Source organism: Anarrhichthys ocellatus, unplaced genomic scaffold, assembly GCF_004355925.1.
Source record: "Anarrhichthys ocellatus isolate YVR2014 unplaced genomic scaffold, GSC_Weel_1.0 scaffold40, whole genome shotgun sequence".
NCBI lineage: Eukaryota > Metazoa > Chordata > Actinopteri > Perciformes > Anarhichadidae > Anarrhichthys > Anarrhichthys ocellatus.
In genome coordinates, this window is record NW_022280070.1 from 384,127 (window position 1) to 455,493 (window position 71,367).

The 71,367-nt window shown below is 43.9% G+C and overlaps 4 protein-coding genes across 7 annotated transcripts in view; 2 read left to right on the forward strand and 2 right to left on the reverse strand.

Annotated features, from left to right (window-relative positions):
• Positions 1-8,523: 8,523 nt before the first annotated feature.
• Positions 8,524-15,063, reverse strand: retreg3 (reticulophagy regulator family member 3). 2 transcript variants are annotated; one of them, XM_031867580.1, is made up of 10 exons: positions 14,986-15,063; positions 14,528-14,803; positions 13,227-13,333; positions 12,889-12,919; positions 12,669-12,795; positions 12,218-12,302; positions 11,566-11,703; positions 11,137-11,219; positions 10,813-10,945; positions 8,524-10,720 (listed from the first exon to the last, which is right to left on the reverse strand). In XM_031867580.1, the coding sequence occupies exons 2-10, from the start codon at positions 14,773-14,775 to the stop codon at positions 10,185-10,187; spliced, it is 1,488 nt and encodes a 495-aa protein (XP_031723440.1). In that variant the 5' UTR covers positions 14,776-14,803; positions 14,986-15,063; the 3' UTR covers positions 8,524-10,184. The 2 variants fall into 2 exon arrangements, with proteins under 2 accessions (XP_031723440.1, XP_031723439.1); XM_031867579.1 differs by having other exon boundaries at positions 14,528-15,039.
• A 1,491-nt stretch (positions 15,064-16,554) lies between these two features.
• tubg1 (tubulin, gamma 1) lies at positions 16,555-22,648 on the forward strand. Its single transcript, XM_031867710.1, has 11 exons — positions 16,555-16,709; positions 17,094-17,206; positions 17,414-17,581; positions 17,703-17,771; positions 18,724-18,803; positions 18,910-19,036; positions 19,989-20,075; positions 20,425-20,574; positions 20,675-20,827; positions 20,922-21,083; positions 21,534-22,648. The coding sequence occupies exons 1-11, from the start codon at positions 16,661-16,663 to the stop codon at positions 21,729-21,731; spliced, it is 1,356 nt and encodes a 451-aa protein (XP_031723570.1). The 5' UTR covers positions 16,555-16,660; the 3' UTR covers positions 21,732-22,648.
• A 955-nt stretch (positions 22,649-23,603) lies between these two features.
• Positions 23,604-55,267, reverse strand: plekhh3 (pleckstrin homology, MyTH4 and FERM domain containing H3). Of its 3 annotated transcripts, none has more exons than XM_031867707.1 (13): positions 54,646-55,267; positions 49,617-49,672; positions 40,602-40,696; positions 36,287-36,469; positions 33,685-33,842; positions 31,752-31,875; positions 30,815-31,112; positions 28,683-28,890; positions 28,431-28,558; positions 27,765-27,885; positions 26,864-27,352; positions 26,517-26,636; positions 23,604-25,253 (listed from the first exon to the last, which is right to left on the reverse strand). In XM_031867707.1, exons 1-13 carry the CDS (start codon positions 54,778-54,780, stop codon positions 25,083-25,085), a joined length of 2,286 nt encoding a protein of 761 aa, XP_031723567.1. In that variant the 5' UTR covers positions 54,781-55,267; the 3' UTR covers positions 23,604-25,082. The 3 variants fall into 3 exon arrangements, with proteins under 3 accessions (XP_031723567.1, XP_031723566.1, XP_031723568.1); XM_031867706.1 differs by having other exon boundaries at positions 26,517-26,708; XM_031867708.1 differs by lacking the exons at positions 49,617-49,672; positions 54,646-55,267 and adding an exon at positions 49,497-49,608 and having other exon boundaries at positions 26,517-26,708.
• Positions 55,268-66,795: 11,528 nt separating this feature from the next.
• cntnap1 (contactin associated protein 1) overlaps positions 66,796-71,367 on the forward strand; it is a 19,449-nt gene continuing 14,877 nt past the window's right edge. The window contains exon 1 of the mRNA XM_031867682.1: positions 66,796-67,653. Within this exon, the coding sequence (XP_031723542.1) occupies positions 67,593-67,653 (61 nt within the window). The 5' untranslated portion in view covers positions 66,796-67,592. The remainder of the gene's footprint in view (positions 67,654-71,367) is intronic.

The following is a 71,367-nucleotide window of genomic DNA, read 5'->3' on the forward strand; positions in this document are numbered from 1 at the left end:
TCTGTATATTTTCCTGACCTTGCACGCTTTCATAATGCTGTGTATTATATCACAACACCCTTAATCCTGAACATTTCAATTCATTTAGGTTTTACTTGTAGCAGTGGGACACAAAAAAAGGAAAGGTTTGCTCATTCAATATGTTCCCATACATTCAAAATTAATATATTTCCATATATAATTAATTTCAAGGCAAGCTACAGACTTAATAGCGTAATTATTTATAAATAATTTATAATTTTACCAGCATGCGTCACCTGATATGATATTGTTTTATTGATGTAAACAGAACATTGCTTGCTCCTGTGTCTAACTTGCAACACAATAATGTCTGATTACAGCAATTAGATGTAGAGGCAGAGATGGATTTTAACCAACAACGAGGAGTGAAGCTGCATTGCAGTGTGTTGATTCATATAATGTATGTCCATCGACGCACATAGCACACAGTGGAAGCATTACACAGACATAGGAAGCCCGTTGATTCCCAGGTTTGAATAAAAAATTTAAAAAAGCTCTGGAGATACATTACGCTCATAATTATGCAATAAACTGTCTGCAACTACTGTAGCAAATAACTCGCTATTTTTGCTGCGATCTTTTACGGAATTTTCCTACACTTAGAAGGTCAAATGGTTTACCTTTGGAGGCTGAAATTTGGCATGGAGGTCAAGTGTGTGGGTCTGAAAGTGTGTGTTTGTGTTTGTGTTCCCGCCCCTTGAACACAGACTGGCCAATCATAGAGTCAGCCAGCTTTGACAAGTATACAGCAGTGCTCCATAGACTCTCAGGTAATCGTTTCCGATTCCCGTCACTCTCAGGCTGGTTTTGTTGATTTGGAGCTAGTTATTGTTAAAAGTTGTGTAGTACTGATACTCGTTACCCACAGAGGTTTGAAGGAGATATACATAAAGGTTTCTACGTAAAAACCTGTGGAGCTTAAATTAGCAGAGTACGTTAGCACGTCATAAACTAGCGTTAGCACTTCTATGCTACACTGGCTACTGAAGGTATACTGAACTAATGACTAACTAATCAGATTCACATACCATGGTAGAACTCATGAACAGTTACTGTAGACTCTTGTGGGAGGCACCATTTCACTCAGAGTTCCTCTTTCAATGGTGAGAGTGAGATCTGCTCCCTATACCTAAGCCACGCCCCTTCCATAACTGATGAACTGCCTCTCTCTTGTGGGAGACATTATTGGTCTCAGCAGAGTGTCCCTTTTTTATTATTTTTTATTTGCCATGGAAGGCACATGTTTGTAAAGGTGTGTGTGTGTGTGTGTGTGTGTGTGTGTGTGTGTGTGTGTGTGTGAATCCATGCCCAAACATGGTTGCAGCTATTGCGAATTTGCACTTATTGCTTATATATGTATATATAGCGATTATTATTAAGTGTGGTTTCAATCACTCTGACTTCGCCTGGCTGATACCTCATTTGTATTCAGCCACTTTCATTGCTTGCCCCTAGGAGAGCAAAGGTCTATATAATAGTTCTTCCAAGAGCTCCGCATTGAATATCTTAAAGGGATGCAACACAACTCAGAGACAATTCAAATCGGTACAGATGGATTAATCAATGCTTTGGTATTTCACAAAAGAAGCCTGCATTGAGTTCAAAGGGAAGAACTTGTTAGCCATACCCACATGGTGGATGCTGTGCCATCTTCAGCTCCTCTGGAGCTGCAGCCTATGTGTCAGGTATTGACATTTCTATAGACTCCCCTGTATTGATCTGTGTAAAATGTAGGGAGCTTAATTGAAGTAAGGAGTCATAATGAAACAGAAAGGCAGTCTAAAAATATGAAATATTCTTGCATGTGACATCCTCAGAGACTCACTTCCCGGGCACTTAACTGAGATCTTGTGCTTAATTATGCATGTCATATGTTGTCAGAGGAATTGTCTCAAAAGTGTGTGATCCAGCTTATCCCCTGTCGTCACTATTAGATAAGATCTATTAATTGCTTTAATGAGAACTCTTTCTAACGTCTCTCTGACATGTGTGGAGGTCTATGTCATCTAGTACAAGGTTGTGTAGAAATGTCCAGTGGACTGAATTCAAAACATGTGTCTGGTGCTGGGTTGGATGTTGATGTTCAGGATCTTTTTCTAAAACATATCTTGTATGAGGAAAACATTGGTAAATAGATTTTCATTAGAATGATAATATCAGACGCTAGGTTGGAGTGAATTGGCTCGTACAGTACACTCAAAAGATGTACAAATGTTGGTTTTGATTGATGGCAAATGATTCTTAATTCTTAATGATGCTTAATTTGCGGCCAGTGGGATGCTTTATCCAGAGATATAAACAAGTGCAGGCCCTATTGCATGCGCCGTCACGTGGGGAGAGCATGGGCTGAATTGTTAAACAGTGTACGGAGCCTCTTCGTTAACCCCCAGAGCCAGATTCCAAGCATCCATTCAAGAAAGACTCCAGACCTTGAAAACCAAGTCGTGCATAGCAATTGAAATCATAACTCCAAGGATCTAAGCAGACCTAGTTGCGTCAGGTTTTTCATTATCTTTGACTCTTCGCGTCACAGCAACAATGCCCTGTGAATTTAAATGAACAGGACCAAAATGAAAAGCCACAATTAATTCCTGGTTTTCATATCAGTGTAAAAATGATATCCTGCAAGTAGAGACACAAACGCTTTATTGTTCTGACAAAAGTCTTTTCTATTAATGCATTGTGTGTTAAAGTGCGAGGATGGCTGAAAGTGTCTTTGTATGATAGTAAGCTATCTCTAGCAGACTGCTTCAAGAAAGCTTGTGTGTTTCAAAGAACATCTTCAGTTCTATATCTCTATTAAACCAGGAGCACAAGAATAAAAAAATAGAAATAAAAACAGGGTACAGTCTTGGGGGCTTTGATTCATTTCACATCATGTGTCATTAACCTCCTGTAAATAATCCCATCTGTGGGATTCATAACTGGAAGAGCCATATTCTTACTTTGACTGAGAACATTATTTAGTGCCCAGGTGATATATGTGTTACACTTTTATTGCATGCCAGATTTACACATTGTTGGTCACTGCAGCATTACACTGAATGGCAGTGTTACACTGACCCTAATAGGCGGATCGGGAGGTGTAAAAACGCCAGTGCTTTTCAGAGGGTCCAATTTAAAGTTGTAGACACAAAGAAATATACGTACATCTTTAAGATTTACGCTCAACATGTTACATGGTATTCTTTTTTTCAAACCCTTGATTCCCACAAAGACCCAGAAGCCATAATTATTGTCTCAATATCAATATTTACTTTCACAAAGCACAGGCTCCAGAAACTGAACTTTTTTTGTTTTCTTTAAAGGTTTTGGAGGAAGTCTACACCCGTGGATCGCTAGCGTGTTAGTGAGCTGAGGAAGTGTTGACAGTTGTGAGATTTTGTTGAGTCATTTTAGCTATAATCATTGCAGCACTAGTTGGCTAGCTGGCTACATTAGTCGGTCGTGTGAAGAAGAGTGAGTTTTACTCTCTGCAAGTAGACGAGTCTACAGATGTGGCGTGAACCCGGTCGGGATGTAGAAGGGGGTGCGTGGCCTAAAAAGTTTGGGAACCGCTGCTTTACAGGTACAGTGAGTAGGGAGGCCGTGCCACTGCCATTTATAAACATACCTTGTCAGCTGATACCAATGCCAATATCAACATTGTCTGTCAATTGCATGATAATCATGCACACAAGCTGTTCAAATTGATGTTTTCATTTTAAACATAAATGTGGAAACGAAAAATTAGTGATGGCCTATTAGTGGCACTGCCATACATAAAGACACCTGTTATCTTTCATACAATACTGAACTATTAAAATAATGGACAGATTCATGTTTAGAGATTTTTTTTTTTTAATTGTCTAATCCAGCGGATGTTCTCCCTGATTACGTTTGTGTTTGACTTATTACAAATACGTTTCTAATCAACATTTTAACACTTTAATATTTTTTTCCCTCTCCACCACCGCCTCTTCTCCCTATTACGCGGTCAGAATACTACCACAACACGCCGCCTGTCTCCGGCAGAAACGCGCTCATCCAGGCCGAGCAACGAGGAACATTATGCGGCTACAATACCTCCACAAAGGCCCACGTGTAAAATCCGGGATTAACCGTGACTCTCTTAAGGGTTAGGTTTGGGTGGGGACGTGGCTTCCTAGTGGAAGTTATGGTTAGGGTTAGATGGATACATATAAATAAAATATACCTCCATAACACCCCGCCACTCTCGGCTCATACTTCCCCAGCAACGAGGCACATCACCCGGCCACAATACCTCCAGAATGTCCCCCGGGTGAAATCCGGGACTTGGTTTTATGGTTCCGAGTGGCGGGCTCTCACCCGTTGGCACCGGACGCGAGGTCTCCAGACGCCCCCGCCGTGAGGCACCCCATCATCAGGTCTGTCAGCCCTCGGAACAGCCCGCGGGGCAACAACTTGTGGGTGGCGGGGGTAGAGGCGAGGGAGATCACAGAAAAATAATAAAGACTAGAGTATGGCAAAGATATGTTGATGAGAAACATATTTGTAATACGTCAAACACAAACGTAATCAGGGAGAAAATACGTTTATGGTCAAACGTAATTGAGAATGCATTTTAGTTTTGGGGGAACGTAATTTTTGTAAGTGCCTTTTTTTACTTTTTGGGTCCTTTATTTTGAAGTAATTTTGGCGAAACCTGAAATCTCGTCAGAGAAAAGAAATTTGACTTCGCATGAAGACAAATTGACAGTGCAGACTGAAGAAAAAGTTTTATAAAATAGATTATTTTGAAATTACATTCAACACCTAGCTGGAACGGGAACAAGGATTGTGTGTTGATTGTGTTCATTGTGTTTGATATATTAATATTTCAACTAACAGTCAGATGCTAATGTTAGCTTAATAGGTAAAGCTAAATGACTAAGCTGTAATTTAGACTAAGCACAAGTTTCTGTGCTCAAAGAATATAATATTCGGCGCCACTATGAGACTCACCATGGCGAAAAATACGACCGCTTGCAAGGACAACTGGGAAAAGAGAAGATAAATGACCTGCTAGCAAGTCTAAAGAAACAACAGTCCGTTTTTACCCGGAGCCGAGAGATAAGTGATGCAGCACTGAAAGCTAGCTACCTTATTGCTAACGAAATAGCATCAAAGCCATACTGCGAGGGTGAGTTCGTGAAAACATGCACGCTGAAGGCTGCAGAAATCGTGTGCCCCGAGAAGCGACAGGCTTTTGCCAACATTAGCCTAACGAGGAATACTGTGGCGGATAGGATTGCCGATCTTTCAGCAGATTTGGATGGCCAAAAGAAGCATAAAGTCAAGTCATTTGTAGCATTTTCAGTTGCAATCGATGAGAGTACTGACATTACAGATGTTGCTCAACTGGCCATATTCATTCGAGGTGTTGATGAGACTTTGGCGGTCACCGAGGAGTTCCTTGAGTTGGTACCGATGACAGACACCACTACAGCGAATGACATTTTTAGTGCTCTCATTGAAGCACTGGACTGTGTCGGAGTGGACTGGACCCGTGCTGGCAGTGTGGCTACAGACGGTGCACCATCAATGATCGGGACAAAAGCAGGTGTTGTGATGAAATTCAGGGAGAAAGTACAAGCTACAAATAGAGGACAAAGTTTTTGGATATTTCACTGTATTTTGCACCAGGAGGCATTGTGTTGAAAGTCGTTAAAAATGGATCACGTCATGAAAGTGGTTGTCCAAACTGTTAACTTCATCCGAGCCAGAGGGCTGAATCACCGTCAGTTTGACAGCCTCCTCGGTGATAAAGACATCACATGTGGCCTACCATACCACACTGAAGTAAGGTGGTTAAGCCGAGGTGCCGTGCTGAAGCGTTTTTTTGATCTATGAGAGGAAATTGGACAGTTCATGGAGAAAAAGGGCAAACCAGTGCATGAATTAAAAAAAACCCAGAATGTCTGCAGGACCTTGCATTTATGGTGGATATTACAGAGCACTTGAATAACCTGAACAAGATGCTGCAAGGCCGTAAGAAAGTTGTCACCAATATTATGACAGCATACGCGCATTTAAGTTGAAGCTGACTTTGTGGGAGACACAGCTTTCAAGTGGTGCCGCTGCTCATTTCCCTCATCTAAGAAATGTGCAAATGACCGGAGTTACTGCTGACATGAGTCCCTACAAAGACAAAATTACGGAATTGCTGCTGGAGTTTGAGCAGCGGTTTCAGGTCTTTGGTGAGCTTGAGACCGAGTTTGCAGTCCGCCGCGAGGAGAGCTACCGTCTGTCCCAGCCCCTGCCTCTCGGCGCCCTCTCGATGCTCTTAACTGAGTGTCCCGCGGGGCCCAAAGCGTTTACTTTGAAAAAATTAGAGTGTTCAAAGCAGGCCCGGTCGCCTGATTACCGCAGCTAGGAATAATGGAATAGGACTCCGGCTGTATTTTGCGGGTTTTTCTCTCAGATTCGCTTTGGGGACTTTAAAATCCTCCCCAGGCTAATTACCCCACTCAAAACCCTTTTCGCCGAGGAGATCGGCAAGATGGAGGGGAGACAGGAGAAGAGGGAGCTGAGAAACCCGAGAGGAAGCGTCTCCAAGGTGGACGGCGTGGAGAAGACGCCCGACGTGAGCCGAGGAGCTAAAAGAGTCCAGGAGGATGAGGAGGCGACGCGCAGCCAAGACATCAGGCTTTCAAAAGCTTCAAAACGTATCAGTGGATACCTTTAGTGTCTCTTAGCGCTGAGGAAAGATTTCCTCACCGCGAACTTTTTAAAAGAAAAATGGTGGACCTATTTAATCTGTCGTGCTTTTGATAAAAGCTATTTAATGTAGAAGTATAAACTATTGGTTCATTCTTAATGTGACCGCAATATTCGTTTTTATTTATTATTATTTTTGCCACTGACGTTTTTCGCTGGACACCCGCCCCTCCAAGTAAAAACGCGCTAGCTAGCTAGCTAGCTCTCCCCCGGTGTGTGTACATCTCAGAATACTCATATGTGATTGGCTGAGCTGCATCACGTGATGTGATTTACAACGCATTGGTCGGTGCGTTTCCTGCACCGCTGAACAAGTACCATAAAGGCTGAAAAAGCTGCGCCGGTTAAAATAGAAGCGATCTGTCAAAATAAAATCGGTTTTAGGTCCTGGGTCCGGATACAACGGCGTCTGGGTCCGGATCCGGACCGCGGTGCGCCAATTGGCGACCCCTGTACTATACTATGACTTATTTTTTCTGTTTTCGACATACTATGGCATCACTTCTTTTCACTTTTTAAAAAATACTATACGATCACTTTTTTGACATGCTCTACTATAGCTTTTTACATTATGACATACTATACAATGCCTTTTTTTATTTTTTTCAACATTATGACTTTTTTTGTTTTCCTTTTTTCGACATGCTATACTACAACTTTTTTTTGATATACTATACCATGATTTGTTTTCACATTTCAACAAACTATACTATGACTTTTTTCGACATGCTATTATATTGCTTTTTATTATTTTTTTGACAAACTATACTGTCTTTTTTCACTTTTTTCTAAACAATATACTATGGCTTTTTTGTTACATTTTTGACATTATATTATGATTTTTTTACACACTGACTATATCTTTTTTTATTCTTTTGTTCTATATTTGCTGTTTTATTCATTGTTTTTTCTGGACTATGATTTTGACACACTATTTCTTTTAATTACTTTTTTTTAACATACTGTACAATGACATTTTATGTATGTTTTTGACACAGTGTACTTTGACACCGTTTCAGACTCTTTTTGACATGTTGAACATATTGTGATTTTTGACGTATTATAAAATCTTTTTTTTTCTGACGTTTTTCTACATACTTTTCTTTGACTTTCTTTAGATTGAGTTTTTTTACATCCTATACTATGGTTGTTTTATTGACTGTTTAGACATACTAGTTTAGCAATATAAAAACACGTACCTGTTGATAGAGTGTAATACGGTCTATCACATAAACTGTTCGATATAGTGAATGGTTTCCTTCAGGAAGTTGTCCCAAAGTTTCACAGTCTATAATTCCATATGTTTTTGTTGATCAGAGACTTAAAGTTACAACAAAGAACATTCATTTGTGTCAATCTTGCCGGCCCCTGTGGACGAAATGCGGAGCTCAGCTCCTGGCTGGATGAGGAGACGGTGCTGCCGGGTGCTGAGCTCTTCTTCTCTCGCTGTGAAGAAGAGGTCGAAGGCTGCAGTGAAGCCTGATCCGGGTCTATCCACTGTGAACTGGTCTCTGCTGGAGTCTCAGCTGAGAGAGTTTCATCCGATTTCACACGCACTCCGACCTAAGGGCACCGATGACAAGCATTAAGAATAACTGTATAGATTAGACAATCTTCTCACTAACTTATGTCGGTCATAGAGGGACACTAGTATACATTTGAGACCGTTTCATAACCAGTTAAAAGTTCCTCACGGTAACTTTAGGAACCGTCTCAAGAGCTTTATCTGAAATTACGATTCACCTTTCAACTCCTGTCACTTGAAATAACACCCAAGACAGATTTAATTGCAAACATTTTATTCAATAAGATTTGCACATCAAAACATATCAAAACCAGTTTACAGAGAATAATATACACTACTATGCACATAAACATCATCACACTGAGGAACCGACTCTTCCTGGAGCAGCAATCAGCAACATTCTGGTTAACTGAGGTCAGACCACTCGGACCTGATCTATTTCAGCCTAGACGTATCAGCAAACTCCTCAACAGTGCACATCTGTATCTACTTCACCGTCTGAATGTGAATCCAGCTGTTTTTTTTCTATTGTGTTAAATAATAGTTGCTGCTATAATTTTCCTCTCAAAATATAATTAAAGAGAACAATGCATCTGTTAAAAAGCATTTTCTCATTTTAATAAATCTCAACTGTGGCTCATTTAAGTTTGAAGTGCCATTTCCGCAGTTAAGTTGTGTCTTACTGACGTGGTTTGTCCATCAAATGGAAATCAGGCTGACCAGCACATAAAAGCCACATCAAACCTTTACCAACACTTTTTAAAAAAGGATAGAAGGATAACTTTCTATACCCAATTTCGATGTAAACATGTTCCCCTATTAAAATAGTAAAAGATCTCTGTATTGAATAACATCAGATTTTTCTCTTAAAAAGTTCAGCATGACCATCAACTACATGAAATACAAAGATGGTAAATGTTAAAGAAATGTGTTTAAATATGACTTTTGAAACACAAAGCTGATTCAAGGTATTAAACATGGACATATTACGCTATTGAGCTGTATTAAAAGGCAGGGAAATGAAAACATACTCGCATAGAAATAAGAAACAGACCTCCTCCTCCTGGGGCACAAGTTCATGAACACAATGAACAGCAAACATCAGGTCAGATATCAGAAGAATGGGACAAAAGAAGCTCCAAAAACGCATGAAGATGCCCCCGTATGTTAAGACAGCAGAGACGCAAACAAGTAAAGTGAACTGAAACTTTTATGCAAATATTCTTCATATTCATTATGGAAGACAATCACTGTCCAAATTCACTACTGCTGACAAGAGTCTAAATAACATTAATTTAAAATCTGTAAACCTGGAACAAAATAAATCAACTATCGGACTACAGAAGAGCAAGAATAGCGACAGCAACATGAGCTGCTGGTTCTTTGAAAAGGGACACAAATGAGGGGTTTATTTAGCTATATCGACTATTCCAGTGACTAAAGAAACTATAACATGTAATGCTGTTCCATAGTGTCATTATCAAAGTAATCAGCTCAACCAACTGGAATGTCATATTTGGTCCCATGTTAAATAGCCCTGTATAGTAAAAAAGATCTTATGGGGGCACTGTTCTTTATTCTTAAGTAATTAACAAGTGCCCGTGTAAATTAATTACAAGACTGCGACACGGCTCAATAATGCTGGTTAATAATAATAATAATAATAATAATAAGTTTAATGTATGTTGTTGCATTTCTTATTGCTCAGCCTACAAAGTAAGAGTCTGGATGATCAGGGATTAAAAGTAAGGGAGGAAAGAGTGTAGGAAAAATAAAATTAAAATCTTCACAGTGATAATCTGATGCCAATTAGAAGCAGGGCTGCTGGAACCTAAAATCATCTCACACAATCACTGCTCATGAAGTTGCACTCATGCACGCGCACACACACACACACACACACACACACACACACACACTACTGTGGTTTACCTAGCAGGCTAGACAAGAAGTTAGACCCCTGGCTCTCTCCCCGTCTACTACTCCCTCCTCCTCCAAGGGGATCCATCTGGTTCAGTTCAGACTGATCCAGCATTTCAAAGTCCTCTCCGTCCAAGTCCGTGTCCAGCTCGGAGCTGGACTGCTTGCGGTAGCTTCGGTGGGCTCTGGCCCTGGGAGGGCCTTCTCTGCGAGGAGGCCGAGGTTGCAACGCCCCGGCCAGCGCTGCCTGGATCATGTTGCTGGCGATGACTCCGGCCAAGTCTCCGGCGAAATCGGAGGCAGGTGGCAGCCCGCTGAGAGAGAGTTCTGAATCCAGGTCCTCCTGGTCCGAGTCCAGATGAGCATCTACATCCAGCACTGAGGCCCGGTGACTAGCTAGCGCGGACAGACTCAGCAGACCTATGCTCGTGTCGTCGTCGTCGTCGTCCATCAGAGTGGCATCGGGGTTGATGGAGGGGAAGCCTAGGAGGTCTCGAGCAAATGATTCCTCAGCGTCACTGTGTCTGTCGAGATCTGACCAAAAAATACAGACGGGGACGCAGTGAGGGACAAGAACCAACAGGAAAATAAAAGGAAGAGGACATCTGGAACACCTGCACACTTACCCTCAGAGCCCTCTGTGAGCGGGGTCTGGCCACGCGATAGGTTAAATGTCCCATTATCGGTGTAGGACACCTCAGCATCAGAGTGCTCAGAGTCGGTCAGAGCAAGTTCTTTAGCAACAGTAGCATCATCGAACTAGGAGAGACAGAAGAGGGAAAAATGTTACATATTTTACAAGTTGTTGTGTGTGTGTTTGTTTATATAATGCCTGAGGCAATAACATCTTATTATGAGGCACAATAAGATGTTCCCTAACATCAATATGAACAGAATAATTAGCGGATTAATTAAAATATCAAGAGACTTAGGGAGTTAAACAGACTTACTGATGGGCAGAAAGCAGCCAACTCTTCCTCCTCGCTATCGTTGTCTTCACCCGAGGCTAAGCCGCGGAGAGGCCTCCGCAGGACTGCAGAGAGGAATGACGTACATACAGACAACATGTTTACATTTACACTCATGAACAGTACCGCGTCATCAGTTTAACAAGTGGAACCAAAGTCCAAATGAGCAGCCTGAAGACATCACGTATAGGTAACGCAGTAAAATCCGAACCATGTTGAATTGTTCTTAGATTAAACGTTGATGTTCAGAAGAATAACGCGCTGTGAAATCTGAGTGAAAGTTATCTTTACGTAACATTTCTTTGTTGAAGGTCAAATTATGGCTTTGACTTTATTTGCATTGTCAGATCAGCACGCAGAAAGTTCTAAATATCAACATTTTTTAATTTTTAAACGTGATGCAATACTCACACTGATTATCAATGGGCTTTGACATCATGAAGCCACAAGCACTGAAGTCCAGTCTCTGCAGGACCGGATCCAGCTTCAAACACACATGCTGAAAAACCCTGTGATAGGCTCCCAGAGGAGCCAGGACAGTAGCCCACACTAGAGAGGAAAAGAAAACGTGTCATTAGGAAAACAGGAGGGACTTCTGTTGGGGTCGTTTCGTACAAAAACAGCTGTTTGTGTTTACATTCGGTACAGATTCAGTTCCTAGATTACTCTCATCACTTAAGACACAAGCCTGTGAGAGCCTCAGTAGAGAGACAGACAAAGTGGGGTAGAGGGAGCAGCAGTGGGTTGTTTCAGGACGTCAGAGGAGAAGGCCTTGGCAGCTCGTGCCCCCCCGGCTCTCCAGTCCACACTGGTTAGAGGGTAGGAGATTAGCCTGTCTCACTCTGACCTCCTTTGCTTTCTGCCTGGCTCCACTCCCTCCCTCCCTCCTTCCTTCCTTCCTTGTGTGCCTCATCCTGGGCTTTTTAATCACCTCACAGGCCAGGCTCTGGTACTGGAGCTCCACAGATCTGGTTTCAGCACCCATGTATTTTTAAAGAGGACTAAGTCAAGCCGAGTTTCTGAGGGATCTGTAGTTAGAACCGATTAAACCGCCGGGACTCACCAGCAGAGTAGGAGAGCACCAGTCCAGGAATGGAGCTGCCAACCACAGCCAAGCAGCTGAACACTCCACAGGTCAGCATGCAGAACTGACACAGAGCAACAACACACAGGGAGTCAAGTCAGCACCTAGAATACTAAACATATACACATGTACCATATACATATAACTATGGTACATGATGACACATCTGATGCTTACAACCACAATAGGGCTGGACAACATGTTGACATTCACTCATTCAGTCACAATTATCATAATCACTCCAATTATAACATGGGATGAATTGTTGTGCCTAGTTTGAGAATAATTACTAAGATTTCAACCTGAATGACTTTAAATATACTTGAGATTTTGCATGATTAAATGTGTCACCATACCAAAAACAGATGATGAGCTATAAACAGTATATACAGTATATAGGGTTTTTTTCCCTATTGTGTGTGGTCCTCACCTTGCCAGGCTGATGCTGTTTGTACTGCACCACACTGGATAAGAGAAGTGCTCCACTGACCCAGGCCTCAGCGATGTGGTGGCACAGCTCAGGCACACTGAGAATGCCCGGCTGCACCAGACCCCAGCTAGAAGACACAAAGAGGGGGAAATGATTAATACCTTTATACCAGTATTATTGTTGGTATTATCTTTTAAGGTGGTTGGTTACAGTAACAAACCTCTCAGTTTCTGAATCGTCCAGGTTGCTGACTGTGTAGAGAGAGAACATTCATCACTTTAAGAAACATACGGAGTGTGCAACATATAAAAACTCCAAATTGTGTTACATTTTCTTCTTAAACGTTTCACCACTTTGATCTCTTGGTGTGTGTGTGTGTGTGTGTGTGTGTGTGTGTGAGAGAGACACAAGTTAAAAATCAGGTTATTAACTGTTTTTAGATGCAATAGAAATCCCTTTCCCCGCGGACTGATTACATATCTACTCTGACTAATTGCATCTGTTGCAAATGACAGCAACTTGAGGAATAATCTATCGTGAAAAAGCAACTTCTATCACCTCTAATCACAGGCCAGATCTTATTTCTCCAGGTATCAACACAGACGACCACAGCCAGACCAGAAGCCAGCAGGAACAGCAGGCGCAGTGAGGTCAGGGCGAAGAACCTGGAGGGGAATAAAAACACAGATGAACGGACAGTACAACACAGACAGAGCAGTAACGATATACAAAGTTATACAATTCAACAGCTCATTAGAATGAAACCACAACACCTGTTTCCTTTATTCAGAATGAAGAAAAGGGGAAGTTATCCCTCCCTCTGGTCTGTGTTACACTCACTAGTTATTAGTTAGCCACTTACTTAGGAAAGAATGTGACATGTTTATGACCAATAAAGACAGTGTTGACAATTAAATGTCCTATTCACTTTCAATGGAAGAGCTAGAGGCTGCTTCTAGATATCGCAGGTGTTGTTTAATGCGGTTCCATCTTTGAAGGAGTGTTGTCCTCAACACTTAAAGTCCCGATGTGTTGCTCCACTTTCACATCACAAGACCTCGTAATGTGTTGACTACAACAATGTTACAGGATTCAGCCAATCGGCAGAGATTAACAAAACAAAGAGTTTGTTGGCAGAGACGAGAGGTGCGTGTTGGTATTTGGGGCAGCAGTGCAATTAGTACAGTAAGTTAAAAAAACAAACATAAAATGTAATTGTCTTAGTAAATCTAGCCCTATGCAAACACAACAATATGTACTTGTACTACAAATTGATGCAAAACAATAAAATGATGGACTGATGGAATAAAGTCTGAATGACTGAACTCCATCAGCAGACCGGCCGACCCAGCTTCTTCTCCGGTCATACAATACATAACACAATAATAACAATAACACAGTCACCTAATTTAACCAAATCTTGGCCTCGTGGACTACAGTTCTGGTCTCAGGCCTGATCACACCTGGAGACATACAGGAATAGACTGCTATTCACTGACACGTGCTCAATACCTCACTAAAATGACATTCCTCTAACTTCTGTGGGGACAACACATTGACTTGTAGATTGCAGAGGATTGGTAAAGCGGATGACCCCGCGGCACCACGCTGTCATCGAGCTTAAGGAAACGGTAGAAGTGTCGGTAGAGTCTATAAATAGAGCCATTAGTCAGCCATCTGTCTCGTCTTCAACTGACAGGTGAAGCGTTTGTGTGAAAGCACCAGCTGTCACGCGGCCACACCTGCTGACGACCTCTGTATTGTCTAAAAGCAGGTTGCTATGACACTGGTAAACACGAGCTTTGGGAAACACAACGAGTTAGCCATTAAAATGTGCTAAAGTAAGAGTTGTAACTCACCAGAACACAACGTTGACCGCGGTGTAGAGAAGCACACACTGTAGAGGTCTCTCCCACACCAGGACGGACTGTAGGTAGGTCAGGACGGGCTCGTAGGGCCCCAGCCGGGACTGAAGAGCCGCTTTGACCGCCCGGACATGACCGTCTCTCTCGCTGGAGCACGGTCGACTCCGCAGGCAGACACTAGACCCTTGCTGGACAGAGCAATCGTCCGCGGCTGCGTCTCCCGTTGCACCAGTGTGCGCCATCTTAGCGTCTATAGTCGATACAGTCCGCCTGTCAAATAAAGACATTAGTGGAAGAAAGTAACGTTACAGGCGGAGCGCCACGGAGCAGCTCCACTCACAACGTCGGCTAATGAATTGCTAAGCTAGCTGTATCATCGTGATAGCGTCTAACACTAAACACTACATTATAATACAAGCGAGCATGTTATCAAAGACAGTGATGACACGTACTATTTCGACATTTTTGAAGAAATGACGCGCTCTCTTCGCAAGCTGACAATATGGCGTAACCTGTTTTCTGTTTTTCTGAGTCCTCAACAGCCAATCAGAGTCCCTTCAGGCCCTGCGTAATGCTGCGTTCGTGTGCAATGGGAATAATTTGTTTTACATTGACAAACATGTCAGCAAGCCATCATGAAAACCTCTTTTAAGTTAAAATTGTCATGTATCCATTTTTTTGTCCTTTATAATTTTGCATGGCTGTGTACGAACCAAATAAAGTTGAGCAAATCAAATATATATTTAGCTTAGAGGCTCCGTTGTTCGATTAAATATGTTGCAGTTTGTGTGCAACGAGAGGGTGATTACATTATATATATTCTGAATCACTGAAATGTCAGAAAAACGTCCCTCGAGCTGTGACCCATAAATGCAACAGAGGTCTGGTTACACAATTATCTTCAATGTAAAAGTTCGTTATTGTGTTATTTAAAATATTGATTGTACATATTTTAGATGGGGAATTGGAAAATTGTGTACGCTACTGTGTCTGCCTTTAGGCTTGGCACCATAAACTGTTATAAGAAGAATATGGCACTGGAGTTGATGGCTTATTAAAAGCATTAACTGTATTTATAAGTTGTCTACAGTGCCACCCAGTGGTCACAGTGTATAACTACATCCTGCTGTAATGGCTTTATTTCGAATTACTTATCCGGAAATAATACTATGCTATTGTGTCTAACTTGATTAGCAGTTTTCAGCTACAGTTACACATTGTGACCACAAGGGGGCAGAAAAACTCATGACTATAGATGCACTATTTACTGTATAGTCATGAGTTTTTCTCAGTTTTTCTTACAGGCAGAATATACAATACAGCTGGTGCTGATTGTTATGATCAGATTAAACAACAAAACGCTCTCAAATTAAATTAAATTAAATTAAACGCTCTCAAAACAACAAAAAAACAAACTAAATTAATTTTGGATCAAACATTTATCTCTTTATTGTAGAAGCAACAGCATTTGTCACAGTCATACAACTACTCAGCTCCTTCCAAATCTGGTCCATTTAAAATAGCCACACACACACACACACACACACACACACACACACAATATTTATATTATTTTACATTGTAAATTGTGTCTGCTGTTTTCTTTGACATGTCGTACCCCTCTATCTTTTAAAATACACAGATATGTAGTTACAAAAAATGGCCACTGGAGGGCAATGAATGAACAGTCCATCAACTCCGGGAACGTCAAGCTAGAAATATTGATACTTCCGGCAAAGACTTTCAAAATAAAACTTTCAAACCACCGCAGGAAACAAATTTAAACCAGAGAATGGATGCAACCTTCATGGCTTTCATGTGAAGTTGACTTGTAAAAGCGAGGATTCCCTACATTTTGCCTGGATTCTCTGCCTGGAACATTGAAATGTGTTGAAAAATCTGCTTTATGACTCGACAAACTCCGACACAGTAGGTGGCGGTAGTCAGCTTTATTATGGCTAATCAACCCACCTATACACAGCAGAAGAAGACTGCTTGGAGCGTCACATCAGCACCAAGCGGGAAGCAGCGCGCTGGTGGTGGAGCAGTGTGAGCAGTAGTCGACTTTTCTTGTTTTGTTTAGCTAGCAAGCAGGCTAGCTAAATAAGGAGCACCGGAATACCGAAGATGCCTCGGGAAATCATAACGCTCCAGCTCGGACAGTGTGGAAATCAAAGTACGTGACCGACGAGATGATTGTTAATATTGCTCTATATCCCTCTTCTACGTTAGCCAATGTCCGACATTTAAGTTAGCTAGCTAGGATGATCTGTCACACGAAGGCGTTAGCTAGCTAAATCTAGCTAAAATCAAAATATAGCGAACATAATCAGCGACAGCGTGACCTAGGTTAGCCTACGAGTGGGTAACGGGATCTTCAACGTTACAAGTACAAGACACGTTACCGTTAACAGACGTTACCTGCGTGTGCCATTCAGACAACAACGCAGCTTATGATAGCGTTGATGTGTATAATGTTTGTCTATTTAAGATCACAAACGGCTAATTAACGTGACCTAACGTGTTGCTAACCTGCTCCTCTCTGTCTGTTTTTTTGCAGTTGGTTTTGAGTTTTGGAAGCAGCTGTGTGCAGAGCATGGCATCAGTCCAGAGGGGATCGTGGAGGAGTTTGCTACTGAGGGGACCGACAGAAAGGATGTGTTCTTCTATCAGGTAACATTATCGCTACAAAAAGGAGCATCTTTTCTGCTCACCATGAAGATTGTACGTTCAGTCTTTGTGCAGCAACATTATGTGCCACTAGATGGAGTAGTTGCAGTGTAAACTGAAGTAACTTAGACTCTGCATGCACACGCACATGGCCCCTCAGAGACTGTGCAGTGTCACCAGATAACTCCTGGTTATTCCTAACACTCACAGGCTGACGATGAGCACTACATCCCACGCGCGGTTCTGCTGGATCTGGAGCCGAGGGTGATCCACTCCATCCTCAACTCTCCGTACGCAAACCTTTACAACCCGGAGAACATCTACCTGTCTGAGCACGGAGGCGGCGCTGGGAACAACTGGGCCAGCGGATATTCACAGGTGATCACCGGGAATGACGTGTTCCTTTTTGGAACCCTGAAAAACAACAACAACAACAACAACAACAAACATGTAACACATCTACAATTCTGCTCTGGTTTTTATCCTTTCCCCTTTTTAGGGCAAAAAAATCCAAGAAGACATCTTTGACATCATTGACCGGGAGGCAGATGGCAGTGACAGTCTGGAGGCAAGTCTGGAATAAAAAAAAGAACTGATTTAAAAGTACCGTGATATTGTTGCGTGTAGACAGAAATATTACAAAGCATAGCCAACTTACACTCGTACCCCAAACATGCAAGAAAACATCAAAAGCATTCATCGTTTGTAGTTCATGTCAGATGGAACATGTGGAAACAGCAGGAACTTTGTCCCGAATAATGGACACAAGCATGTAATAAAGCCACCACTCCTACATGGCAGCACGGTACCCAGACTGGCTCAAACAAAAAGGAAACGACTTGTTTGTGGTTGTTTCGCGTCTTTCTGTGACATTTTGCAGGTGTAGCTCTTTGGCCCCGGGGCCTCTGCCCGGTAGGCCCGTTCAGTAATTCATCAAAACATGACTTGCATCTTTTATTGCGGTAAAATAGAAACCAATGACTTGATCTAAACTATGTTAAAATGGTGCCGGTGCCTGACATCCTAAAACTAGCAGAGCCCCACACACACGCCTCACTATTATTCTTAGCCTCTTTTTTTTTTTTTTTTTGGTGAACTTCATCCAGCTGCCAGCCTCCCATTAAAGAAAAAAAAAAAAAAAACACTCACATTTCCTCTCAAGGTCTGCAATTTCTGTAACTCATTCACATTATGACCCCACATTATTATTGAGTGTGTGCGTCGGATAAGAAGGTGGGGCCGAGCTGCCGTGAGCGTGTGTGTGTTGGCAGGGTGTGGCGTGGTGATAATAGCCGGGCGAGTGTGGAAGGCAGGTATTACCGGGCTGTGTTGGGGGGGGGGAGAGAGAGGGAGCCTATTTGTGAGGTGGGGCTGCACTCCCATTTATATAACTGCCAAGGGCGAGAGAGGCATTTGCTCACCCACACACATTTGGCTTTTTCTGGAGTTTACAGTGAGCTTCATACACACGTGGCACATTGCTGGAGCTGTAAACGTGAGTAACTGTTTTGTCTTTGTAGGGATTCGTCCTCTGTCATTCCATCGCTGGGGGGACGGGCTCGGGGCTTGGATCCTATCTGCTGGAGAAACTCAATGACAGGTCAACAAACAGAAATGCAACTTGTTCCTTTGTGTGTGTGTGTGTGTGTGTGTGTGTGTGTGTGTGTGTGTGTGTGTGTATAAATACTATATATTCTGATCTGCAGGTACCCAAAGAAGCTGGTGCAGACGTACTCCGTTTTCCCAAACCAGGATGAGATGAGCGACGTGGTCGTTCAGCCGTACAACTCGCTGCTCACGCTGAAGAGGCTCACCCAGAACGCAGACTGCGTGGTGAGCAGCTGATTAATCCCAGTGCTCCCGTTGCTTCACAACGCAGCCGTGGCTCTAAAACAACCTCCACAAGACGGCTTAAAACACACTTTCACACAAGCCCCGGTTAGCTTGTCAAAATACTACACTGTAGCTGAACTGCTCCTCTGTCAATGAGCTGAAACAGGAAACAAAAAGGATCGATACTTCACCCTTTGAGTGTGTGGTTTTGTAATTTCACCACCCAGTTGTCACTTGTCTTTTACGGTTATGAACGTGAATAACCTCACAAAGACTCAAATATAAGGAGGGGACAATAAGCTGCTTGTAGGCAGGCTTCACAAACAGACAGCATACAATACAAAGAGAGAAAGCTACACAGATGAATCCATAAGTAGCTCTTTATGACATTACATCTGTGTCAACGTCCATACAAATGTATCACAAATATGAATAAGAATAATAAACGTCAGCATCACAACGATAATAGGCCCATACAATATCTAAATATCGTCGACACCACTCCCCTCATAAGGAACTCCTTCTCCCGTCAGCAGACGATCCCACTTCTCCTCCTCACTGATTGTACAACAGACTAATAAAGAAGCAAACTGCAGCGCCAGCAATCAAACTGAATAAAAGTCAGTCTCACGTTGGTGATTGTGTTAGTCTGAGATGCTCCAGCGGTCTAATGGTGTTTTCTCTCTAATACCTACTTCCTCCAGGGTCATGCATAAGGCCCTCATGTTGATTAAGTTAGCCAGAGAGCTAATAGACTCTGTCCCCCTGTTGCAACTGTGTTGCCCTTTAAGAGTCCTCACACGGACACCTTCTTGCTCTTTCTTTAACATCGGCAGCAGTCGATTGACCTACTAAGTGTTTTTCTTTTTTTGCTGGAGGGAATCTCTTCTGTTATCTCTTCATGTGTCTAATAAAAACCCTCCTGTGTGTGTGTGTGTGTGTTGCACATCAGGTGGTGTTGGATAACACGGCTCTAAATCGCATCGCCACCGACAGGCTGCACATCCAGAACCCCTCGTTCTCTCAGATCAACCAGCTGGTGAGTTGTTGCAGCCTCCACCTCCTCCAGTTGTTTTCACAGCTCGTCAGTCAGCAGGGGTTTAGGTATACCCGACTACCGGGCTGTGTTCAAACAAAGGCCAACGTCAAGACCGGCTCCACTACACTTCGAAATCGACGAGCTTCAGAAACTAGTTTGGCGAGTCCGTTGCACGTCGGACCGGATTTCAGCTTTCCTTAGAAATGAGGCGCTGTCAATCAAGCTGGCTCGACAGGAACCACACGTGGAGATTTTGAAATTAATTAATTTATCTAACTCTTAATAACTTCTGTGTAAGCATAGCAGACTGTAGTTTATATTTAACTGAGCTGTACCTTCACACACACAGGTTTCCACCATCATGTCTGCCAGCACAACCACGCTTCGCTACCCGGGCTACATGAACAACGACCTCATCGGCCTGATCGCGTCCCTCATCCCCACACCCCGCCTCCACTTCCTCATGACTGGCTACACACCACTGACTACCGACCAGTCGGTGAGTGACAGAAGAGCATCGGTGGGGCTGTCATGGAATGCAAGCTTGCAGTTCGCGGGTTGATATTTGAAAGTCCCTGAGATGTTGTAATCTGTTTCAGGTTGCTAGCGTGAGGAAAACCACGGTGCTGGATGTGATGAGGAGGCTCCTGCAGCCCAAGAACGTGATGGTGTCCACGGGACGAGAGAGGCAGTCCAACCACTGCTACATCGCCATCCTGAACATCATCCAGGGAGAGGTGGACCCCACGCAGGTACGAGCGCACGCGTGTACGGTTTCAATCTCCATTTCTATGAATTCCAGACGGCTTAACTCACTTTTGTTTGTACTCTACTGTACAACAATAGGTGCACAAAAGCCTCCAAAGGATCCGGGAGCGTAAACTTGCCAGCTTCATTCCCTGGGGTCCCGCCAGCATCCAGGTGGCTTTGTCCAGGAAGTCGCCGTACCTGCCTTCGGCCCACCGAGTCAGCGGCCTGATGATGGCCAACCACACAAGCATCTCCTCTGTAAGTGCTCATCTTAGGTGTTGCGTCACCGCAATCTGTTCCGTTACATTCTCCGCCAGTGTGTATTCAAACAGTTGAGACCTGTGTCTGTTCTGAGACACTTGAAGGATATGCATTATCCTAAAACGGCAGCAGTTGGAGGGGAATTCCACAAAAATTAGGTTTTTTTTTTGGGATTGTCATCCTGTCGAATTCCTCTTTTTCCACCTTTTAGTGGTTTGAAACGTGAGCTGTGAAGTTGAGGGAAAATGCAGCCTTGTGATGTCATTAAATGACTTCCTCTCTTTATAATGCCCAAATTTAAATTTGAAGTGAAGTCATACATTTCGTTTTCGTTTCTCGTAACACAGAAGTTAAAAGAAAACGAAACAAAGTCTTCCAACTTTTAAATAAGTCCCGAGTGAGAAGCTGAAACGTAATCGCTTACACTTGGTCTCTGCTGTCCCGCAGCTGTTCGAGCGGACTTGCAAGCAGTACGACAAACTGCGGAAGCGGGAAGCCTTCCTGGAGCAGTTCCGCAAAGAGGACATATTCAAGGACAACTTCGACGAGCTAGACAACTCTCGCGAAGTGGTCCAGCAGCTGATCGACGAGTACAGCGCGGCCACGCGGCCCGACTACATCTCCTGGGGAACGCAAGAACAGTGAACAGACTAGTGTGTCTTTGTGTCTCAACTACAATGGAGTCGGCAGCATACATGCATAGCTAGTTTATTCTAACTCGATTTCTTCACTTTTCTAAATATTTTCTCCCACACATGGGTGTCCCAAAGAGACGGGTAATTGGCTGTAGCTGCTTCTCTGGGAAAGAGACTTATTGGCTTGTTATAGTATTAAATAGTATAACATGATTGTGACTCGAATTTGAAAAGAGACTGATGGAAGCTGTATCACATCCGTGAGATTCTCAAACCCAGTTTAAATAAAACAGTCCAGTGAAGTGAAAGTAAGAGTTCTTCTGTGCAGAGAGCATCAATACATCTTGTACAAAACAATCTATAAATGTCTGTTAAGTGTGTTTCTTCTTCTTTTTCCTATATTCAGCTTTCCTGCCTTGTAGCCTATTTTCAGCAATGTCAGCCAACCCGTTGCCTTGTTTTGCTCTATTTTTGTACTGAGTACAGTACTACGTTTATTTGTGCAGTAGATTTACAGGAAAGCGTCCACAGCCTACGACATGATTGCCTCGAGTGATGGGAGTAAGATTGACGGACAGTGTTGCATGATGGTTAATGCAGGCCCCCCCGGACATGTCTGTCTGCTGCTGACACACGTTGCTCATTCGTTCCCGCTGTACGTGACCAACAAGAATGTCAAGTTGGGAGTTGGGGCGTGAGCCAAAAAATGATGTTGACATTTCAACGGCGTTTGTCAGGTACAATAGGAAAAGTAACAGTTTGCACGGATGAACAAGAATGGATTTCATGTTAACACTTCATCACTACGCCTGTAAATATACTCAACGAAATGCTGGTTCACTGGCATGCTCTGTATTAAATGTACTGTTTCATGTTGCTTGGCTCATTGGACCGGTTTGAAATGATGAATAAACAAGTTTTCTACAATTTTCCATTAATCTCACTTATCTGCAAAATGATGAAACACCACTTTTCCCTCACCTGGATCTGCAGTGTTCTGGTGGCCGTTCGTCTAACTCAATTAAGGCTCATTACCACGGGGGAACGTGAAGGCACTTAGCAACGTTTGCTCAACCGGCCATTGTTTTTAACCTTTTATAAAACGTCTGGTTGAAAACAATAGTCCAGTCGAAGCACATTTCCTAAAAATGAAACAAAGGAAATGACGGCTGAGGCTACAAAACACTACTCGACACTCAATATATGGTAAAATGGTGCTGTTTTTTTATTAATTACATACAGTATTTATAGTTTTTATTGCACTTTCAAGTTAGTTAAAAACAAACAATAGTGCAATTAACTACACACACACACACATTACATTAAAAAGGTACCATGCAGCGTACGAACAAGCTTAATACAAAGCAACGACACGGGCAGTTTGATTTATCTGCTTTTCAAACTTGGGAGCTCGGAGCTGCCTGCAGCTGCAGTAGAAAAAGCAAAGACCTGCTCCTGAGCAGGAGACGGGCTGGCTGTGCAATGACTCGTCAAGGCCTTTCATGGTGAGGCTGGTTGTCGCATGGGGGTCGTGTAGCAGACTCTACTCTAAAATGATATTTACAAAGCCTATCTATGGTATCAAACTCTTAAAAGGTAATCATCTACATTAAAAAAAGGAGTACAACGTATACAACAGGATGTCTTCATATCTGTCTGACATTCAAGTTTAAAGAGAAATTAGTAAATGTGAAAACAGTCAAATATAGATTGGGGGGATTTTACAGCTTTTTGGGGATAATTTATTGTTATAAAAAATAAACATCTTTGGTCCATGCTTTAAACCCATGACTCGGCGAAACTTTGGCTTCACAAGAATACTCAAACAGTGAACACAAAGATGGAGCTACACATGATTTACACATCTGGACTGCTTTTAAAGGAGCAGAACCAAAAGCTTTTTATGGCTCTTGGTATAACCTTATATCAAAACACATCTGGGTCTGCATTTAAGACAAAGAACAGTAAAAAATAGCAAAGTTTGCATAAATAATACTACAAAAGCACCCATGGCCTGATTCAAAAGGTTTCTGTTTAAATAGCAGGGGACAGATGTGGAACTGCACGGTAAATACGGCATCACTTCTTAAATGATCCAGATGTCTGACTAGGGGTTATATATATATATATATATTTTGTGAAAACAACAATAAACAGAGAAGCACCTGTTATTTTCAGCAGAGTAGAGCTGTATTAGGAGGATAGCAACTGACATAAGCAAAAATGATCCAATCAGTCAAGTGTTAACAAAGTTTCGTGTCGAGGATTACAGCCAAGACAAGCAGCACAACAAAGGACACATGAGAGAATTTGGTGGGAACAGCGTAGAAACAGCTCCACGATCCTTTGGTTTTCTGCGAGACAACATTAAATCAGATCCTGAATGTGTAATCCAGGAAACGTTTTTTTCTTGATCAAATAGACACACACACACACACACACACACACTGATAATCCCATCGGTAAGAGTCTAGATGGCAATGGCAGCCAAAGTGACTTCGCTACAGAGTTCAACATCTGTTTCCAGTTCCAAGTTCACATGGCTGACTGCATCAACAGTTCCAGGTAATGCAAACCGGGCTGAGACCTTATGAAAACGGACCGTCTCTGATGAACATGTCAGCATAAGGGCACGTGAGAGAGTGAGTGTGTGTGTGTGTAAAAAAAAGAGAGAGAGCCAAAGACAGAGGTGTGTGTGTGTGCGCGTGTCACTGAATGTTCCCAACACTATTCCAGCAGTGCATGAGGGACAAAGGCCTTCTAGGAAAGGCAATACAAATATGGCACACTATGAGAGAGAAGAGAGAGAGCGAGAGAAGAAAGAGAGAGTAGTGTTTTCACTCTAAGCCACACCTTCATGATGGGAGTACCACAGCTTATTGTTGCCATAAGTCCTAGCTGTGATGCCATCTCTCCCTGATGCTCACGCCAACGTCTCACATTGTCGAGGGGGGGGTGTGAGGTGTTGCCATGTTGGGTAACAGAGGTGGTTGCGTGACAGGATGGGGTGGAGGGTGTGTGACAGCTCATCAGCAACCGCATTGGTTTCTGTGGGTTTCTGACCTCACTTGCAAAACAGAACCCCCTTGCCTTCCCGTCCCGTCCCGTCCCGTCCCGTCCCCGTCCCCACCCCCTCCCTCCCCCCTCCATTGGGCCAGCTCCTTCAGCTGGAAAGCTCAGCAAGGGTTTATTTTCACGGATGGGGAGCGAAAACAGCCCTCTCTTTGTTTTGGCTGCCGTGCCGTTCCCAGTGGAGGAGGCGTGGTGCCCTGAGGACTGGGGCTGGGCCTCATAGGGGCCACGTGGAGGAGGACGGTGGGGGGTTGGGGGGGGGGGGGGGGTGTCCGGCTATGGGTCTCCTTCAAACTGGGTGCGAGGGCAGCTCCAGGAGGGTGCGTTTGTGTGTCGAGGCTAGGTGATGGAATCCCACCCCTGTGCTTTCTGTTATGGTGATGTCCGCATCTTCCCCTTTCCCTCGCTGGCGACGGATGGCACTGAAATACGCATTCATCAGCTGCATGATCTCAGTCAGCTGTGACAGAGAGAGAGGGAGAGGGAGAGGGAGAGAGAGAGAGAGAGAGAGAGAGAGAGAGAGAGAGGTCAGATTGGTGGCAGTCTCAGTGTCTGTCTGGCACTGTCACACGAGGGTGGAGACGGATGATGTCATCCAGCTGGATCCTCCAGAAGCCAAGGATGATGTTGTTTAGCAGATTTTAGAGAACACACACACACACACACACACACACACACACACCCCTTGATCAGAAAAAAATAAGCATTACATGTACTTGGATATTTCATCACTTTGACATATTTTATTCAGCACCAGAAAAAAAAAAAAAAAGTACTGGCACTGCTGAGGAGTTCATCTGTCTCTCTGCTACTCTGACCTTGGTGGACATGACCACCAAACCACCATAAGCCACCGTGACCATTACCCTTACTTTAGTCCTGCTAATGCTTGCCTAAACACGGTGTGTCAGAACATAGAGTAAAACAGTCTCCAAGTTTAAACCAAAACCTACTCTTCAACTGTCACCCTATGAATGAGCAGCAAATCTCGCCCTTACCCTCAACTCCAGGCCCAACCACAATCACCCCCTGCCATTTCGTTCTCTCTCTCTCTCTTTTTTTTCCTGCCCAGTAGCTGAAAACGCCCGCACAGTCATGTCAGAGCAATATGAGACCGTAAGGTCATAAAAAGTAGGAGCCTTACTGGGCTCCGTTTCAATTCGCCTGTGCGTCCAATAAATAAATAAAAGCCACTTTTGTGCCCCATGAGAGATCACAGAGGGATTTTTTGTTTCCGCGTGGGAAGATGCAAGCTAATCTGCCCCGTGAAAGGCAAGATTTGTTCTCTGCTTAAAAAAAAAAAAGAAATGTCTGTTTGGAAGAACATCCATGCTTCTGAGAAATGTTGCCTAATATTTTAATCCAAACACTGCAATAAAACTCACCCCCCCAGTTGCCATGGATTAATGCCAGGATGTTAGACTTGTGGTGGTTAGCATCGGTTGGAGAGCAGGGGGCAGGTTGTGCACTCTCTATTTAGACCAAATTAATGAGTGTTTTTAAAGTGGGTCAGAGAGCTGGAGGGAGGGAGGGGGGGAGGGGGTATCATGAGCAGACAGTGTGCTTCTTTCACTTACTCTGCAGAACATTGCATGGTGATAAGGCGACTTGGCCCTGCACTGTCCACAAACTGAATCCCGACTACAGTGGAGATAGCGTGTGTCTAAGCTCAGTGGAGAAACAGCTCCACTGACTGTATATGATAACCTGATAGCCACTATACCTTGGTGGTTTCAAACAGCAGATCCCGATCCCCAGCTGTGATCTTGAAGGTGTTGCTATCAGATACGCCGTAAGAACAGATCTGGCCATAAGGGAAGGACTCCAGGGCCTCTGCCTCTCCCTGCCGATACAGAGACACGGATGTAGCAGCTACACCCAACCACAGCTTCTGGGAAAAACTCCCTGTCGAACTCTTGGGGGGGGGGGGGGGGAGAAGGTAAGCAGATATCAGAACAGCTCACAGCTATGCTTTGACTCATCTCAAGAGTCCAAGTGACTCTTCAGCATTGAGGGAGCAAAATCCTTTTAGTCCAACAATAAAACCAAAGCGGACCCCCCAATACTCACAATGTAAAAGTCCACTTCATAAAGAGTGCATCCAAAGCCCGACCACTGGCGTGCAATTGTGAGGTAGGCAGCCATACTGTCCCTGCGGCTGTAGCCGGCCAGGTCTTTCCAGCGCTCCAAGATGGATCCCATGACAGCTGCCGCCTCCTCCTTCAGCCGGCTCCGCAGGCGCATGTCCTGCTCCACCTTCTGCTTGTGCGCTGCTAAAGCCGTGTGGCTCCACAGCGTCCCTGCCAGGAGGCCCGTGGGGAAGCGCTGTGCCGTGTGGCAGTCCTGAGCCGCCACCTGGCAAGGAGGCATGGCTTGGGGCGCAGAAAGGGACACGACGACTCGAGCCTCAAGCATGGGACCTGGGTAAAGCTCGTCCAGAGGAGGGCAGGGGGCGTGTGTGCTGAAGTCACCCATCAGACACTGAAGCCTCAGGGAACCTAAGGCCTGCAGGTCCTCATCACAGGTTGGCAGCTGGCCACGCACCACCATCTCATGGCACTGCAGAGCAAAGGCCAAAGTGAGGACAAACAGAGACCGAACAAATTTGTCAGCTATAGCCTCAGTCCTGCCATCAATCCCTTCTACCCCACCTTGTTTTATTTTGTCCCATAACTCTTTTATGGGAGTCCTCAGGAAAAATGTTCTAATGAAGCCAGTGCTGGCTGCCTTTTACCCCCTCTGCACTACAGCCAGTGCTCTTAGTCATGCACTGTGCTTTATTGCAATCACAGCCTATAAGACATTAATGATTGTTAAGTAAAAAACGTAATAATCCAATGAAACGCGAGGAATGAGTCACCGCAGAGCAATGAATTATATCTCATTATCAGCACTGAAATGGCCTCGCATACCAAAGACACTTCTCCGAGGAGGACTCTGCCCTTTGAGGACTTGTGTTCTGCTACATTACCTGCTCAAAGAGGAAGAGATACTCAATGCTGTCCACTGATATGCTGTCAGCATCCAACAGGCAGTAGAGCTTGAAACACAGCTTCCATTGGGATGTAGACTCCGACTCTTTGATGGAGAGGCTGTACAGAAAAGACAGAAAGGACACAAATATACCAAGAATTAAAACCCTAGATGGTAATATGTTACAAGATATTGCCTCCTCAATGTGTAATAATGTTGTTTAGTAAGGTTGCGGCAAAAAGGTCCCTTTTATTCCAGCTGGATGCATTATCGTTTCATTTGAAGCTTTGCCTTGTGCAACCAAATGACATCAGCTTCACCTTGGCTGTTCCAGCGGCTGGCTGGCTTTGCTGACAGAAATAGTGACACAAGTCCAGTTTCCCAGTAAGGTGTCATGTTTGACCAACAAGACCAGACAAGGTCACCAGTTATCAAGGATACTGGATAACGCTCAGCATGGGAGTTGGACCAGCGAAGATAAATGTACAATCCACCGCTCTGTTGGCATTCATCTAAGGTGGTGACACATAGATAAGAGATTCCTGCCAGACAGAGTTTTGATAGCGTGTCTGTCTGCTTGGTTTTATTGTGTCTGACCCCCCCCCCCCCCCCGTGTCTGTCTGTTCTGTTTTACAGGGTGAAGACGGACAATCGCTTTTCAAACCTGGTCAGGATGTCTGCGATGAGAGCGCTGCCAGCGACCGGCTGCTCCCACAATGCATTCTGCTCGTACAGAGCAAACGTGTTCTTGCTCTCCTGCAGGCCGAGCTTCTGCTGCATCATTCGAACCACCTGGTGAGAGGGGCGACAGGAAGTGCGTTGAAAAGACGGGCGGACACACAAACACGGTTGAATTTTAGCTGAACGATTGAGAAAGTTGTGCTTTGCAGTGGAATACAGTTAAATGTGCCCAAACCTCATTGGCCGTAGTGTGCGAGCTGATGAAGAGCTGGCAGGATAACGGGCCAGGATAGTGCACAGTGCACAGCATCTCCTGTCGGCTCATCAGCACCTGGATCTCCTCCCAGGATGGCACACACTCCCGACACTTGGTCTTCTCCAGAGCCTCGCTGATGAAAGACGCGTAGTTATCCATCTCAGACTCGGGACTCTGGCTCTGGATCCTGGAAGAAAGAGCGGGAGTGAGACGGGTGGATACGCGTCGTGTGTGTGTGTGAGCGCATTTAAACTTCCTAGATATTTGCCAGCAAAAATGATATTCAATACTTAAAAGAGAGAACTTGTTAGTGCTCGCAATGTTAACAGCGATTCAAAGTCTGTAAAGTGTTACGCTGCGATTATGGACTTTGCGTCATCCTATTAATTCAACCGAGTTCTTTATTTTCTTTGAGCTGGCAATGTTCGAGAGTCAATGAGGCGAGGAATGACAAATGTTCTCACTTCAGCTCTTAGGACTTCAAAAAGGCTCAACGTCCTCTCAATCCTTCAAAGAAAAGGAAAACGGCAAAGAAAACATGTTTGACTTTGGGCAGCGCACGAAACAGGAAAAGGTGTTTCCGCTCCTGTGAACCGGAGCGACCCGCCACTTCCTCCCAGTGGAGTGTCCAGGAGTGGTAGGTGAGTGTGTGTGTGTGTGTGCTGTTGTTTTAAAAAGAGGGGACTCGAAGGCAGCGGACACAACACACTCCAACCTGGAGCCTGAAGTGTCACACACTTCTGCGCAGTGTGAAAGGCGTTAAATACGACCTGACGGAGTTATGAGCTCAGCCCTGTGTAAACAAAGGGAAAATAGGAAGGAAACAATCATACTACGACCGTCTCAAAAAACACAAAACGGAGGAGAGAGAGAGGGGAGCAAGAGCGCCTCAAACATTCTGCCAGACATCATTCCCTCCAATGTCCCGCTCTCTCATAACTATATGCCCACAGGGTGGGATTTACCCTGCTGAAACACAATTAGGAATGTTCCACTGGGCCTGCGTGATCCTTCCTATACCCTCCCGTCTTCACCCCTCTCTGCTCTTTCCTCCTTTCTTGCCCCCTCCTCCGCTTTCTTTCTTCTGGCCAGTTCTCTCTGACAGCAGACATTCCCTGGGGGGGTTTTCTCAAGGGTCTGGGGGAGTGGAGGAGGGGTTTTCTGGGCTCACTTCCCAGCTCCAGTCTTAGTTCTGCCCAGCTGCAGCCTCAGCACAGATCCACAGAGCGAGAGAGTGCGTGAGAACGATGGCAATACGCATCAAAACACACAAGACAGCGAGTTCCACGGTGTCATTATGAATCGCCATCGCATGCAACCGTTATATTAGCTAGAGGGCGATACCCATTACAGACATATAGATAGAACATTTTAGTGGTTTGATGGTATGGCGTAAGACGTAAGCGTGAGATTAGCACCGTTAATAACTTAGATTAGCATGCATGACAGAGGGGCTAAGCCAGACCTGTAAATCCAGCCCTAACACACTGGATCTGTCTGGAACACGCTAACAATGTGAAGGCATATCACGCTACTATATCTAAACTGGTGGTCTGTGGTGCTGGCGCCTGCTTTTTGTCCACCGTCTAGACCCCGTGTTATCCCTGCTACTACACGCTTACTGGTTTACCCAGCATTCAACCTGTTCCTCCTCATAACTAACAGCTGATTCCTGGGCTGATGGAGTATTCTCATGGGACTGGGATTGCATCGTGTTGCTACAACTTGACTTGGATCACGATCATGCAAAATCATTTTCATTAATATAAAAAAACAAAAAAAACACCGCAATATTCCAACTGACGTTTCTATTTCTTTGAACTGAAGGATTCACTGTAGTGTTTTTCCACCTGTCTCCTTCAACAAGTCATGTTTCCCATTGGGGTAAATCAGAGCCAGCAAAAACAAGAACATTTTCCATTTTTAATTACAAGTAGGAGATGATGTAACCAGCTTTCCCCAGGATTCATCTATGCAAAATCCAACCTAAAACTCTCTCTTACAAAAACTGAAGACATAAGCTGTAGCCAGTTATTGATTGCAATACTTACAAACATTAACGTCAACTGTATTACCTCCTCAAAATTCGAGGATGCCTTTTAGTATCTCACCTCTTGAGGTGGAATCGCAGGTACTTGAGCACAGTGAGCCCAGGCAGGAAGGTGCAGCTCATGCAGGTGAGAAGCTGCCAGTAGCGGAGGTGTGCGGCAGTGTGCGGGGCAGGAGTGTAGCTGGTCTGCTTCACTAGCTGGCAGTAGACCTCGTCGCGGAGAGGCCGCAGGTCCAGGCAGGTCTGCAGCACGCCCTGGATGATGGGAACCGGCTCCCGTGCCGACTCCAGCTGCTGCAGGCAGTTGAAGAGCTTCACGGCCTCCTCACGCACCGAGCCGTAGCCTTTCCCACTGTGGTCTGGAGAGAAGAGAAGCAGTGCAACATTGTCTTATACTCTGATTGGATTTTTCTTTCCTTCATTTTTCCTTTTTTTAAATATTTTGTTGTGTCAACATTAAGTTGCAGCAAATGTTTAAGCTATAATATATTACATAATATAATATTGTATTACATAGTAGTAAATGTGGGTTTTTTATCTTTGTGTTTTGTGGTGTGCCCCTGTTTGCACTTGTTTTACTGAAACAGCCAAGCAGAAAGCAGAAAGGTCCTGCATTGCATTGTGCTAAAAGCTGCCTCTGGGCAACTCAAACAGAACAGTTATTAAACATATTTTCAAATGGCAATAAAAGCCTTGAACGGTAGTTACAGAAAAGGGTTGCTAACTGGATATACACACAGGCTTGAGTGGCCCGTTTCAGCTAGATAGCATAAATAACTGTTCATTTAGTCTTACAACAGCGTCAAGGAAGACTCAACCATCCCCTCTGAGATCTAAACCCACTTGAATTGCACTTATTTGCCCTTAAAAGTAAAAATAATTTAAAAAAAAATGAAGTACTGATATGTATCAATACTTCAATCATTTTTGACAACACTAGTGCAACTTCAGACATGCTAGCCATGATAATACCTGATGGGTATATGTTAGCTACTTACATGTGTGCTCCAGGCTGCCGTAAGGGAAGGGCAGCAGAGGAGCGTACAGGGGACACTGGGTGTACTTCAAGATGGGATTGTGCTGGTAGATGTGCTCCACTACCTCGGGGTTGAACTTATTCTCCTAAAGCACACAAGTAAAAAAAAAACAAAATGTGACGATAACATCAATAGACACAGTAAAAAAAACAAAACAAAAAAAAAAAACTTTCATCTGCACTCAATATGCCTGCAGCCAACCTGGAAGCAAGTCAGTGAGCGGGTGATTGAGCATGTGTGTGTGTGTCTGTCTGTCTGTCCGGGGTGACTGGGGTCGATTTGACCAGGGTCACAATTCAGCTCTGGCAACTTTCAAAGCAGCATGAATGTCAGGTGATGATCCAGCAAACCGCACCAGCACGACTGACACGTTATATTTTATCTGCTGGTGTCAATGAGTTCAGTGTGTGTGTTTGTGTCCTTCGTTGCCTATGTGGATAGATGCCTTCCAGCAGTACAGATGGCCTCCATGCTTACTGCCCTCGAGCACCTGTTGCTCATTAGTAACGTTGCCAATGCTCTGGATCTCTTATGTCTCTGCACACCCTCAAACCAGCCGCCCTTTCTCTCTGGCTACAAGACAAGCCTGCTTCCCCCCCCCCCCCCCTTCTTAGTGGGGTAAAGTTGACACATTCTTCTGAAGTGTTTGGTGCACAATAGTGACAGGCTTGTCTGTTTGAAATGTGAGAATGAGATGCTGCCCTGTAGATCTTGTGTAGCTGGATACAGCACAACATCACAGATGAAATACTTACACTGTACGTACATGTTTAGGCCCTTAGACCCTTTAGTCTTCTCCTGACACATGCAGTAGTTTGACAGTGAGGGATATTTACAACAGACATTTTAGGTAGGCTTATAATTTCACACTTTGTTTGTCCTTTGCCTCTTAAATATGGTGTGAGATTCACGACAGGGCAGTTCTTCTCCATTTCTCTCTCTTTCACACATGGCCTCAGGCTGAAGGTTTAAGGCTAACACTGCAATCCCTGCTCTCCCTTGTGTCTGTGGTTGGAACATGAATCTATATTTTAAAAAGATAAGAGAGCAGTCCTGTTCACACAAAGCCTCTCCTGTTCATTCTCTCTTTGATTTTCTTTTGCAGCAGTTCTAATCTCACACTCAAAGAGGGGAAATATACCTCGCCTTTTAGAGAAAGTGTGCCTTTGTGTCAAGGTGAGGGAGTAAGAACGCAACAGACTGAGAGACCGATGACGAGACTTCAGGTGGGGAAAAGCAAAACAATGAATGAGGTGCACTTTAAAAGCAGGCCCACCAAATTACCAACTTGGCCCCTTCCTGGCAAAGCACACAGGGGCAGACGGAGGCAAGCAGATTAACCACTTTCTTTGAGATTAGAGACTCTCGTTGGGAGATTACTGAGACAGGAGGCCAGGCAAAGGACCGCTTATCTGTCCCTTCTGCTTCACGCCAAGCCCTCCTCCAACCTCCTCATGTCAAAACTGCCCTCTCTTCTCCTCAGGGGCTACAAGTCCAGTCATCCGTGTGCTCAATAAGATTCCAGCATGCTGTGTTCTCTAGCAACCGCTGGTCTAAATGCACTTCACTCTCCTTCCATGTGAGAAGGTAAAGCAAAAAACGCATCCTTCTCAAATCCCACTAATCAAACTGTTCTGAGCACCCAAACAAGCGGAACTAACTTTATCTTGAAATGACCTCTCTCTGGTTCAGGTCTGTTCTTACATCCTGTCCCGGTGTGGTGGAATTAAGATGAGATCATTCAAAAGAGAAAAGGCAAGCAGGGGAAACTTTGGACTTCAGGGCTAATGAGGCCGTGTGGCTTCCATGGTGACAGAACAGAGGGAGAAGCAACAGCAACTGTATGTGTATGTTTTTTTTGTGTGTGTGTGTGTGTGTGTGTTGCGTGGCCCACCTCGACGTCTCGAATCAGGAGCTGTGTTGGTGTTTCCACTGGTGCTTTGGTATCAATGATCTTCTGGATGGCACATGCCCAGTGCACAGCCTCGTTGAAGTGCTTGGTGTACAGCCTGTAGCAGTGCTTCCGCCCATAAACTGTGATGCTCCAGTGGCCTGGAAGAAACGCGGATGCACACACACAAAAACAGAGACATTTTATATGATTGCCACTTGAAATTCAACCTTGCACTTCATCCGAAAATGTTAAGTAAATGGGGAAGAGAACAGTGAAATTGTGTCTGCATGGGACACCCCGGATATCTGGTGTGAATCCCTCTTCCCTCACTTCCTCTCTCGGTTTCATTGAGGACCAAAGGTCAGCCTGAGAGGAACCTCAGACCATGCCATCACCAAACAAAATCAGATATTCCATCGATGAGCGAGAACACAAGTGTCACACTCCTCAGTGATGCTCTTGTTGGACAAAAAGTGAAAAAGACGCACTTCCTCCTTGTGCAGAGGAAGTATTAGATGCAACCCTGGCAGCCCACGGCTGTTATCAGCCTTTCCTGCTACGTGACTTGGCACCACACGCATCTTTGTTTAAGTTCTTAATTTGAGGTACAAACCTCAAATTAAGAGGTTTGACAACTGAGATTATAATATGGTGATATTGCCATTACCAACTATGAACCTGTTTGGTGCGCTGAAACTAACTCGGTACAATTTCAATCATGCCAGAGATAGAACCCTTAAGGCACAAGTGTCAAACTCAAGGCCCGCGGGCCGAATCCCGCCCGCCACGTCATTTTATGTGGCCCGCGAATCCACCAGCTAAAAATTGGAAAAAAAAATTTAAGTTGGACTTGAAAATAAAAATATCCCCATGGTCGAAATTATGAGATAGAAAGTTGAAATTATGAGATAGCATGTTGTCTGTGTACCGACATGAAAACTATCACTGAGGTGGAAAGGAGAGGGAACAGACCGTAAAGCGGTTTTCCAACAAGTGATTGAGTTGAAAAAGATCGACAAATAATCCCAAAATGTCCACGAAGAGAAAAATTGATGCAGAGGGAAGAAGATGTAATTTAAGATGGGAAAGCGAATAAATGTCTGTGCTTCAGGGGGAAAAACGGGTCTGTCTTCTGTGTTATGATGCGTGTCGGTGATGAAAGATACAATTCACGTCGGCATTTTGACACCAAACACGGAGCTAAATTTAGCCTCCAAGAAAAACATAAAATTGTCCAAGAATTAAAAGGCATACTGCAATCACAGCAGAATATATTTACAAAAGCTACAGCCCAGTGCATGCTAAAGGTCTGTGAGCAGGTGTGCTCCGACCAGATACAGACTTTTACAAATGTCAGTTTGTGAAGAAACACCATCGCAGACCGAGTTCATGAACTAGCAGCAATCTAACAACACAGCTGGCTAAGAGACGAGATACATCATCTGTCAATGTTTGTAAGAGGCTCAAGGCAGACCTGACTGTCAGTGAGGAGCTCTTGGATGTAGCTGCCATGCACGGGACGACGGCAGGGAGGGACATTAGTGATGCAGAGAGGTGACAAAAATAGCTTTGAACAAAGTTAATGTAATAACTTGTGTTTGATGATATTTGTATTTGTTATTTTCTTTAAAAGTTTGATCTTTGATAGAGTAATGTGGGTTTCTTAAACCTAAATTAAAATGATTTATGTTATAATAACAGAAATGTGCTTAAATATCATTTTACATTTATATAACTGCATGTACAATATTTTTACACTTGAATAAACAATAATCAAAAGCAGAGACAGTTATTTAACAATATGTTAGGAGTAGTTACAGTTATACAGTCTTACAGTTACAACCGGCCCTTTGAGGGAAACCATGATGCTGATGTGGCCCGGAGTGAAAATGAGTTTGACAACCCTGCCTTAAGGGGAACTACTAATTTATGGTAAGAACCTGAAAATACACAGAGGAAGTAAATGCCTCATGCAACTTTCTCAGTAATTTAGGAGGAACATAAAGTTATTCCTAATCGTGCTTGTGACAAAACCACTATTGGGGACTTTTCTGGACTTCTGTCCAGAAAAGTCCCCTGGCATATTCAGTTAGTAAAAACTGTGTTTGGGTTTCGGTTCATACAATGGTTTTTACAGTTTAAGCGGTTTGGGGAAATCGGCATTGATGGGCAGGCAGACAAACGTAGAGAGAGGACAACGTGTTTGAGTAATACAGCTTTGAAAAAAGTCAAGTCATCCCTGTGTCTCTTCCCGCACAGAAAATCGTTTCCTCTATATTCTCTATGTCTCTTTCATCCCAGAAAGGGAAGGGGGAAGCCCCGGGGATTACTCAGATGTGAGGTTTCTAGACCAACCTTGAGCCACATCTTGGACCAAACACAGCTGGGGCTTCCCAAACTTACTCACAAATACAGCACTCATGGTTAAGGGAAAGGGAACCACATGAAGTCGCTTACATATAAAAGAAAAAAAACAAAAACCTGGACAATTTAAAGAAATGTCTATGATCACTACAACGCATTAACACAGGTCCTACTGGACTCTACAACCATACATGAGCGTGAGTCAGCTATGCATCAGCCCGACCTGAGTGCTCCTCACCTGTTTGCTTGTACGTCTGCTTGTCTGGCCAGATGACAGAGCAGAGGCTGGTGAGGACCAGCGTGCCCAGTCTGCGGGCTCCTTTCTCTGGTCCGCTGTAGTAGTCGAGGGAGTCCTGGCTCAGCGCAAACCAGTGCCGACGCTGCTTGATCCAGTTTCCTCGCACCTCTCGCAACAGCCACCCTATAAATAAGATACACACATGTATCATATTGACAAGTCAACTTCCACAATGAAATAACACAGTGGCATGTTTTTTGATCATTAGATTCATAGTTTGAGTAAATGTCAAAACCAAAATGTCAAACGTATGATGGTTTCAAATTCTTGCCATAGATTATAGTGAAATATTTTTGTGTTCTGGACTGTTAGATACAATACCTTATTTAGATATTTGAACCTTGGGCTCTAGACATTGGACATCGTGATGGCCGTTTTTCACTGTTTTATGATCTTTTGTAGAGAAAACAACTAATCGACAAAATAACTGGCAGATTAATCAACTAACTTGCAGCTCTATATGGCTGCATCACTTAAAATACTTTTTACCAAATGTTACTGTGAGAAATATAGTTAAATTAAGAATGTAAAGTAACAAAATAAAGCCAAAGTTACAGCAACTTATTGCATTTATTTCCACCTGCTTTGAGTGTCTTTTCCCATTTTCCCAGCAGTGACCGCAAAATGACTCACACAGAGAGAGCAACTTCAATCTCTGCTCAGGTAGACATTACTCCACTATATCTTCACATAGCAAATAGTCGTTTGCTTCCATAGTAATGCTCTGAATTTCAAATATAGCACCTTTAACCCATACTTCTGGCACGCCCTCTACTATGCCCTCAGACAAAGCCTTATGTACACATTAACTGCACACCAGGACAAGCATTTCCCTTGAAAGGTCTGGGTGGTAGGTGGGCTAGTCATGGAGCTGCTAAACCAGTACTGCCACACCATGTCTTCACTAAGAATAATCCCCAAGGCATGTAATTGGCCATAACGTTTTCAGCAGTCTGTATGAGAGTGCCTTGTTGGGGTAAATACTAGGGGATAAAAATACAGCCAGCTAATGGCATAGGCATTAAAGCCTGCATGCAGCCAACATAATTACCACTTTAGAGGTTGACAGAGTGAGAAAAGGAGAGAGAGAGAGGGAGAGAGAGAGAGAGAGAGAGAGAGATGTACTGGAACAGTGTGACAGAGAGAGAGAGACAAAGAGAGTAAACCAGACATGCCTTCAGCCAGCTCACAGGCATGCCCATTGGTCTTGCCAGGCCTGGCTCCAATATGCAAGACTGTTGTGTTCCCAAAGTCCTGAGGGTTTGGAAAGACTGCAACAGCCCAGATTCACTGCTCGACAGCAGTGAACTTCTTACCCCCCCCCCCTCAGCTATGTGTGCAAATCGTTCCTAATAAATATGTAATCTCTGAGCAGATAAATAAACTAGTTTGGAAGAGCTCTGTCCAGATGCTGTCCGGAGAGAAACAAGAGAGAGGAGGATTGAACTGGTACGGGGTCACAGTTCATCCAGAGGGCGAGGGGAGAGGCTGGCAGAGGGCATAAGCAGGCAGAGAGGGACTATCTGCAGGGGCAGGGCACTGCTATACACTGACAGTATGCCATTTGTTGGGTGGCTAAATGTGTGTTAATATAGTTCGTGGATGCATATTTGAGAAACAATTAGGCAATGTACATTCAGCTTCCTACCCTGTGAAAACGACAATTACGCCACTGCCAGCGTCACAGCTTCCTCTGTGTGGTTAGCAAGCTGTGCGCCACCTGTCAGACGGCGCTCACTTCGTCTGCTTCTTTCTTTCCTCTGCTCTCACTTACTTCTTATGTACTTTCATCTCCCCCATTTCTCTTCTCTTCCTGTTTTCATCCTTGCCTCAAATAGGTTTTCCCGGGCAGTGCAAATCCTCCATTGCCTCACTGCTACTCCAAAATAAAAAATAAAAGGCTCAGCCTCTCAGGCTACGTTTCCTGTTTAAGAATGCTTCTATATGATATAAGTGGAAAGTTTGAACCAACCCAATATAGCCTAAAGCAAAACCCCTGAAGGTATTTATCACCACATCAGAGGGGCAAAGCATCAAAACCCACCGTGAAAGGGATAAATAAAAACCATGAGGTAAGTTGGGCTGAGCTTGTTGACAGACTGGATGTATGACGGGGGAGGCAGACAAGCTGACTGGGGGAGAGACATGGAGAGACGGACATGCCTGCTACCTTGACGCCTCTGTCACAGACATGGGACGTCCAACAGATGCTGCTCTTTTTTGGAAACTTTAAACAGTGCGATAAGGAAAGCCAAAAAAAAAAAAAAGAAAGAGGGAGCGAGGAGCACAGTCCCCTGTACACCTCTCTCCCATGGTCTCCCATCTGGATCCCATCTCTGTGGCCGGCTAATGTCTCCCCTGCGGGCCACGGCTCACATTTAATTTGTTTCATTTGTGACCCCTGACCCCAAATGCCCTGCCCCCTCAAACACAGATTGTGCAAACAATCTCTTTACTGCAAACCTCCTGTCACACTCCGAGTACTGAATGCTTGTTCCATTCATTTTTATATGACATTCTAATGAAATATAAACATCGCAAAAATAAAAAGTCACCTCACTTCAAAGTTCAATTCTAAAATGTGAACAATGTGCAAAGCCACATGCATATATATGTATGCAGGCGTTTCACTGATGACTTATTTAGCAACATCAAAGTAACTATTTCACTTCAGGCAAACATGTTCCTCTTTAAACTCTAAACTTTCAGGTCAGCCCCTGAACCAAAACCCATAACTTTAGCTTGTTTTAAGGTTTTGTAAATACAGTTTAAAATCAGACAGAATTTCAGACAGTATGTACTGTACCTTTACCTTGTATGTACAGTATGTACCTTTACCTTGTATGTACAGTATGTACCTTTACCTTACCCTGTCAAAGTTTTTACATTAATAGTGGTGACAACCAAACATTATTATGTCTGCTAATGTTGTCAGCTGGATCTTTATAAAATGATATATTGGAATTTAACATTTGCCTTTAACATATTATGAATTATAAATTGGACCTGAACTTTCATTTGTTTTGTACAAGAAACTGTTGACTAAACTTTGCTTCCCCTTTTGGATCAGAGCATGAGAATCTCTGCCTCGTAAAACAAGCAGCTTATTTTAACTGTTGATCATCAAGGGTATGTCAATAAACCGTTGTCTTCTTAAGCATCTTTTCCTGGAAGCACTCCATGGCTTTTACAACTCATCCTACCATCATTGGTCCACATCTGCAATGTTTGTGGCCTATTTTAGATACTGGGTCCTATTAACCCCTATGTAGCCTCAGGATGTCCTGCTGAAAAAAAAGAAAACTTTAATGGAGGAACTGTTGAAAACGTATCCTTGTGCACAGAAAAGAGAGGGATTATCTAATGCCCTGAGATGTTGTGGTGGCTGTAATATTGTGGTCAGTTGAAGGCTGAATCCCAAGTGACACTGTAGTCAATGACCCATGGAAAATAGCTGTCCACTTCTTTTTGGAGGGAAACTATTCTCCTCAAAGAGTGAGACGGGGACAGAGAGGGGACAGCAGTGAGGGAGGGGCACTAGCCATGAGCGCATAGTAACTGCTGTCAGAATTAGGCAATCTGACTAACGCCATCCCAAACAGGACGTAACTTATCCAACTGCTGGCATTTTACTGCTGCCTTTCAGAAGCAGGCCAAGAAAAAAAAAAAGAATAAATTCACACAGAAATATCCTATGAGATCATTCCTCAAAAGCACCAGACAGACACCCAAGATGGCGCTCCTGATGCCAGTAGCATTCCCTTCATGAAGACACAGAGGGACGAGGGGAGAGTGGGAGCAGCTGTGCCACATGTGGTCGGAGAGGAGCCGTCTTCAGGGCGACAGCCCGGCACGTAGCAATAACAGTACTTATTAGGAGATTATTAGGGTAATGAAATATATACTATAATTAATGTACACAAACAGGCCCTGCAAGGACCTCATTTATTAACTGAGGGATAAGGTAATAGTCTTAAATGTTTAGTCTGTAAAGTGTATAAAGAATAGATATATATATAGATATATATATATCTATATATATATATATATAGATATATATAGCATTTAAGAAGCTGGCACCACTGAATGATTAGCATTTTTGCAAGAATAGTTAATTGCTAATCAAGATTTTCTGTCAATTGACTGATTAATCCACTTATTGTTTCAGCTGTATGTCTCCCCACAACTGAACATGGCAGGCAGATGTGTTCAGGCGATGGAAGACCAGAGTAATGGTGGTGTCAATGTGACTCACCTTTGACTAGCAGTTCAGGCTCTTCCTCCAGGCCCATCTTATTCTTCTCGATGATCAGACTCTTCATCTCTGCAGACACCCCTGAGACAGTGTGCCTGTGGAGAGGAGTAGAAAGAGAATGTAAATAACTCTGCTTCCCTCCCAACTAAAGTCTTCCCCTGACTACTCCCTCCCATTGGATAGCTAATTGGCTCGGAGACACACAGTTGGCTGTGAACCCCCCACCCCCCATGTGACACTGTGCCAACTACAAGCCTCTCTGATACTCTTAGGTGGGGGGGTCACACAGGGGGGACTGGAAGAAGTTCCATGAATATCTGTCCTCCAGCGTTCTCCCAGTTTCCCTCTCGAGCAGCACGCGAGCACACAAACACACACTGATGCATACCACGCCGCTGTGGACAGCTCGTCTCTCTTTTATCACTTTGGCCGCCGCGCAGAGAGAGCGACTGAAAATAAACGTGACAGAGCGACGCTGGCCTGACTCCCAGCCAGCCAGCTCTCACCGGTCAGAGGAAGGTTCAAGAGGTCACAGCCTTGGATAGTTAAAAACCAGAAACATCAAAAAGATCTGTAAATCTGTTGAACCGCTGTCCTTTCTTTCTCCGTTTAGTGCCTCACTAACATCTGCAGCTACCTCCATGTACAATGATGCTTCAACATCTGGTCAGGCAAGGCTGTGGACTGATTCAGACTCTTATCTCAGGCCAAGGCCCATGTAAAGTCTATTAGAGTGTTTGTAGGTTTTATCTCTCTTCCTTTATTTATCTGACTGCTCGTTAATTTTCTCCATTTCCTGCATCTAATTAGCATGTGAGGTACAAGTGACAAACCCCTCCTTCCTTCCTTCCTTCCTGTCCTGCTGAGATCATTGCTTAGGAAATGAATCAAGCCCTCCCTCCCAGGGACATTTCGCCTCCTGTTACCTACTCCTTCGCCAGCTGATTTACATCCTTATTGATCCGATAATTCCGGAAGGTTCCTCCTCACGGAAGCCAGCAATAATCAATGAGTCCAAATATAGCCTTATCTTTTTTTGGCTCTGCTGACATGACATGCAGAAGCCATTTCCTTTCACTGTGTGCGCTGACCTGATCCCGTCTATACTATGGTTTATCATGTTGACCTCTGTGACATTACACAGTGCTTATGCTTGAATGCATGCAATGTATTAAGTGTATTTGCTGTTGTAGATCCTAACCGATTGGCATCGGTTCCAAATTTAGGCCAATGTTCAGACACGGTGAAACTCGATATTGTGGGCCAGGTTTTCTGTATGTGAATGTGAACTGGTTCAGGGTGTCACATTATACTCAGTAAGGCAGTATAACTAAGCCGGCTCGCCTGCAGCAGCAGCAGCCTATGGGGACCTCCGACCCTGCATCAACACACCCCACTAATAGGCATTCAAATAAACACAGATATGTGACGACGTCTCTTATTTGAGATTGTTAAAAAAAAAACCTGCTACATAACGGAGATGTACACGCAGAGAAAATCTAAACGTAGCCGAAATGAGAGAGGAACTTGATCTATAGAAAAACTATGCCTCGAGTGGAGAATATAGCCTGCTGTGCAGGTGTTTATGTTCCTTGGATTATTGCTATTGTCTGGGATGGGCTTGCATCCAAAATGTCAAGAGTAATAAAAAAAACAATCATTTTAGCAATGAAGCATACACTAATAGCACACGGCTTTTTTTGATTTAGAAAAGTTTAAACCAGCAGTCTTACAGAAAATAAAGAGGTGACTTCCAAATTTACAGTTTATTGAAGAGGTCATGTGGTACACATGGCTATGCATCCTGGGGGAATATTCTTTGAGAAATGAAACTTGGCTCTCATGTGTGCAGATTTCTAAGAATTATAGGCTTTTGCCATTCCCCTGAACAGACCTTAACTAGCCTGCCCCCAGCTTCAGTGCTTCTTTTAGGCCACGTACAGAAGGAGGAGGGAATGAAATACAGATTTTGACCTTTAGCAGCATGAACTAGCCTGACCTTCAATACAATGCTGCCTGAGCAGAGCCAGTTTGATCATTGTGCTCAGAACCAGCCTAATGTTGATGTGGGGGCCTTTGGATCTCCACAGCTGTCCAGCAGCCCTAAAACATCCACCTCCACTCAGCAGCCCCCCCCCACCCACCAGCCTCCCATGCTACCGCCCCCACATTCCCAGAAGCCCCAGCAAAGGCCGTGACGGTGGGGCCTTTAGTGGGCAACTTCCTGTGGAGTGCAGGAAACAATTTGACATGGGGATTAGACAGCACGGAGAATAGAGCTCTCTCAGAGAGAGGAAGAAACAGAGAGAGAGGGATAAGTCATGAAAAGAAGAGCCAGAAAAGAAGAAAGGAATATTTCCAAAAAGTAAAACCAAATAAAAGTGACTCGTACATTTACATCCTGTGCAGTTGTGCAAGCGTAAATGTCCTACAGCCGCTTTATAGAAGTGAGAGACTGTATGGTGCAAAGCAAATGAGGCCCTTTTTTATTGTCTGATATGTGGCGGAAGAGCCATCATCAATGGCCCACTGTTGTATACAGTAGCTTCAGGTATTGCTGGAATAAGTTCCTCTTTTCTCTTTTGCAAACCTTAATCACTCATTGTCAAGCATGCTGCATGTTGATAGTAGGTACAACATTGTCATGCTATCCCAATAAAACTATTAAGTAATATTGATCTGCCAAAGTGACTAATAAAATACATGAGGTCACCAAATCCCAAGTACTTAAAAGAGTGATAAAGGTGTACGTTGTCCCGCCCTAACAGGTGCGACAAAATCAACAGTAGAATAGTGGAGAAGTCAGTCAAATACAGTCTGTACACGCCCACACAGTCCTAACAAGAGCTACAACAGGTATAAGCACCAGTGCGGCTGTCAAGTTAGGCAGTAAGCTTTGTTTAATTGTTGAAAGCAGAATTTTCAATTATCAAAAATATCTTAGTGCTCTGCTCGCTTATGCTATGTTTGTTGAAATACAATTGCAAAACTGTTCACACCAGCCTAAGTACGTAATTCCAAATCGGAGATATCCGACATGAACAATATCTCCCCCTTGTTGATAAGAACTATAGTACTGTAAACAAACCGTTGGCAAAATGTCTGCTAAGCCTTCATAGCAGACAGTTACAATAACACTAATACAACTGATTCAACTAGGGCGGCAACTCCCTTGCAACTCTTTCAGAAAATAGTGAAAAATGCCAGCTTGGATTTCCCTTAGCTTTGTTTTGTGTGACCAACAGTCCAACGCCCAAAGATATTCAGTTAGAATCTTCACATTTAAGAAAGTGGAAGAAGCAAATGCACAAAAGCAGCTAATGCTAACAATGGGGTAACCATATGTAAACACACAATGGGATGTTTTCCTGTTCTTCCCATTCTTATGACATTGAATGCAGCATTTTTAAGCTACAGACTCAAAATTAACAGCATCTGGACTGTTCCTACTGTACATATTGTAATCAGGTCATCGCAGCTGATGAGCATATTGTCTGCATCCCTTTCATGGTGACAATGGTGGTGACACACTTAAATCCACCCCAAGTGTGAGCAGCACAACGAGTTGATTAGTTTGCGAGCGAGTGCCTGTCCGATGGTGGATGCTGGAGCGATGAGTAATTGATTTCAGTCTGGGGTCTAATCAAAATGCCGAGACGCTAATTAAAGTCAGAGAAGTTGTGTCCTTGCTCTCGGGCTTGGATGACCGCAGTGGAAAACAGTGGAGACATGTTCCGGCACACAAAGTGGGTCCTTGTGACCACAAGAACACGCACAGTTGCAAAAGTGACCCTTGTGTGTGGACGTGTCACTGAAATACTTTGAGATTTATGTGATGGATGAAATGTTTTGGTCCAAAAGGCATTCGAAACAAATGACGTCAAACCTCAACAGGGATTGATGAGCCTGGACAGCAAACCCTGTTGATGTCCAGGCTCATAATAACTGTGCACAAATGACATATATCAACGCAGTTTATTAGACGTCCGAAAAAAAGCACTGAGGATAAATAACACTATATGAGACGACCTTCATAAAAATACAGTGGGTCATACTGTATCACTAAATAACCAGTTCCTCTTTGAAATCTATTCCTCTTAAGTCTTGATCCCCCCCCACCCCACCCCACCCCCACATTCAATGGGCCTCTGGCTGAAGCTGGGCTGGTGGGAAAATGGGAATGTGGGTGATTAAGACTGGGCCTATATGACCTCCCAGCTAAAAATACGCTGTTTACTCAAGACCACTGCCAAGAAACTCTGGACTAGGCAGAGGGGAGAGGGAAGAAAAGTAATGTTTTGAAAAAAGGAGGAGGGGGGGGCGTGTCTGTGACAGGAAGTCTGAGTTTGTGACTGAAGGAGAGAGTGTTGATCAGCAAGACATTTTATGATTGAGAGTAAGTGACTTCTTAGCATGAAGTCACTCTGATGGTGTGACTTGGTGAATTCAAACTTTCTATATTTGCTATAGTGTTGTAAACACGGCCAGTTTGTGATGACTGGATGGTGGACAGACAGGCCGATAGACACTCAGACAGGCCAGTACCAGGGGCCCACTACCAAGCTTTTCATGCAAACATCCACATGGTTCGTGCATGCTCACACTCTCTCTCTCGCACACACACATAAATTCACACACGTGAAATATATTCTGAAACATTGGTCTCTTTCAAACATTGCAGCCTGGTAGCAACACCAAAAAAAAAAAAAAAAAAGCCCGTATAAAAATGTCAAAGCAGACGGGGGGCTAATGTGAAAGAGGACTGAGCAAATGGTGAGACAGGGAGATGGAGAAGTTCTCAAGTGTTGGCGTTCCTTCTGGTACAGTTAGTGCTCTGTTCTTTGCCCCGGCAGCTACGACATGAGAAGGAACTTAAGAGTCAGGAAAGCTTGTCAGGGATTGAAAAAAAAGCGATGATGTAAGACAGATTTGAGTGTGAGCACAGCAGGAGGGAGCATGCTGCTTGGGACTTTGTGCTGACTGAGAGACAGACTGAGACCATGTGCCCCCCGCCTGCAGAGATACAGTGGGTACGGAAAGTATTCAGACCCCTTTAAATTGTTCACTCTTTGTTTCATTGCAGCCATTTGCTAAAATCAAAAAAGTTCATTTTATTTCTCATTAATGTACACTCAGCACCCCATCTTGACAGAAAAAAACAGAAATGTAGAAATTTTTGCAAATTTATTAAAAAAGAAAAACTGAAATATCACATGGTCATAAGTATTCAGACCCTTTGCTGTGACACTCATATTTAACTCACATGCTGTCCATTTCTTCTGATCCTCCTTGAGATGGTTCTACTCCTTCATTGGAGTCCAGCTGTGTTTAATTAAACTGATTGGACTTGATTAGGAAAGGCACACACCTGTCTATATAAGACCTTACAGCTCACAGTGCATGTCAGAGCAAATGAGAATCATGAGGTCGAAGGAACTGCCCAAGGAGCTCAGAGACAGAATTGTGGCAAGGCACAGATCTGGCCAAGTTTACAAAAGAATTTCTGCAGCACTCAAGGTTCCTAAGAGCACAGTGGCCTCCATAATCCTTAAATGGAAGAAGTTTGGGACGACCAGAACTCTTCCTAGACCTGGCTGTCCAGCCAAACTGAGCAATCGTGGAAGAAGAGCCTTGGTGAGAGAGGTAAAGAAGAACCCAAAGATCACTGTGGCTGAGCTCCAGAGATGCAGTAGGGAGATGGGAGACAGTTCCACAAAGTCAACTATCACTGCAGCCCTCCACCAGTCGGGGCTTTATGGTAGAGTGGCCCGACGGAAGCCTCTCCTCAGTGCAAGACATATGAAAGCCCGCATAGAGTTTGCCAAAAAACACAGGAAGGACTCCCAGACTATGAGAAATAAGATTCTCTGGTCTGACGAGACCAAGATTGAACTTTTTGGCGTTAATTCTAAGCGGTATGTGTGGAGAAAACCAGGCACTGCTCATCACCTGCCCAATACAATCTCAACAGTGAAACATGGTGGTGGCAGCATCATGCTATGGGGGTGTTTTTCAGCTGCAGGGACAGGACGACTGGTTGCAATTGAAGGAAAGATGAATGCGGCCAAGTACAGAGATATCCTGGAACAAAAACCTCTTCCAGAGTGCTCTGGACCTCAGACTGGGCCGAAGGTTCACCTTCCAACAAGACAATGACCCTAAGCACACAGCTAAAATAACAAAGGAGTGGCTTCGGAACAACTCTGTGACCATTCTTGACTGGCCCAGCCAGAGCCCTGACCTAAACCCAATTGAGCATCTCTGGAGAGACCTGAAAATGGCTGTCCACCAACGTTCACCATCCAACCTGACGGAACTGGAGAGGATCTGCAAGGAAGAATGGCAGAGGATCCCCAAATCCAGGTGTGAAAAACTTGTTGCATCATTCCCAAGAAGGCTCATGGCTGTACTAGCTCAAAAGGGTGCTTCTACTCAATACTGAGCAAAGGGTCTGAATACTTATGACCATGTGATATTTCAGTTTTTCTTTTTTAATACATTTGCAAAAATTTCTACATTTCTGTTTTTTCTGTCAAGATGGGGTGCTGAGTGTACATTAATGAGAAATAAAATGAACTTTTTTGATTTTAGCAAATGGCTGCAATGAAACAAAGAGTGAAAAATTTAAAGGGGTCACACCCTCCGTAAGCTGCCTGCGACTGGTCAGAGCAAACACACAACATATCTATTACTCCTAACATAGGCCAAACTAATATTATCATTTGAAAACCGGGTTTTCCAACCTTTCCAGATCTGTGTCTACAGTAAGGCTTGGTAATCTTTTTCAAAAACATTTTTTCTTATATTTGTTGAAATTCTCTTTTACAACCCGACAACGATCAAAAATTCAAATGCCCTGACAAAAAAAAAAAATATATATATATATCTGATCCCGTCCAATCATTTAATTTGGCTCATTTCAAACTTCACGTTGCAGTTTCTGGATTCACAAATGACAGAATGCATACCTGCAGAACCATGTCAGGTTAGTTATTAAAGCCAAGTCCAATCTCTCGAAGCTAATGGAGTCCATCGTCAGTTATCACAATAATAAAAGTATATCTTGTAAAAGCACATATTTAAAAAGAAAAATGGACAAAACTTTCCACCTTGTTACTGAAAATGTACACTGGCATGCTCTGTGTCACTTTTCTTTTTTAATGACATCAATATGTTTTGATAGCATGCGTCTATGTGTAATAACTCTTATTTTATGAGGACAAATAATGAATAGAGTTGCCTGTGCATGTGCCCTGTAGCTATGTTTGTGTTATACAAATCCTCTTAGAAGCCTAAAAATGCATAACACAGACAAATTATGGTAAGGTTCAAAATTGAACGTGACACAATGTGAGCATACATGTATACAAAATACATTGTTGATACTCAATTATAACTAGGTATTCTGGGTGAGCCCTGAAATGCCTCACACTCGCATGCGTCTGTAACCGACCACTCAGAAGCTGGCCCATCTCCTATCCCTAACCACATCATGCTGGCAGCACGATGAATTCTCCAAGCATTACCATATTAACCTCAGTCTAGTATAGGACAAACATAAATCCCTCCAATTCATCACAATCACAGCTGGGCCGTTATTCAAACTAATAGTTGAGCTGCCCTGTCTGTTACATGAGACTATAGATGAAAGGATAATGGAACCATTTGCTACGTCACAATGCCCGACTTGTAAGAGCTTGGCTTTCCCTCCGTGCAGCTGAACTTCTGGGCGTGTCCAGTCATCGGCCAGGTAATGACCACGCATTACACTCTTTAATCTCTGCACTCAGTGTGATAATTACAGCCAGGCGTTTAACACACTCCCTTCAAAACCAGTAGTTAATTAGGCCATGTGGCCCGGGGCCACCTCCACTATAATGTAGAGGTGACACACATCCGAGTCACACCTCTTCTAGGAGTGGTGCTAAGGTAGGACTCAGTTGCCCTGTTCGTAAGCCTGCCTCCCTTCTTCCCTTCCTTCTTTCCCTCAAGCCTCGAGAGACAGCTACTCCTGTTCTGTAAAACAGCGACAAAACGTCACATCTTCTGCTCCCTTGCCCACGTCCTGATGCAGCTCTTCTCTTGCTGAGTATTGTTGCAGACCCTTGTCTATTCATATTTGGTGTGTGTGAGACAGTCTCACAAGTCGAGCTTTGTGACTCATTGCCTGTGAGTCGGCAGATGTACAGGAGAGATTGCAGATGAGGGAAGTGTGTGTGGGGGGGGGGGGGGGGGGGGGGGGGGGGGGCGATAAGGGCATGATGCCAGCGACAGAGTGGAGCAGAGCCTGGCTACATCACTGTCTGAGATCACGACCCTTCACTAATAGTCTGGATCTAGCCCTCCATGAATTACTCCCTTCATTGGCACTAGCATCCACTTGTCAACCACATGACCATTTGAATTTCATTATTGACGAGACGCATGGTGGTTCCTTGTAACAAGCAGTTCGAGTATACAGACTTCTAACTAACAAAGTGAGTGAATTTGTGAATTTGATGTGAATCTGGAAGCCGGACAGAGTTAACCTATAATTGATCACAACGTTCTAGGTTGAAGATCGACATACGATTGGCCAATGTGGCCCGCAAGCAGCCGAGTCAACCTTTGAATGGCAAATCAAACAGTCAAGAGGTTAACGAGTGAAGACCGACAGCGGCATAATCCATAAGCAATCAAAGCACCACTGCGGCTGGGAAACGTCATCCGAGCAAGCTCAAAATGACAATATATAATGTCAATATACATGCGAGTCTGCAAACGCTTGTATTGTGTGCACACACGCGAGCTTGGCGGTGGATTTGTGGTGAGGCACATGTGGCATGAGGAGAGCCCCGTGAGAGGAAACACACAGTGCAGATGAAGTGAAAAATCAAGTGATTAGCCTGTACTTACACATGTGCCTGCCAGGTGATACAGAACTCCCCGGCACTCAGAGGAAGTATACGAGCAAAATGAGGAACCATTACTTCCTAAAATTCAGGTTAAAAAAAATCAGTTTCTTTTTCTCCTTACCCGTTTGTTCCATTGGCTGTGAGAGTTGGTTGAGAAACAGTCACTTCAGCTGGACTCTGTCAACAGAAGAGAGAGAGAATAGGGTAAATACACGATAATGCAACACGAACAGCATGTCTGTCCTTAGAGCTAGTCAACAGGTTGGAGTGATCCCTCAATAGTTTGCCTTCAGGGGCCATGCTACAGTAGAGCGTGCAGCCGTTCCTGGCAGTCTCAGCACATAGCTGCTCTGTTCCTGCAATGCTTGGCTTTCACTTGCAAGGGGTGAGCTGGTGGGGAGAATTATGGCATTCAAAAACAGGCTCATTTAATGGAGGAGTGGGGAACAGAGGAATCATTTGTGTAATAACCCCGACCAGCAAATCCCAAAAGGCTTTTTATTCAGTCAAGTCATTCCTCTGAGAAGGTTGTGAACCTAAAAATAACCCTAGTCTTTGAGATTGCACTCCGAACAGGAACTGTTGCCTTCATCTTTTCTATCCACGTAAACAAGCAGGAAAGAAAAACAGCCCCTGGATTGTATAAAAACAGCACTTTGCGGGGTAAAAATGATGGTGTATTAATGTTAATTATCTGATGAACACAGCCACACGTCTGAAACATATTACGAGACTTGATCTCGACTGTAAGCCAGCTGCTCGTATCAAATCGCATTCCCTCTTTCTTGGGCGTCAGATTTGTAAGGAAACTGGGTTTAGCGCTTCTGCAGACTACAAATGGGGGCTGTCACTGGCAGACATGTAAAAATCTAATTTCATGCCGTGGAACAATTGACTTTTCATTCAAAGGCTCCCCTGTTAGGCAGAGGACAGGAAAGGGTGTTTCGCGGCGCTCAGGCCCCTGGATTCCCAAACCTGACCTTGGAAAACACCATCAAACATCAGAGCTTGCTGTGTGCAATTTGGACAGAATCCCTGGTGTGCAGGGCAGCACTGTGTGTCCTGACTTGTTGTCTCTGTGAGCCACAGCCTTGAGCCAGCTCCTGTGTCTGCCCCAGCCCAGCACAGGGGTGTTGGCCTATACCTGAAACTCTATCCAGGTCAGCTCTGGGCCCCTTACAGTTCACACACACCACACTTTACTACTGGGCAAACCAGCCTAAGTATAGCCCTTGCCCTGCAGACAAAGTCCACTGCTTCTTTTCGGATTGCTCACAAATATCAAAGAAAACATGAACTGCAAATGTAAAGGCTAGTATGGAGTCTGTGTTGTATTTATAAGGCAGATGGAATGAGATTTGACTAATGTTTAACTTAGGGTGAGGTAGTCTACTGTAAATGTCAAACCAGGCAGGCAAGAATAACTGAAGAGCGTCAGAAAGCGCCTTGTGAATGGAAGAGAGTGTTCATGGTAACGCTCCCTTAACCATAAACGATTTAACCAAGCCTACAGCCCCAGAGAAGAACATTCAGACAAGCAGCCATGACTGAAAACTACAAATCAATAATAATCACATCGACGACTGCAACGTGGTATATAAACTAATCAGAGGATCAATAAACTAATGGGTCAGAGAGATCAAGTTAGAATATTTCGAATAAGTCTCCACAAAACGTGCCGATTTAAAGAAAAATAGCTTTCCAATGGAGTTAATGGGCTGTGGAACGAGGATAGCGTGTGATGCAGAGCCCTGGCAAAAGCTTTCCCTTTGGACGGGAAGGGGATGAATCACTCCAGACTAGAGCAGAGCATGGAGGGAAAGAGGGAAAGATGCCGTGATGTGTTTGTTCCGAGGCAGACTTCCGCTCTCGCTCGCCCCCACCCCCATCTACTCTCTCTCTCTCCCTCTCTCTCTCCCCCTTCAGCTCTCCTGAGAGGCTGAGTAACCGGGAGGAAATGCTTGGGCTCAGCCAGTGTCGGCCTGAAGACCAGATGTGTGGCCTGGAGGTGGTGAGGCAGAGACGCAAACGGAAACCAAATATAACCCAGCGTACCGTGACACCTCTGAAGACAGAGGGCAGTAGCGGCGTTTAACAGGACCCGCTCCAAAAAGGCCGGACTGTGCCCATTTGTTCCAAGAAACAGGATGCAGTGCAGCACTCATGCCCACACTTACAGCTGTGCAGGCCTCAACACTCAGGCGGTGGTCGTTTATTGGTTAACGTGACTTAACGTTGGATGAGAACTGAATAAAGTTTCAGTGGAAACATGGAAAGAAGAGAGAATGACGGACGTCCTGTCCTAAAATGAGTTCCTTGCTGTCCCAACACTGGAGGCATTCAGATCAGTTTGACTGTTTGGGCAGCTGTTAGAGAGCAGTTTCTTTGAATGAGGACTGTAAACACGCAGTGAAATGGTTCTGACACGGCCCTGTGCTCTTGAGGGCCAAGCCTACACAAACGTCAGCACTGACTCATGGTTCCAACCTCAGTGAGAAAGAGTCCTGGCAAAGAACAAGGTGTCATCTATGGCTTGGGTGCTGTGGATGCTACGCATCGTGGCATTCTCTGGCATTCTCTGGCATTCTCTGGCAGCTTGTTGGAAAACAACGCAGGAGATGGTGGTAAAAGGTTTTGGATGTCTTGAGTGAGGGAGACTCCACCAGACCTGTGGGTTACTGTGGTCAACCCTGGCAGGAGCTGGAAAGAGGTCTACTAAATGGGGTATTTCAATGTTATGAAGCCCAAAAGACACACACACACACACACACACACACACACACACACACACACACACACACACACACCCAGGGCGGTCTGACCTGCTCTCTGAAAGTTTGGCTTCAGAAATGAAGCTCTCTGGTTAAACGATGGGACGTAGCCTTGAGGGGCTTTCCCTGGGACTCATTGTAGACCAACTTCAACCCTACGCCCCACCTCCTCCGTTGCCACCATGGAAAGCCAAACAGTATCAGTTGGATACGTATATATTTTGAGGGGCGGGGCTGTGAGGTGTGTAACAAATTGAGTTGTGTTAAGAGCTGATATTGGCTTTGCTTAGAATGGTTCAGCTGTGGTTTTAATTATTGGCTCAGCGTGAACTATTGACATATAATTACAACACCCAGCATGACACAGTGACACAGATCACAAGGAAACAGTATTCGAGGAAGTGGATTGATTGCCTGTACGCATCAGGGAATGAATAATCAATAACTTAAGAACACCTGGGTGGACTTAAAACACACATAAAAGACTTGGTGATCCAAAAGTGCAGTTTACTTTGGTTACTAGGCAAACAATAAATCAATAAAGTGGATCATTGAGAAGTAATCTGATAAACTGAACGGGGCTAACCTCGTGATAGATTACTAACAGACTGTTCCTCAAAGGGAAATACATCAATCACATTAACACAGGCAGACTATTATTTTATAGCTTTTTAATTCAATTTCATATTTATGAATATTTACGAGCAATCGTATCAATAGAACCAACACTAATCAGTGATGCAACACCACTGTGGGCCAGAGCCGCTCTAAAGACAGAGAAGCCTTATGAGCTTCACACGAGTCAGTTTTACACCGTCATACATAAGCAACGCCAACAATGACAGAGAAAGAAATTAAACCAGTCCAGAAATTTTGACCTGGCCTCAGGAATAACCGTTAAAATGCAGCAGCATCGTATGGGACTCATCTTCTAGAGATGCTAAAGGCGGGCCAGAACGCCATCCCTCAATCAACCTCAGAATCTCTTAGTTCAATAAACCAATGTTAAACCCAAGCCACCTAGAGGAGCATGATGCTTGCAGATGGAGCAAAAGTGGAATTTTTAATCCGGGATCAGGTATCCAGCAAAGTTACAGGAAAGGGAGATCTCTGCGTCTCACTTTAAAAAGGCCATCAGGCATCTCCACATGTTACTATGATCTCATATTGATCGGGAATACGGAGCGCAGTTTGGTTCCTTTGACCGCCAGTTGCCAGGCAGATGGTACAATTACGACCAAGACGGGGATGTTTGCCAAGAAGAAGAGTGCTACACACCATCACCTCTCTGGATACACCTGAGCAACATATATTTCTCTTATCTGGCAGGTGCTGGTATACGGTTAGATTTCTGTTGAGGCAATAACTGCGTAAAATGGATCTGTTCCCAAAGTTTTCATGCAAATCTCTGCGGTGTCAAACTTTGGTTGGTTGCAAGCAGACAAAGGGGGCCAGTGAAGAGATAAGCAGGCTGTGCAAGTTATGGCCCCAGCTGCTATTACTTTCATCTACAAGGCCTTGCTTTCAGTGCAGACTACCTATAGACCCATGACAGCATGTAACACATAATGCAAATTAAAACGCCAACATTCTGTTTATAAAGAGCGAGTCTTATGTGAGGAAAAGCACACAGCTCCAATAAATATTTAAAGGGTGGATTTTTTCAAAGAGACTGTACATAAAGTTCTGTACATTGGGTCAGGTCATACAGATAGAGCCTACCTCAATTGAAGGCAACAATGCCCCCTCACAAGTGGGTGGACAATGCTGAACTCTCTGTGCCTGATCAGATGACTAACATTACAGAGAAGACAAGGCCGCAGTCTTATTTGCGATTGAGCAGACGGAGGCCAAACAGACAGGATCACTTCAACACACTGGTTTTTTTTTTACAGCTTGCATCAGTGTGTGTGCGTGTGAGTGTGTGATTGCTCAATGTTGCCCAAGCCTCCAAGACTGTGCAAACCTAAACGTCAAGCTGGCCAGCAGCAGCAGCACATTTCTCTATCGTGCATCAGTAATAAAGGCTAGTATTTAACACGTTTATAACTCCCACAAACACACTTAACAGCTAACATGTGAGCACTGTAGCTTGCAACTTCAAAATATTGGCAGAAAAAAAAAGTTTACATTTCTTGTAATACCTTTAACCAAAAGTTATCATTCATATTAAGAAGTGAAACCATATCCGTTTGCACAAAACTGAAATTATGCTCCTGAAGCTGAGCCCGCTTTAGAAAAAGTGCAAGTTGTACAGGGCAGTTTTACAGCCAGTATTTATCATTCAATACAACTATGCTATGAACTGTGTCGCTAAAGTATTCATGCACAGGAGTTGTAGTCTAGTGCAGGTGGAGATTTTTATTTTTTTTTCTTTACCCGTCCATTGGGAGTCACGTCCTCCTTGTTGCGCAATTCAAAAGACTCTTCCTCCTCTTTCTCCCCATAGTCTCGTCCGAGCAAACTGAAGCCCTGCCTGCAGCACAGAAACCAGCAAAATCCTTGCAAAGGCATTCAAATGAGGTTAAGTGTGTCGTCTTCTGCTATCCAGGTCGGTGAATTCAACATTCACCGTGCTGTCTCGGCCGCAAGTAACTCCAAGAGCCGCGTGAGAGCATACAGGACAGCCTCTCCATAGATATCCAGCGAGGAGGATGAAGGGTAGCATAAGCTGACTCTCTCCTGTCTGTCAGAGATAGTCTAGGAACTGTACATGACAGCAGTCTTACTCCAGCAAAAACCAACAGAGAACCGGTTCAAGGAAAATCCACCCCAGGACTCCCTCGCTCAGGACACCTTTGCTGTCCCTGTTTGAACAACTTCACACGGCCAAAGTACACCGAAAACAAATGTAGTTTCCAAAACTGCCACTATGGGTTGAAAATGCATCAAGTTGAAGGCGCCTGACAAACGCGCCGATGCTGATGTAAGCGTTTTATGAATGGATATGGTGAGAAACGTATAAAACGCGTACCTCTGCAAAGGACTGACTTGTCTGACTTCTGAGCTTGAACAAAAGCGTGCTGCAGCTGGGACAGGACAGTGTGGGAGGAGAGACCACGCCCCCCCCCGGCCTCACGTTTAAACTGTGATTGGCTAAGCACAGACACTCCTCGGAATGACACGCCCCTGACACACGCCCCTCCACACTGACAAAGCGTCACATGTCCTGTATTACAGTAGACGTTAGTAATCATATCACCCGGAACACCTGATATTCACAGACACGACTGTTTGCTCATTAGTAAGGATATTTTTTTAACCACTGCTGTAGTATTCACACAGGGAGTTATTTTAATTAATTTATACAATAAAAATGAAGACTAAAAAAAATCACTTTATTGCACTTCATAGTGAAGTATTATTAATTAAGTATTAACATTATGGAGAAGCATTTATATCATTTATTCAAGTAAAAGTAGCAATACTACACTTGATTACAAGTAAAACCTGCATTCAAAATGATGTTTCACTCAGAAGCTTGTAAATATGAAGTAGTATTTTTATGCAGAATGTTACCCGTCAGTGTTATTTCATTATTGTGCTATTGGATCAGTGCTTCAACGCAGTAGCTGGTTACTTTACTTGTTGATCACATGTGTATTTGTTAATTGTGTATTACAGTACTTGAGTAATGTATTTAGTTACTTTCCACCACTACATCAAATATTCCCTTTTACTGTCAGATATTTGACATGGTAGATTTGTAAAGTGTTACAGCCTACTATACTTTGCTTATACTTACTCTAAATCAATCTACATCAGTAGTGAGTGAACCGTACGGCATGACTGACTGACTTTAAAACAAACTTTATTTGAAGGGGAGATCAGATATGACCGTGTCACAATATCACTAATTAACTCCAGTATTTTGGTTACAGCTCTTTCATGCTCCCTCTTTATTTTTTCTGCATATCTTACTCTTTCTCGTACTTTACTTTTTCTTTCAAATACACACACACATGCATGCACACACTCCTCCCCCACTCATTCCTCTTTCACTTTGCTGAACAGTCTACAAAGATACGGCAGTAGGAGGTAGGAGGACTGGTGCTAAATCCAGACACGTGATATATCCAAACCCTTGTATATGCAGCCCCCTCGGCGCGCATGCTTATTTCTCCCTTAATATCCTTTCATTTCCCCTTTTCTGTTCTGTGCTAACTCCCCCACACACATCTCAGTCAGCTGGCTTTAACTCGTTCCTCACCGAAAATAGCTCTTAGCTGCTGGTCCTCCCACTTTAGCTTGATGGATATACGCTCCTCTGATTCACTTATCCCCACAAAACACACACACACACACACACACACAAACACTATATGTTTTAGCCGTGTGCATGCATAAGCACAGTGCCCCTTCAGATACTTTTAACCCTTATCCATACTGGTTCCCTGAGGGCTTTGTAAATCAATAAGAAGCCTCATGGCTGCACCTTTTCAGCTGGGGTGTACTCAGCATTATGGGCAGTAATCCTGACTGCCCCTCACCCCATCTGAGCAACACTCAGACACTTTCAAGTAACAAACACACTGCCCCACATTTCAACCAGTCTAATGGTTACATGAGAGGACAGAAGGCTATCTGCACCACTGAATATAATCTACTTTATTTTAGTTTCCTTTTCTTTTGCGATGTATACATTACAAAAGACCTTGCGCATATTCATATGCAAGAGATAATATTTTCTCAACTCTTTTCTTGAAAGTACAGCCGCCCTGCCCCCTCTGCCTGTATCCACTCTGCAGTATCTCTCTCGAGGCCAGATCCTCCCTGTCCTCCCCCATATCCAAAAACAATACGTTGAGGGCCCCTGCTTCCACAGACCTGGAGGAACATGTGTTTTATTTTTAGAACTCACTCCCTCAGCCCACTAGTAAAGTAAAAAAAAAAGAGAAAAGCCCTCCCTCCACATGGTTTGTGAAAGAGCTGTAGTCAAATACAAATAGCATATCAGCAGTACAATCCTAAAAAAGCAGTAAAAACCATCACCGTCTGCGATTGCCTTTTTATCATTTATCGAGAAAAGAAACAACAAATGATATTCTCCTAGTTTAGTCAACTTATAAACTCTCCCCTAGTCTTTCAGTCGTGTTCACTGTCTTCCTCTTCCCCCACCTCTGTCCTTCTCCTCCCCTCTTTCCAGGAGATGACACATGACTCTCCCTATTAACACACACACACACACACACACACACACACACACACACACACACACACACACACACACACACACACACACACACACACATTTGGATACACGCAAGATAACCTGATACAGTGTGTCAGGTTGAGGCACCAGATCAGGAGAAGGGCAAATGATTTGGTTGGGCTCCCAGAACACAAACCTGGATAGACTCAAGCCACATGAGAGGAAAGTGTGAATCTGAAATACAAGAATAGTTATTTGAAGGCCTATAACATGATGGGGATGTGGATGCTGGATGTGGTGGAGCTGTGAAATCCGGGCAAATATCTACAACGAGTGAAACAGTAGGAATAAGGTTATATTTCTTGTTGACATTACTCTTTTGCTTTTGATATCTTAACTGCGGTGTTAATGCAACTTTGTCCTTTATCTTTTCTCTTTTTTTTTTTTTTATCTCTGGCTGGTCCTACCCACATCCTGCCTGCCACTCCTCACAACACTGCTTGTTGAAAATAGCGTGTGGGGTTTTCAACGGAGACGTAGAGTAGACACAAGTTGCACATGTCAACTTGATCGGAGACAGAGCAGAGCAGTGCACTGTTCCCTCCTTTCTCTCTCTCTCTCTCTCTCTCTCTCTCTCTCTCTCTGTCTCTCCCTCTTTCCCCTTTTGAGTTTCTTCCTGCGGGATCCTGTTTCACTGCAGCCCACATCGCAGCCACACTCTTATGTTGGTGAACCAGATTGATTGTCAACAGAGAGGGATATGAAATGTAGTCCGCCGAGGAGCTCCCTGCATGGTTCACATTTGGGTGGCTGTGTGTTACGTTTTTCTTTCTTGTGTTCTCTGGGTGATGATTGATCACATCTTGTGATATGTTTGAATAGTACTGTGGCATTTTTTGCGTTTCAGGTTCTATTTGAAACTGGGCCTCCAATGTGGTCTGCTGGCACATACTATAGAAATCAATAACAAGCTCTGTGTCTGTTCAAAGACAGCTGCTCTGTCTTTGGTGATCTACACAAGTTACTCTTCAGAAGACCGGTCCAAGGTCAGAGTTTATCTGACAACCCCAAACTAAGGATTTAGGATGGGGACTAACCTCCGGCAACCCCTCACCCAAGACCCAGACAGGATTTCCTCCCCGCTGTGTCCAGCGTTGGACTTAACCCTCATCCTACAAGAAGGATTGTGGCCGACCCCTCTCACACTGGACATAAACAGTTCGAGCCCCTTCCATCTGGCAGGAGGCTGCGGTCCATCAGGACCAAGACCTCACGCCACATGAACAGTTTTTTTCCCATCTGCAGTTGGGTTTATCAACAAAGCCCCACTGACTCCGTCATCCCCGGGACAATTTCCTACCGGTACACTCCCCGCCACATTCTATATTTAAATACACTTGACACTTTTACATTACACTTACATTATACTTGCGTTTGAAGAACTGTTATCTGTTTGTTTGTGCACTATATTATATTGTAAATTTCAATATGTTTCTATTTTTTGCACTGTATTGATTGTTTAATGTTATGCACCACCCACCATGTCAAATTCCTTCTATGTGCAACATACCGTGGCAAATAAACGGTTCTGATTCTGATTCCTGCAGTGCCACCCCCCCCCCCCCCCCTTTACCACCAGCCCAGTGTGTTTAGGTCCAGCAGAGATTTAGGCTTTGGGTTAGTGAACAGAGGACTGCTGTTTGACAGCTGTTGGCCCGCGTAATGGGATAGGGCTGCTGTGGAGCCCTTTAACTACTGCACCACTTGACCTGAAGTTCCCACTGTGAAACATCCAGCTGTGGATGTGGATCGTTTGTGACGGACAGGCTTCATCTAATTAAATTAATTATAAATAAATTGGAAAGATCTGCTTTCACCTGCACACACACGAGTCAGACTCTTGTTACAAGATTAATAAAAAAGATTGTTCGGCACACAGCTGAGTTCCCATCGCTACCTTGTCAAGGAACTTTGGTCTTCCTGTCTTACTGTTCCTCAGGAGCAGTGTTTAGCAGTATCAGGGACAACACAGGGAGTTGTTTCTAACCCTGTGGGCACATCTGTTCCTGGAGACTGTGTGGCACACAGGCTGGTGTCAAGGAAAGGCCAGGCTGGAGAAAACATTCCCAGCTTCAACTTCTGACCCTCTCGCCCCATTTAACCCCTCGCATTCCCCTTCCCCTCCTCACTCGGGTTCATTACAGTAACCCTTAATGCTCCAGACTCTTGCACACTGACTCAGTCTGTCAACGCATAAACTGCCTGCAGAACTTGTGTAATGGATGAATAATTGTGTTGGAAAGAGGCATCTCAGGTTTTAAGAGACTAGGTGATATTCTATAGGCATTTGTCTTGGCTACCATTAGACTATGGATCCATTATTGGCCGCATGTTACAGCACCAAGCTATTTTTCTACCACACTGGAAAAAAACACAAGCAGTGACATAGTCTTTGCAAGTGATGTTTGTTTAGAGCAGCTGTTGGTGGGCAGCAACTTGAAAATGTCAAAGAAACACGTCATATCATCACTCTTTAAAAAGATTTAAGCCTGGCAATACCATCCATTAAATTCATGTTGTTACATAATTCAGATTATTCATAGCTCTGCACCACAATTCATTTGAAAAGCAGACATTCCTCAGCATGGGGGAAAATGAAAATAAGAGGAGCCTCGTTATCTGTAACCGTCATCAAAAGCCAAGTAAGGAGGAGTTGTACTGGAATCAGAGAGGCAGAGAGAAACATGGGGGATTGATGGCAATGGATAGTCAACCAGAGCAGATAATAAACCAGGAGAGCTGAGACTAAAGCTCGCAGAGGAGACACAACAACTTACAACTCAAACAAACGGCAGAAATATGCCCTCATGTTGTCTGGTATTTTCACATCAAAGAGGAAATACAACAAAGACAGATAGGCTTCCCCCAAACACCAGTGCACAATAAGTCCTCTTATTTCTAGTGAAGGATTTCTTTAAAGGAAGTGAACAATCAAGTTGGCCCGTTCTTATTCCTGTTAATTTTCCTTGATTTTAAGGAAACTTGGAGTATCATCACATACTTTAGGCAGTTTACAATTAACTTGTGGTGTTTGAGATGGTTAATGGTTGTGGTACTGTAGGTTTTAACGTTGAACGTGAGTGCGAGGGAGATAACTTATTGACAGTTAGGGAGGCTGGGCAGAGAGCCAAAGTCCTTCAGCTATTTTTAGGATGCTGACTGTGTGAAAGTATGCCGAATACATATCGATGAAACATTGCCAAAATCTGAACCTGTGAGGGATTAGAGGTGTCTGTGTGCACTTGCATTTATAAATGTGCACAAGGGTTCTTTTGCACGGAAGCACATGCATACATCCGGAGCTAAGAATGTAAAACTGGGCGCATGTATCCAATTCATGGCGAAGAATGTGTGTTGGATTTTCACCACGGAGAACTACTGAAAGATGGACATGTCAAAAGGATTTGTGGAATCATTGGAAACGGTCTGCTATTTGTGAGGGAGTCTAGCCCTGTGCGCCTGTGCTCGGTCTCGCTCTTGTTTCCTGTGTTTAGATATCAGCCTTGAGAGTAGCTCTTAGCAGTACAAGCAGTGTAATTACTGAATATGGAAAAAGTGCCCACTGCTTTACCTCAGTCTGGGCAGCAGCCCTTCACAGAGTAACTGAGTAAACGGCTATTCCTTTGGTCCAATTTGCGAGTGTGTATCTGAGTGTCTTTACAGGGAAACCCACCCTAAAACATAATTGCGCAATCCTGTGATCTTCCACATTTAAAACATTATTGTATACAGGAACTCTCAAGGCAAGAATGAAGAAAACCAAGGCGCCAGTGACAATGATCGGGAAGCTAATCTTCTGCACAATGACCTGTCTTATTTGATTTTTTTTTTTACACTTCAATTAGTTTGGTTCAAAAGTTCAAAAAAGTTCTGTCATGTATAGTGGCAGGAAATCATCAAACACAATGGGACACTGCACACAATGGAACTCTGCCATTCATAGTTAATAGGTTTGCTTGAGAGACTATAAAGGAGATGGAGCCTTCCAGGCATTTTTAGTTTCATTCAAAGTAGATCGAGAGCCAGGATGGACAAAAGATTTTAAAATCTAATCGACCTATAAGTGAATCTCATGCACCTACAACACTCTTGCATTGGTAGATATACCAATTCATAGCCTTTGTATGAATGCATTAAGGTGTTGTAAACATTCCTTTATTGAACTGCTATTTTCTCACATTAGCCCACACATGTCACAACACATTAGCTCACACATGTCACAACTATGCTTATTGGCTAAAAGGTAACAACTAGGGCTGTGAATAGACAAAAAAAGAAATAGTGTTGCACCTTCTAGATGAGCAGCGTTTTCATCTCAGATAACCAGTCATGCAGACCCTTGCAAAAATAAAAAGTGAAACTGTTATCCCACACTTTACTCTGCACTCCAGGTCAACATTATATAGCATGTCAACAAAGTGTGTTCAATCTGGATGTGTTTAGAAAAAAACACACATACACATGAATTGTGTATATGTGTGTGTTTGCCTGTGTGTTGTCACATGTTTCCTTTAGGACTTGATCCAGGCTGTTGCTAGGTGCAGTGACCTCCAAGAACATTCATGGATGCAGAGGGTGAACCCTGCAAGGAGCGGGGCTGCATTTTTTTCCTGCACCCCCCCCCCCCCCCCCCCCACCTCAAACACACATCCTGACTCACACACTGTACACCACAAACTCCCCATGGGCTTGGCCTGTTCACCAGTGGTTCATCATAAGGCCCAATGTCCACTCCAACCACAAACTAATGAGCTCTTGTTCTCTTTTTGACCAGAGGAAGCAGAGGAGTTTATGATTTTACGAGGTCAGATATTTCAGTCCTTTTGAAGAAAGGATTATGTATGACATCATTGCAAACTGGTCTTAAACACTTAGTTCCTACACTACAACTGTTGGAAGAAGTAGGTCTCCCCTCCATTAGCTGTATGGATCACTGCCCTCCTGATGCCTTAACACCTCCCCCGTTAGTGGAGTGGGGTCCAACCTGGAGAGGACAAGAAGTTCTCTTGCCTTGCTGCCAAAGGTCCTTTACTCCGAGGAACTGAGCTGGGGAGGGGAAAGACACAGTTTGCATGTCTGGCCAAATATTTCAGTGTGTGTGTTTGTGTGTGCATAACACAGTACACTGCAGAAATGAGCCAGCAGAACTTCTAGGCATGCTTGCAAACTTGAAAAAAACTCTTGTCCAAGTTAATTTGTACAACTTCTCAGTGTCCTCTGATAACTGAATGAGAGAACCAGCACAAACACAGAAACATTGCTGTTTATCCAACATGGACACCTTCATGCTCCGTCACTTGGCGTGACCTTTTTCATCCTCACTCATCGTCCTCCCAGCTGCTACTGTCATTTGCTACAGTCAGCAGTTCACATCAAACAAAGCCCAAGGCAGAGCAATAAAAGAGAGAAGACAGTGGGCAAACAAACTGGGAGGCAGACTAAATAACTGTGGCTTGTCTGCTGTGTGAGGGAAACACAAACCAGTGGTGTGTGTGTGTGTGTCACTGGCTGTGGCTCTTCTGTGTGTGTGCTCGTGTTGGCAGCAAACACGAGAAACAAAAGTGTCTCAGCTCCATGCATCTCCACTACGTCGCAGCTGTTTTTGGTATTTATACTTAATGCAGGTGTCAGTGCCGTAGTCTTTGTGGAGCTGTCACTGTGCATATATCTTCTCTGTGGATGAATCGACTTCAGTCACAGCAAAGGGTGTCATAACTTGTACTTCAACACACATCACTTTGGTTGTTTTAAAACACAGTAAAGTGAAATCTGATGAGAGCTTAGATGGCTTACAGACTCTGCTGCTGTGTTGGCCAGCCACACACAAAGGAACAACCTTTCGAACTGGATGGAGGACACAGATCTCTTCCTGCTACATCTCCGATATTATCATATAGAATAAACAACGCTTTATGTTGAAGTGATTTAGACAATAATGCAAAATATATAGATTACAAGATGGGTAAACCCAGATTAAAACAGCAAAAATGAAATGTTTTGAGAGTGGTATTCATTGTTTTCATATACCTCTAATCAAGAAAGCAAATAAACATATTTCCCAAAATGTCAAACTATTCCTTAAAGCAGATACTTAGCAGAAGTTCGTTTTAAATCTGTTACTTTTTCTTTACAATTTTTTTGTTGTTTTCAATTTTTTGCTGCTTTGTTTTTAAGTCTGTTATTTGTGCCTTAATGTGTGAAACTTTTGTGCCGTCTTGGCCGGGACATTCTTGGAAAATAGATTTTAAATCTCATCCTGGATAAATAAAGGTTAGAAGAAATAAAGTTAAAAAGCAACTGTCTCTTGGTTTTGTAACATTCCCATCACCCCCGGTCTGTGTCCTAAACTAAGTTTGTTTGTTTGTCCACTCTGAAGAGTGAGTGCTGGAACAGGTTGCAGCAGCTGTCTTGGACACACCAGTTGAGCTGACACTGGGGGTAGATTTTCAGAGGTGGGATCCCAGTCTAGGCTTATTTTCAGATTGGCCCTCACCAGCAGGAGGTCATACCATTGTATTGACACCTGGGGGGCAGCTGCTTTAATACCCCTGTTTACAGCAGATCACCTGCCAGTATGCAGGGAAATCAGGTTCCCATAGGTGGTAGCCAAAATAAACACCTGTCTTAGAGTCCAACTGCAATACAATCCTGCTGAATTCCCCATTTTCTAACACCCATTTTCAAACCAACGACCGTCAGCGTTACTCACTACTGTTTTGTGTTTGACACATCAGGAAACACATAAATACAGCCAGTGCTCACCACACAAAACTTGACAGATTCCTTCATCCATCTTCATGACAAGTAGCATTCAGCCATGACAACACATCAGCAACACTATCTCTTGGAAACATCTGGGCGTGAGTCATAACTTGACCCCTGTTTGTGAGTGTGTACTGGTGGTTGTGGGCTTGGCTGTTTATGCCAATGTGTGAGACTGCTAAGTGTTAATGTGTGTTTTCGTGCTCGTACCCTCAGCACATGTCCCTATGCAGTGTAGCCTACAGTGGCACCCCCATGGAAAAACACACACAATGCTCATGGGGGCAAACCAAAGTACAATCTGATCCCACAAAAACAAATACCTGTGAGAAACAAGGCTCCACCTTCGAGTTTGTTTGTGCATGTGTGGGTTTCTAAAAGAAGTCAGATGAAGATAGAGTGTGACCTGTGTGTGTGTGTCTGTGTGTCAATTAGTTTAAAGTGGAATAAAAACAGCAGTAGATCGTAGCTCTTGGTGCATATGCATATTTTCAGCTTTGTTTCGGTAACTCGCAAATGGCTCATTTGGCTGGTAAATGATCTGTCCTATTTTCCTGTTGGACTTATTTCTTAACCCAAACAACTTTATTCATTTGTAGTTAAAGGTGCAGGGGCCGAGATTGGGTGATGGTGCTAGCGGGGCTAAAAGTGCAAACTACGGTGAAAGTGCTGACAGAGGTAATAGTGTTTACCTGGGGGGGGGGGCACGAACATGCGCTAGAAGCACCCGCAGCCAGTCCGGCCATGTATACAAAAGCACAGAGAAGCTCTGATTACTACACACACACAGAGAGACAGTGACGTCATTCTCTTCTCAGGTACACATTATTCCGCTATATATTACATAGCAAATAGTGGTTTGCTGCTATATTAGTGCTCTGGCTTTTAAATAAAGCTCATTTAATGTGCAGGTTCAATGCATTGTGGCAGCAGGAACCATCATTTAAGACCTGCAGAATAAAGATTGTGGGAGAGTTGGACTTCAGCAGACATCATGTGTGGAAGAACAGAGATCCATGTCTTAGCTTAACCTGACATCTAGTGGTCAGTTGTGGTCTAACTCTGAAACTACTGCAGCAAACTGCAAAAAATTGAGTTCAAATAATAAAAAAGAAAATCTACTAATGAATTTATTTTACTTAGTACTTATTGACTGAATCTATGTTTCCATTAAACTTAACTTATTGGTCTAAACAAGCTATTTCATTATGTATCAACTGGTATGTGAAATGTTGAAAAGTAATTCATAAATCCTAAAGTGACTACTGAATATGAGGTGAATGTATTTAGTGTTCTGGCTTGTTTTAAGATATTTTAAAGGACTTTTTTTTCTTCTTACCTTGAAACAAGTCAGCCTTCATTTTGTGAATCGGTGGAATTATTTCACCCCATCGGCAGAACTATTCCTGTGATGAAAATAAGAGCATCGTAGGACTGATTTGGGATATTTTGGGTATGTTTAACAGCAAACACGATGCCAAAAAAAACATGACTTTGTGGGAGAGGTTGGGCGTTGGAAAGCCTCAATTACATTTGCCAGGAATTCTGCCCCTGGTTGCTCTTGTTAATCAGTTTATCACTTGAGCCTTTGTGTTGTTTTTCCCCCAGATGTGGTTTAACCGCAACCAGACCTTAATAGGACTCCTCTCAACCGGTCTCTATGGTTACTATAAGGTCAAATAAAAAAGGTCAATGGGGAGACAGATGGCAATCCAGCCTAACTACAACACTCACATCTACGTATAAACTAGGTGCAGATGTGTGGGAGAGAGCGTGTGTTTGTGTGTACTGCACATGTTATCTGAAGAAAGAAAGCAGAGCAGCAACTATCAGACAACAACATTTGGCTAACCCTAACCCTTGTTGTCTGGTAGTCTAACAGAGACAACTCACTAAAGAAATTAAATAATGCTATTTGCATGTTGTTTTGTCTTTGAAATAGGGGAAATATATAATATATAACAAATTACAATGCAGTTGTGTGAAATTATTACACACTTAAACATAGCATTGCACCTTGTTTTAGTATTTCTGTTAAATAATATGGATCACTGTACTCGTGTATATCCAGAACACTTCAGGAATCTATTGATTTCCACTGCAATTGAGATAAATCCTTTTTGTAAATAGGTAAATAGATAGAGATTTGATGTCCGACTTTACACTCCACTGTCATTTTCTTCTGTTAGCCATTGTTCTCTCTCTCTGCAGATATAATTCTGTACTCTTATATTATTTCAGGGGGGAGGCCAGTGGCAGGAAGCTTACAAACTACCAATCTGATTTGATTGAAAACACGGTAAATCCCACGCTGGCCCGGGCATTCAATCTCGTATCATCACTGGCACACTGCCGTCCCATAAACCCACTTCTTAATCCCAAAGCCCTTTTTTATTTTGTGGTCAATGTGCCACCCATTGCCACAAATCCCCCTCTGCCTCAGTCTCTCCCCGCCCCCACCCCTTATGGGGATGAGTCTGAGTTCAGGCACAGCTGGCATCATCATCCTGTAACCTGTTCTTCTCTGGGCATGTTTGTGAATGCACTGGCATGATTAGAGTACCTGGGGGCAAGGTCAGACAGACGACCCGCAGAGCTGTGCCGCCTGCTGGTCTGCCGTGATTGTCATTCTACATGGTTCTGCTGCTGATACAGGATATTAAACTGCCATCCTGTTTTGGGGTTCAAGTTCAGATCTGTTTTCCTGGAGAGAAAGACTTCTTAACCACCTCCTTGCGCAGTGCACTACAGTCAGCAGCCACGAAAAGTGTGCCAAAGGACGACTTGAGATGCCAGAGAAGAAGAGAAGAGGACTCTGTAGTGCATTGGTGATATGATCCATCACAGGAGGGAAATTGTTGCTTTTGGTGAAGTTCCACCAGACTTATTTGGAGATTGAAGACAACATTCTTCTTAATTGTTTTTGGAAAAATACTATCACTCTGCGCGTGACTGAAAAAGTTTTTTCCCCCATCACCCCCTTCCAGTCTCCTCGTACATCCAGACTTCTGCAGGAGGGGCACGACAGAATCCCACTTCCACCTGGCCTACAAGCACTCTGCTAGTTAACAACTTATATCATGCAAGAGCCACACCGTTACATGACGGTCATGTGAATTAAACAATAAAAAAAATCGAATAAACGAAGAAGTGCGCGCTCTCGGCGAAGCGAAGCATCAGCACCAGCATCTGATGCGCGTCCCCGCCCCGGTAGAGGCTGCCCGAGATCCCGGGAAGAGGAGTTGGAGCTGCGCGAGTTAAAGTTGTGCTAAAGGGGGGTGAGAGGATGCTGCAGAACAATCTACGACCTCATTAACATAGCCTATGCGGAGAGACGTGCACTAAGTGAAGGATGACTTGCAAAATACTGAGCATATGCCTCTTATTTCTGGGTTTTCAACATTGCTCATCACGTAAGTCTTGTAAAACAGCAATTGTTCCTTTATTGTCGGCTGCTAGAATATTATTAAAATATGTCAAAGTGTATGTACATGCCTTATCTGCATACTGTTTATTGTCTGATCATATGCGTGAGAAAAAGTTGCAAGATAACATGCGGTTATAAGTGGAAAATACCACTGGAGGGCAAAACGTAGCTTGCAGGTGTTGAGATCGTTGAAGGGCAATAACACGTTGCGATAAAAACAGCCTTTAAAGCGCAGATTTTTTACATTTCGCTGCTGGCCTTGGCAGCTGTGATTTCAGAAAGGCATTGTTTTGCGGGATCACACAAAAAAAAGTGCAGAGGCAAGCCGCGTCGGTCCTGCGGAAGGTGCGCATGCTTATCCCCATTGCACTGGACTGTCTGCATTGCAGTGCTTTCGCTCAGCCAGCACGCAAGTTTCTGCGCCGCGAGAGGCTGCAACTCTCGACTTCTTCGCAAAAAAAAAAAAAAAAGCACGTTGCTGATCGAGAATCTATTTCGTTTCTGACATAATAATCTTCAAATCGCTATGAACCGTGTGTGTTGCTGTTGTGAGGGGGAAAATCCGCTGAACACGTTATGAAAGTGGCGGCGGAGATGGCAGAGCACAGCGTCCTGACCGGGACCAGCCCACTGCAGTACTTTTTTTGGGAAGCCCACCACCTCTCCATGAATTCCTGCATCCTGCGTGCACGCAAAGTGCGTGGATTCACCTGGCAGGGAAATCATTACTCGCTGTTAGATCAGTGAAGGGGGCATGTGGCGGGTTTAGTTTAGACAGAGGTGGGGCTGTGTTTGGGGCTAAAATTGGCCTAGGGAAAAGGTGCCATGTACCCTTCTATCACAGAGCGTTTGTGCATACTAATAAGCTTTATGCGTGATGTCAGAGTCAGGATGACCTCACAGGGCCCTCACTGTTAATTAACCCCATACTGCTCTTTGTGTGACTCAGTAGTTTTTGATATCAGTGGGAGAGATCAGGGAAGAGGGAAGCTTTGTCATGTGACGTCTTATAGATAACTGTATTTTCAAGCTGGACCAGGTTTACAGTATTAGTTCAGGTTCTTTCTTTCAAGTTGTTCCAGGGTAATATAAACAGTTTTCACATGATGCCATGCTGTTGATCAGAAGCTATGGCATGCTGAGAAGTGAATGGTTCTATCTTATAGTTATTAATAAGTGAAGGTACAGAAAAAGGCAGCAATAGAGTGGAAGTTTGTAAACATCCTCGGCTCACAGAATGCTTTCCAGTAAGTGTGGGCCTGTGGGGTTTGGCTTGTTGTAGATCTTGTTATATTTTGCTGGACAGGCTGATTGTATATCTGCTCCGTGGATCTCTGCCAGATTGAAATGGAGTCTCAGGTCTCAGAGCACAGTGACCCAGCCTGGAGGTTGTGCTGAGGCTCACTCAGTAAGTAGTGTGTGTGTGTGTGTGTGTGTGTGTGTGTTTGAATCAGGAGGGTGTGATGCATAAATCTTAAGTTTCTGTCATGGTTAGCAGCACAAGCAGCAGGAGACGTTTTGGTCCATGTGACGGGAATTGGTATCTAGAAGGAAGAGCATGTTGCTTTGCGTGGAAAGTTGGCCGTTTTGTTCTGTTAGACATGGAAATTAAGCTGGTCGAGGCCTGAACTTAAGTCTGAATGTGATTCTGATGTGCTGCATGGCAGACAGCACCCACTGTGATGCCTGCCTGGGTATGAATGATTTATTAAAACCCCTTTAACAGAGCAGGATATATTTTTACTACCCCTATGTGCTTGTTTTTGCTGCAGTATTTGCAGCAGTAGTTTGATATATTGTTGGTGGACATCTGCACACATTCGGGCTGCCGTCTGAATCCTCAGCTGTCACGCATCACAGGCTGGTGGTGGCAGGCAAAGGAGGTGCCTCTCTGCATATTGTATGTAACCAGCAGTAATGATGTGTCAGCCCAGACACACAACCCTTCACTTACAGCAGACTGATGACTCAGCAAGAGTGGTGCTAGAGATCTGCATGGCCGCACTGTTCCCCACAACCCCTTAAAGATCAATGGAGAAAGAGACTACTCTGTGTGGCGCAGAGAAGGGAGGGAAGGGAGGGGGGTGCAGGATCACAAGAAGAGGGGTGAAAACCTGGGGACTGGATGCTCTGCACAGGCTTTCAGGTACACTTTCGCTACTGCATCATGACAACGCCCACTTGGGTCGAGAGAGGCAGAGAGAAGTAAAAAATAGCAAGATGACGAGCGAGGGTATGAGGTAATGGGACGCAGCGAGAACAAGAAAGATTGGATGATTTAAAGGAGAAAAAAATAAAGAGAGCGAGAGAGGACTCAGAGTGAGGAAAAAGGAAGTAATGCATTGAATAGGTGGGGGTGTCTAGTGCGTGACAGTCTTTGCCTTGAGGAGGAGCTGAAGAGCTGCGTGGCCTGGATTAACCCGCTGTAGTCTGGGATGCTGCCACGCTTCACATTTAAAGTCAAAGTCCTCTCCTCTACTAATAATCGAAGGATTGAAACAAACACACCTCAAGCCATTTGCTACAAATACGCTTAGCCTGCGCAACTGCAGCAGTGGTGACGGAATAGTTTTGGTTTAAATAGCCATTTGAACAGTGACTCATTTCAAATGGCTCTACACAGTGTAGTGATGGAGTGACGCAGCAGAGGTCTGTTACCGATCATCTGCAGCATAGCAGGGGGAATTCTGTGCGATAAAGACGGAGAGAAATCCTCTCAGCGAGGCACAGACACGGGAGGCAGAAAGTCACGTTTCACTTGCTCAGCACATTTCCTCCACCTGAATGAGCAGCGTGTCCTTGCATCAGAGGTGACAGAACTCATGCTCATGTGACTATAAGAAAGAAAAGAAAACGGTGTGTTTGTGCTGTATAATGGCTCACGGATGTTTAATGCATTATTTAAGGCAGTGTAAAGGCAGAGGACGCAAGCACTCCACTTCCTTGTTTCTGCAGGATTTGCTGTGATCACTCAGTCGTCTGCTCCTTAACAAAGTTATTTCAAATTTGAATCTATGCAGCACCTTTCTCACCCTACTCCATCTGCAGCCTGCATACTAATTCTGCTAACGTCTCCCGTTTCCAGTCCATGACCTCTGTGATTGTAAGATCAGGAATTACAATGACTGAACTCCTGTTTACTAGTTAACAACTCCAAAAGTTCGGAGGGGATGTTTCTAATTAGGGAGAAGGAAGCGGAAGGTCAGATTGGAGCGGATTCTTTGTGCACTCAGACTAGAAGAATTCCAATTCTTTGTATCTGCCTATACCTTCATATTCAAGTAAAACCCGTAGCCTATCTATATTAAATCTTTTGGGAGTGTCGAAGAGCATATTTTTTTGGCAGTTAAAATGAGACAGTGTTTCTCTTATAGCTCGAGGTGAGTGCATCGTGCATTTATCCGCAGCAGGGACACAAGCAAGATTAGGAAGAATTATGGTCAGTTTAAATAGCCGTTGGCTGGGGAGCGAGCCTGAGCAGATGGGTGCTGGTCCTATCAGTCTCATAACCACATGCAGGACAGCATCTCAACATGACAAAGCGACATATTGTTTGCCTTTGACTGTCTTGCTCATGAAACTGCATGCACTTCCAAAAAAAAAGAAAAGACAAAAACATATATTTACAGACACACAGGCACCGACAGGCACGTACACACACACACACACACACACACACACACACACACACACACACACA

Coding starts and splice junctions, on each gene's coding strand:
- retreg3 (XM_031867579.1), bottom strand. CDS start 14,820: ATGTCTTTATTTGACAGGCGGACTGTATCGACTATAGACGCTAAGATG. Junction 12,796..12,888: donor GACGATTCAGAAACTGAGAG/GTTTGTTACTGT, acceptor TGTGTCTTCTAG/CTGGGGTCTGGTGCAGCCGG. Junction 12,303..12,668: donor AACAGCATCAGCCTGGCAAG/GTGAGGACCACA, acceptor GCTCTGTGTCAG/TTCTGCATGCTGACCTGTGG.
- tubg1 (XM_031867710.1), top strand. CDS start 16,661: ATGCCTCGGGAAATCATAACGCTCCAGCTCGGACAGTGTGGAAATCAA. Junction 17,582..17,702: donor GGGCCAGCGGATATTCACAG/GTGATCACCGGG, acceptor TCCCCTTTTTAG/GGCAAAAAAATCCAAGAAGA. Junction 20,575..20,674: donor CACTGACTACCGACCAGTCG/GTGAGTGACAGA, acceptor AATCTGTTTCAG/GTTGCTAGCGTGAGGAAAAC.
- plekhh3 (XM_031867706.1), bottom strand. CDS start 54,780: ATGCCTTTGCAAGGATTTTGCTGGTTTCTGTGCTGCAGGCAGGGCTTC. Junction 27,353..27,764: donor ATCTCTTCCTCTTTGAGCAG/GTAATGTAGCAG, acceptor TTTGCTCTGCAG/TGCCATGAGATGGTGGTGCG. Junction 25,254..26,516: donor TGCTGTTTGAAACCACCAAG/GTATAGTGGCTA, acceptor TCTCTGTCACAG/CTGACTGAGATCATGCAGCT.